The 69,996-nt window shown below is 39.4% G+C and overlaps 7 protein-coding genes and 1 non-coding gene across 11 annotated transcripts in view; 4 read left to right on the top strand and 4 right to left on the bottom strand.

Annotated features, from left to right (window-relative positions):
- col17a1b (collagen, type XVII, alpha 1b) overlaps positions 1 to 192 on the bottom strand; it is a 15,166-nt gene extending 14,974 nt beyond the window's left edge. The window contains exon 1 of the mRNA XM_044046282.1: positions 121 to 192. Coding sequence (XP_043902217.1) covers positions 121 to 192 — 72 coding nt within the window. The remainder of the gene's footprint in view (positions 1 to 120) is intronic.
- Positions 193 to 9,999: 9,807 nt separating this feature from the next.
- On the top strand, positions 10,000 to 11,986 carry sfr1 (SWI5-dependent homologous recombination repair protein 1). Its single transcript, XM_044045221.1, has 3 exons — positions 10,000 to 10,345; positions 11,243 to 11,593; positions 11,671 to 11,986. Exons 1-3 carry the CDS (start codon positions 10,244 to 10,246, stop codon positions 11,857 to 11,859), a joined length of 642 nt encoding a protein of 213 aa, XP_043901156.1. The 5' UTR covers positions 10,000 to 10,243; the 3' UTR covers positions 11,860 to 11,986.
- Positions 11,611 to 35,946, bottom strand: cfap43 (cilia and flagella associated protein 43). Its single transcript, XM_044045217.1, has 38 exons — positions 35,523 to 35,946; positions 35,167 to 35,420; positions 34,696 to 34,792; positions 34,404 to 34,571; positions 33,808 to 33,958; positions 33,535 to 33,679; positions 33,337 to 33,419; positions 32,637 to 32,768; positions 32,432 to 32,548; positions 32,245 to 32,322; positions 31,999 to 32,147; positions 31,481 to 31,584; positions 31,143 to 31,292; positions 29,993 to 30,153; positions 29,303 to 29,470; positions 29,079 to 29,209; positions 26,616 to 26,778; positions 26,008 to 26,118; positions 25,299 to 25,376; positions 24,363 to 24,488; positions 24,136 to 24,240; positions 22,951 to 23,067; positions 22,282 to 22,476; positions 21,365 to 21,571; positions 21,188 to 21,274; positions 20,983 to 21,063; positions 20,280 to 20,408; positions 20,037 to 20,156; positions 17,594 to 17,701; positions 17,323 to 17,409; positions 16,826 to 16,914; positions 16,533 to 16,743; positions 16,041 to 16,153; positions 15,804 to 15,954; positions 15,554 to 15,718; positions 13,266 to 13,346; positions 12,884 to 13,037; positions 11,611 to 12,814 (listed from the first exon to the last, which is right to left on the bottom strand). The coding sequence occupies exons 1-38, from the start codon at positions 35,549 to 35,551 to the stop codon at positions 12,639 to 12,641; spliced, it is 4,971 nt and encodes a 1,656-aa protein (XP_043901152.1). The 5' UTR covers positions 35,552 to 35,946; the 3' UTR covers positions 11,611 to 12,638.
- Positions 35,947 to 36,830: 884 nt separating this feature from the next.
- Positions 36,831 to 39,356, top strand: LOC122781522 (glutathione S-transferase omega-1-like). Its single transcript, XM_044045220.1, has 6 exons — positions 36,831 to 37,122; positions 37,740 to 37,848; positions 37,930 to 38,152; positions 38,232 to 38,333; positions 38,494 to 38,600; positions 38,965 to 39,356. The coding sequence occupies exons 1-6, from the start codon at positions 37,095 to 37,097 to the stop codon at positions 39,113 to 39,115; spliced, it is 720 nt and encodes a 239-aa protein (XP_043901155.1). The 5' UTR covers positions 36,831 to 37,094; the 3' UTR covers positions 39,116 to 39,356.
- Positions 39,357 to 41,079: 1,723 nt separating this feature from the next.
- Positions 41,080 to 43,456, top strand: LOC122781520 (glutathione S-transferase omega-1-like). Its single transcript, XM_044045219.1, has 6 exons — positions 41,080 to 41,213; positions 41,930 to 42,038; positions 42,140 to 42,362; positions 42,447 to 42,548; positions 42,667 to 42,773; positions 43,136 to 43,456. The coding sequence occupies exons 1-6, from the start codon at positions 41,186 to 41,188 to the stop codon at positions 43,284 to 43,286; spliced, it is 720 nt and encodes a 239-aa protein (XP_043901154.1). The 5' UTR covers positions 41,080 to 41,185; the 3' UTR covers positions 43,287 to 43,456.
- Positions 43,457 to 43,568: 112 nt separating this feature from the next.
- LOC122781519 (inositol 1,4,5-trisphosphate receptor interacting protein) lies at positions 43,569 to 49,294 on the bottom strand. Its single transcript, XM_044045218.1, has 2 exons — positions 48,889 to 49,294; positions 43,569 to 46,087 (listed from the first exon to the last, which is right to left on the bottom strand). Exon 2 carries the CDS (start codon positions 46,020 to 46,022, stop codon positions 44,412 to 44,414), a length of 1,611 nt encoding a protein of 536 aa, XP_043901153.1. The 5' UTR covers positions 46,023 to 46,087; positions 48,889 to 49,294; the 3' UTR covers positions 43,569 to 44,411.
- A 375-nt stretch (positions 49,295 to 49,669) lies between these two features.
- Positions 49,670 to 55,979, bottom strand: fas (Fas cell surface death receptor). Of its 4 annotated transcripts, XM_044046603.1 has the most exons (10): positions 55,763 to 55,979; positions 53,499 to 53,638; positions 53,276 to 53,410; positions 53,011 to 53,122; positions 52,736 to 52,800; positions 52,541 to 52,648; positions 51,559 to 51,608; positions 51,408 to 51,432; positions 51,205 to 51,223; positions 50,885 to 50,952 (listed from the first exon to the last, which is right to left on the bottom strand). In XM_044046603.1, the coding sequence occupies exons 1-9, from the start codon at positions 55,831 to 55,833 to the stop codon at positions 51,207 to 51,209; spliced, it is 723 nt and encodes a 240-aa protein (XP_043902538.1). In that variant the 5' UTR covers positions 55,834 to 55,979; the 3' UTR covers positions 50,885 to 50,952; positions 51,205 to 51,206. The 4 variants fall into 4 exon arrangements, 3 of the variants coding, with proteins under 3 accessions (XP_043902536.1, XP_043902538.1, XP_043902537.1); XM_044046601.1 differs by lacking the exon at positions 51,408 to 51,432 and having other exon boundaries at positions 49,670 to 50,952; XM_044046602.1 differs by having other exon boundaries at positions 51,408 to 51,608.
- On the top strand, positions 54,273 to 54,344 carry trnae-uuc. The gene has a single exon. It is a non-coding gene; the product is annotated as a tRNA-Glu (tRNA).
- Positions 55,980 to 69,996: the final 14,017 nt, after the last annotated feature.

The following is a 69,996-nucleotide window of genomic DNA, read 5'->3' as shown; positions in this document are numbered from 1 at the left end:
GTAGAGGAGGCGACGGCACGGCTGATTATATGTTTCCCTCCCTTAGTTACCGTCAACCACATAATCTGTGTGTTCCTTGACCTCTCCATCCTCGAGACGAGCTGTCCTTTTATGACTAACTCTGACAACTGGAGGAAATCCCAGAGGATGACTAAATCCCAGAGAAGTGGTAACTGACACCAGAGAGTACATGCTGCGTTGTTAGTGAGTGATAGTCGGCGCAGTCGAGAAAGAGAGACAGAAGCGTCACACCAAGGAAAGGATGCAGTCAGTGGAATTGACTCTTTAAAGGGAAGGTTAAGGATTTTTTGAAGTGTGGTTGTATGAGTAGGACTTTCAGGAAACATTGCAAAAGTGATTGCTGCCACAAAACAGCAACAAAAGATTCACCTTATGAAATATACGGCTGTCTGACGCCTTTATCTTGACATTAAACAGCCTTTTACAGCTGAAAACAGACATTTGTAAACTGCCAACTCAGCCACACCAAAGCCCATAGAGAAAATCAGCAGTTTTAGCTGCTCGTCAGCTGCTGCCCCCTGTGGTGCGTTTGTGTCACCAACATAAACCAAAGTGAAGGATTTCAAACACCGAAATCACCAATTCATTCATTTAAAACTCACAAATGGAGGCAGCAGTGGATCAACAAGTGCTGTGCGTCGTGATGTAAAATGCATGATTTTTTTTGGTGTGGGAGAGTGAGTGGGAGTCTGCAAAGCGGCATAAACTTCAGTTTACAGCCACAAAGTGCAGAGAAACTTATTCTTAAGACGGTCTATTTTATCTGTCTATGTTACATTTCTCTGTGTCTCCACTGGCAGCCATGTTTACAGTGAGAGCGAAATGTCCGTGACTCAGGGTGATGTCAGCACGCTCATACAAACCACTCTTCAAATAAAACCTGAACTATCCCTTTAGACTCAACAGCCTGCTTTTAATACATGACATGAGAAATCTCAGGTGAAAATGTCACAATGTTCGTCTCCGTTGTCTCACCGCGTTCTCCTGACAAGTCTGCAGAGAAGTCCATCTGTCTGGTTAACTCGTCCATCCCATTTTATCTGCTGAGATGATGATAAAAGGACATCCATATACTGCGCTGCGACTGACTGCGGTCGAACGGCATTTTAGCAAACACTCACTCAATGGTGGAAAAAAGGGTCAGAAAAAAATCCCACAGTGATGCCAAGAATCAACCGAGGCCATTTATGTCTGATGTTTACTGTGATGATTTGATTATTTATAACAAATCGAGACAGTCTCATGACATTAAAACCACAATCTAATAAACAGCGATTCCCTGGGTTATAGCCCCCTAGAGGGCTATAGAGGTACTGCTAGAGGTCAAACAACAAATAAACAAATAGAAAGGATTTTAGTTTCCCATAAAAAAACTGTAGAATAATTAAGTTAACCTTAAGTTTATTATTGGTAAGTTGAGAACAACTTGACAAAATTAAGTCAATTCAACTAAATCCTGAGTAAATGTAACAATTAGACATCTGATAGGACTATATTCACTTCCTTTTTTCAAGCCTATCAATGTCCAAGATTGCTTTTTTCAAAGTAAAACTAGCATATCACATTTTACAGTGTACATTTTCAGATTTCAAGATCACATGGTTTTTCTGCCTGTTTACAAACTTAAGAATATATAATTAAAGTTTTAGACGTTAAAATGGGCCATAACTATTTTAATTATCAGAATATCTGTTCTAGTACAGTCATTAAATGCATTTGGAGGCCATTTTTTCCCCCCACCATTTCACTGAAGGTTTAAGTTTAAATCTCCTTTGACAGGTGGTTGGTGGGGTTGGGTAAAAGTACTTTAATGGCACTGACTGAGTATTATCTCTTGTTCCGAGTTATGTTAAACCAGTTGGTGCCAAACGTTGGTCCTTGAAGGGATCGAGTATCATCACAGAGACTCATGACCTGCTCCGTCTTAAACTGCGAGCTTTGATTCCAACACAATACGAAACAAGTTGAGTCTGTTTGGTCTTAAACAACATTTTTGTGCATAAAAAAACGCAGTTAATCACAGACAAAATTCAAAGTCAGAGATAAAGACTCAAAAGTTAATGGTTGCAAACACTTCTGACTGCTTGATCTTTTCAAAACAAACCTTTATACACAAATGATCTCTATTTGGGGAAACACTGGTTTTCTTATGAACTGCTTTCAATAAAACTCTTGTTCACAGGGACTTAAAAACCATTCAGAGGCGTTTGAATCTCATGTGAGTGTCAACACCACAACAAAGTCCCAGCGAGGTATAAAGTATCATCCACACATTTCTATAGACTTTGATTTGAACTAACAAAGAGACAAAAGAGAGTGAAGTGCAGCTCTGAAAGTGTCTTCCTCTCACTCTCTCTCACCACACCCTGCAGCATGAACATTAACTGCATGTGCTTCATATCACATTTACTCCCAATTTGCCTCTTTCATTAGGTCAGGGGTGCTGAAAGCACAGCGTGTACCTCCTTATTTTAGTTTCCTTCATATTCCTCATCAAGTCAACCTGCCTGAGATGCCTACAACTCCTTCATGTCGTGGATGAGTGGCAGCAATAAATCAACAGCAAATCATCTGCTCCGTTCACAAAGCTCCTGTAACTGACCCGAACATCAAATATAGCCCAAAAGGCACCATGTCACTGAAAGGCCAGCTCCTCTAGTATATTTAGAGGGATGCAAATAGCACAGCGCAAGAAAAAGTACCTGTAAATCTATCCAACGGTCTATAGATACCGCCGGAAGAAAAATGATCCCAAAACCCCCCTGCTGGGTTTTGGAGACAGACGAGCCGCGAGGCTGTCTATACTTGTGGCACTTATTTTATAGGCGACAGTAAAATAGGCTTTGCGCAATTCCATTCCAATAAAACAAAACAGAAAAAGAGCTGGACAGCGCCATCACCAAAGTCCAAGAGAGCGCAGCAAAGTTAAAGCGCAGAGATGCGGAGCCAAGTGGAGAGAGAGACAGAGAGAGAGAGAGAGAGAGAGAGAGGAGAAAACAGCATAAACAACTTCATAAACAATTCAATAAACAAACAAAAAGTCTCCTCCACGTTTGTAATCCAGAGTGTGCTCTATACCTTCAGTCTGCTCCTGCAGCAAACACGCAAAGTGACTCCTCTCTGCGCACAGAGAACCCAGACTGCGTCCACTGGAGGAGGAGGAATTATTGTGCGTAAAGAGCGTTGAACTTGACGCGCACTGCTGCTGGAGGTGGTCCTCCGTCCGTCCGTCCGTCCGTCCGTCCTATTGTTGCCTCCTAAACTTTCCCAGGCAAGTCAAAACACAGAATTTGGACCCCGTCGTCGAGTCTGAGCCGCGCCCTTCAGCGGCGGAGTTTGGCACAGCAGCCGCAGACTGCGCACACGTTTTTATATTTAAAAAAGAAAGAAAAAAGAAAAGAAAAACTTCGCCTGAGGGAACTAATTATCTTGTCAGAGACAGAGATTCAACTGTGTCAACGTGAGATGATGAACTCCTCCTCCTCCTCCTCCTCCTCCTCCTCCTGCTGCTGCTTTTTTTTAAAAAAGCTGGCACAGTTCTGGAAGGAGGCGCAAAGGAGTGATTTTGGGGGGAGGTGGGATTTTTTTTTTTCCCCTCTACCTTTTGTTCTTTCTTTTTTTGGATTGAAAAAAAAAACACTTGTGGCTGTGCTGAGCTGAGCATTTACTGTGCAGCTGTAAATCTGAGCAGCAGCTGGAACACATCTGCTGCTCACACTGAGGCACACACACACACACACACTGTACATACATGATGTGAAATTACTCCTCATCTTTGACATCACAACGACATTTTCTGACCCAACATGTTGACTAATAGTCCATTTTGTTCACATAACACGTGGAACAAATAGAGTCTGGATTTAAACTGAACTCTACACTTAAAATGACTTGAATTTGCTAAATTAATCTGGAAGTTTATGAGTTCTTTTGTTGCTCAGTTCAAACACCTTGAAATTTCTTACAGGGTACATTTACATACTTTTACTTACATACGGTATACGGTATTTTTGTGGTTCCCAAAGTGTGGGTCGTGGCCCACTTGTGGGCCTTGGAGGTACCATGTATGGGTCTCAGTCACTGGGGGGAAAAAACATGTCTTGTAAAATACGAAGCCACATTTTGACATTTTAATGATATTTTTATATGTAAACACAACATAAAGCTTCTCAGTTACGATCAAAATGGATATCACAACCATGATTGTTTACTTTTATTATCGGATCACTTTAATGTTGTGCTACAGCACATTCTTTCTAAAGTACAAATGTGGGTGTGGGCCTCCAATGTTTTGCAGGATTTGCCACAAACCTCTGCTGTATTTTATAAAAATATAATAACAAAATAAAACAAAGAGAGGAGGCATGACCTGTCCATCATCAACAAAAAAAGGCTTTTCTGCAGGTTTGTGCAGCTGTTGAAGGACCAGTGTGTGTTTTCTCTGCTCATATTATTTAGGAATAACACGCTGCATGTATCAGACTGGAGTCTCCTCCACAAACACACTCCCTGTTTTAACTGTGTAATCTCTAGTCTCTATCCTTTCATTTTCATTTAGGCATTTTCAGGCCAAATTAGATGCTTTATTTCTCCACTGGTGGCCACAGAAGCAGCAGCAGCAGCAGTAGTCTTCGCTCTTTCACCCACCACACCCTTCCACCCCTGCATGACTCACTCACTGCATTGAGCATGACTCTCTTAATCTGCACGAGTGATGGAAAACAAATGGCCCAAAGGACAGAGGAGGAGCAGAGGAGGAGCAGCATGAGCCAAATGTAACAGAAACGGGGGAGGCTTGGTTTTAAAAAACGTCAAATTCCAAAAGCAGGAAAAAAACTTTTTTCTGAGATAAAACACACTCATGTTTGCGTTGGAGATAACAGATAAGGCCTCATTATTTCCTGCCGCAGCCTAAGAACTTAATTATCCCGGGTTTGTTTACATCATGTGACTTCTTCAAGTCGTGTGGATGTGAATCTGTTTTTCTCCGCAGGTCAAACGACATAAGAACTCTGCGTGGGAATCTCTGGAGTTATCACAGCATCTGATGAAATCTCCTGCAGACACTCATCTCTGCAGCATTTGTTTAGGAAAACCCAGTCTTGTATGAAGTACCTTAAATTGATACTTTATTCATTATTTTTTATTTATTTTATTATTATTTTACCAGAAAATCTCTTCTTTTACAAAATTAAAAGTCTTAACGTATATGACATTTACTGTCCAATGTGTAAAATGTAGGTAAATTACTTGAATTTGGCAGATTTTTAAGATAAAATAATCCTTTATTGTTTTTATTTACTACATTTTGGACCACCACTTTTTTAAAATATAGCCCAAAATAATGGAGAAACTAAACATCTTTTGAATTTCGACACACGTGGAAGGGAAGGGTGAGGTGAAACTTCCCAAGTACATTTTATATAAATAAAATGTACTTGTGTTTTCGAAGTAAATGCATTTAAAAAGGTGAGGAGCCTACATTGAGGCTGGAAGGTTGTGGGTTTGATTCCCAGCTCTGCCAGTCTATGTGTGTCCTTGAGCAAGACACCTTGAATGGGTATAAAAAGACGTGTGATAGAAAATGTCCTGAGTGAATGGGTGAGGACGGTCAAACTGTAGCGTTAAAAGCAGCTTTGAGTGGAAAAGAGCTTCATAAATACAGACCGTTTACCAACTCTTCTTCTTCTGCTTTTTATTTGGTAGGAACAAAGATAGTTAGGGGAAATGTAGTGGAGTAAAACATACAGTCAAAGTTGCTAGAAATATGAATAACAAAGTAAAGTACAGAAAACACTGGAGGTACTCCACTTTTAATGGTTTTATTGGACTTTTTATTTGGACATTTTTACGGTGGCTAAAGTTAAGTTTTGCCTTTTTTTGTTGATGCCACACTTTGTTCTAAGACAGTTAAGCAGCTTAACTTGTCTGGCACACACACACACACACACACACACACACACACACCCCCACACACACACACACACTCACACACACACACGCGTAAAAAATCTCTTCTCAGAAAGACGGGCAGAACATAAATTCCAGGAAGGACGGTGGTTCGGCAGCTTCACAGGTTTTTTATATTCGTGGCTTTGCAGAGATGGAATGTGATGGAAACAAATGTTTAAAAGGCGTCATGTAATAATTTATTTGAAAATAAAACTCATCGGATTTTAATGATATAAATATGTGAACTTCTTCCAGTTTATACTTGAAGTTACAGTAGTTTTGATGCCTTTATTTTCATCGGCAAACTAATCTTTAACTTTCTGTTTCCTAACCTTGTTGACTTAAAGGTACAGTGTGTAATATTTAGAAAGGTTTATTGATAGACATTGACTAGAACTATGGTCGGTATAATTGTTTAAAAACAAGAATTATTCATTTTACAGCATCAGGATTAGCCTTTTATAGGCAAGAGTCTTGCTTTACATGTTTCCACAGAAGCCTGATTGGACAAACCAGTGTTTGCATTTTGAGTTTTGAAGCAAATCAGGTTAAATTACATCCTTTCTGGTACCCAAAGGCCACCGTAGTTCCCTGGTCGAAGGAAGGGGGTTGACTGGTGGAGTCCACATTCTTACCCTTAGATGTCCCTAATTCTCACACACTGGACCTTTAATTTCACATTATTACAACTTAAAGTGTTAGAAGACTTTGTCTTCTAAAGATTTTGTCAGTTCTTCTAACCTGAAATAATATGTGAAAGGAAGAGCGGAAATAATTGATTATAAGTCAATTAATATTATTTTTATTGCCTATTATTACTTAGACTATCTCAACACACGTTACCATAGTAGTAATAAGGCCAGGACTACAATATTGTTAAGTTATTCTACACATAGATTTAAAAAAATAATAAAAATAATGTGATTTTCAACATACTGCATTTTAAATTCACTTCATCCTTTCACCCCAAAAGAAAACTCATCTCGCAGCAGCAGCGTGACGTTCAAAAGTGACCACATTTGTCCAGATAGCACAACAGTACAGTGCATATCATTTCAACAGCATCTTATAACTCCAAGTTTGAGTTTAAGTTCATGTTTCGGGGGAATGTCGGTAAGGAAACCACAGATGTAAATGATAAAAATAAAATATTTCAGGTTCCTGGCATTGCACCCTTTGGCTCAGGGTCTTTCTCTACATTCCCTGCATGTCAGTTGTTGTTACTTAGATGTGCACAATAATTTGTAATCAAAGAAGGATCAATATCAGTGGGTAATTTTGTGGCTGTGTCTTCTTGCACATGGACCCATGTCAGATCTTTATCATGTTGCCATTTACAAACTCATTATAGGTGAGACTGGCAGAATAGGGAGGCATTTTGGCACCACATTAAGAGGCAAATCTCCGACAACAACACAAAAACCCTCTTGTATCAGCTCGTAATCAAATACCTGCAAAACCCAAAGAACAACACTTTCTCACTTCCAAAATCAAATGTAGTCGATCACATCTACACGACGAGATAAGACTCTGGAGACAGCGGCACAGTTGATGATATTATGGCACTTTTCCATTTTACAGTTTGAGCTCTACTCGACTCAGTTTCAGTATCAGTTGCATCTTTTTTAATGACTTTTAATGACCTCGTCAACGTGGACGGGGTCGCCATAGCACGGCGGCGCAAATCTGCCGTGACGTTGTTTTATACACGACACAAAACACAAAACAGTGACAGTCAAAGCAGTTGTTTTCAGTGGACTGAATCATTAGAATCAGTTAATAGTTAAAAAAAGATTCGTTCACAGAACCGTTCAGTACTTATGTATTTATGTAGTATGGCTGGCAGTCTGTTAATATTGTCATTTTGCTATTGGCTCAGTTAGCTTGGAACCTCGCAAGAGCAGGTACTAAAAAAATACCAGTACTGTTACGCGAAAAAATAAATGAATAACTGAAAGAACTGTATAATGAAAAAGCCCCAATAATCTGCACAGCAACATATTTCAGCACATCATTTTAACTTGTTAGCTAACCAGCCTGCTAGCTTAGCTAGCTAGATTTTAATGTAAGCAACTGGATACTTGAATTTCGCCAAAAAGATAAATCTATCTATCTATCCATCTATCTAGTTAGCTCAGTTCACCACTAAATATCACGATTTAATAAAAACATGTCTCATGACTTTCTCTTTCTCGCTGTACTTCATTTTAGTTATACATTTCTCTGTTTTTGATATTAATAGTAATTTATTTATTTATCATAAAATATGTTTTTATATTGAAGTACGCACCATTCTATATCAAACAAGCACTTTTACTGCAATTAAACAGATGATTTGAGGTTTGACACCCAAGTTTTGTTTATTTTTGTTTGTTTGTAAATGATTATACACTTATACAAACAGACTTATTTGTAGTATACACCTGAATATTACATACTGGACCGAGTTTTAATACATATTTTCAGTTTTTATTTTTTATTATTCATAATTTCTTGTAAAAATGTTAATGAATAAATATTTAAAAAGTTATTATACCTTTTTTATACCTTTTTATTAATTTGTAACATTTACTTTGAGGGGAATTCTAGTGTACACAAACATGACCTGGTGATGTATGAATGTGCCGACCACTCACACCTGAAACCATGAGAGTCATTGGCACCGACACTCTGTCTGACACAGTCTCTCCAAAAACTATGCTGCAGTTTCTTCATGCGCTGAGCTGAAGAGCAGCCAAGACAATTCCTGACAACTAGTCAGAAGTTAAAAGGGTCTCCTGACTCAGACAGAAATTATCCTCTTCCCTTACTTAGCCAGGCGAGATTCAGCCACATAAAACGTAAGAGAAAAAACAAAACAAATCCCAGTTCCCCAGGGTGTGTAATATCAAACTGCCAAGTACAGACATTCAGGTCTGGGCAGGATCGAGTTTTTGATGCACACCTTTTTCCTCAAGGCTACAAAAAAATAACACAATTTAAAAATCAGCATGAGCAACAAAACAGTTGTGAACGAATGATGAAGATTTCACCCTGCAGGGGGTTTTAAATAAATCTTTTAATAAAGATGAATCACCCGATGACTCAAGCTGAATCACTGAATGATTTGAGCCTGTAACCAAGGGCAACCGCTGCCTCAACACTGAACAAAAAAACCCAAAACTTTTTCACTTCTACTTTCCACCTTCTTTCTTTGTAAAACAACACAGCTGGGTCACATTAGAGCAAACACATTCCGCTACTGCTATTTTCTCAAAAAAGGGAAAAAAAAGCCCTTTATTTAAAGTTGAACAGTGTGAACATTTAAGTGAAAATTATTTTCAATTGGCAGAAATTGCCAATAAAATGTGTACATTCTCCTGATTGTGTGAATTGTACCTCAAAATTAGCCTTTTATATATTTATAGCTTGAGCATTTGATTGTATTTTTAATTTTACAGTAATTGATTTTATTTCACACAGTTGTCCTGTAAAAGCACATTATTTGCATAGCATGTTTTTATCTTAATGTGATATCTTACATTTTATATTTAAATTTATACATAACAATTGAATTGTTTGGGATGAATAAAGTACTTAAAAGTAAACTACATCCAAAAGTCTATACAAAACTACTCTATACACACGTCATTGTGTGTGTCTGTGTATAACTAACATAACACAAGAAGAAAAAATAACAAAAAAGCAGAAACACCTGAAGATATTCGCTTTCTAAGTTGTGTTTTCATGCTGCTGTTCATTAGGCTTAAACAACTACACCTCCCATGATACCATTCGGTAACGCGTCATCAAGTTCTGTCCAATCGCTGAAACAACTAAGTGCCGAGTTAACTCGATACAAAACGACACTATAAACATGTCATTTTGCGCTTATAACTAATATAACACATGGAGAAAAGATAACTGAGTCTAGTTGGAGTCACGTGTGTTTTCAAAATGCGGAATAACCTTAAGATATTCGTTATTTAAGTTGTGTTTTGAGTTAACAACCACAGCTCCCATGATTCCATTCGGCAATGCGTCATCGAATTCTGTCCAATCGCGGAGTTTGGAGGTAAAAAACACGGAAAAACAAGAACTTCCAGCGTCGTTTTCAAAGTTTGGCGTTTAAGACATAACTTGACAGTTAGCAGGGAATCTTTTTTGCCACTAAAAGATTATTGTGATGTTTATATGATGTGTTAGTGTGTATTCGTAGGTGTTTACTGAGAAGTTATGTGATTTTCGTGGCTGACAACAACGTCGTAGTGAGGTAGATTTGAAGTCAGTGATGGAGATCACTCCTAAATCAGTGAAAGTAAAGTCCGTGTTTAGCCCTTTTTCACCCTGTGGCTCAGTGGAGTCAAGTCCCTGTGAAAACAAAGAGCAGAAGGTGAGTGACGTGTTTCTATTAAATATGAATGTGTAGAACTGGAGAATATCACAAAAACCAAGTCTATATTAGGGCTGCTACTAACGATTATTTTAATAAACTGAAGAATCGAGTAATTGTTTGGTGCAAAAAATGTCGACCAGTGTTTTTATAACCTCAAAATTATGTTCTCAATTGTCTTCAATTATTCCGTTAAATGGTTTCTTTGTTAATATGATGCAAAGACAGACAATATTCACAATTAAGAAACATGTTTTAATTATTAAAACTTTTTTTAGCTTGACAGTTAACTTATTAATCGTTTACTAATCGCTTGGTCGATTAATCTTTGCAACCCTCTAGTCAATATCGATAAATATCGTGATAAATGTCAGATTATTAAAGACAAATGTTTGCTCTTGAGTTGATGAAACCACTTAATTGTGGCGTTAACTCTCCAAACACTTGTTATAGTGAGAAACAGTTAACATATTTGGGGTAAAACATTCTGTGGTAGTAGGAGATTTTGGGAGAATTGGACAGAATTCTGAGAAAAGAAGTCTAAATTCTGGGATTGAAGTCAGAATTCTCTCTAGAGAAGGTGGTGGTGGTCCTAATCCTCTTCTGTAACATTCAAAGTGATTAAATTAGTGTTTGTGCAATACATAGGCATCAATTAATCTGTTTGAATGTGTTCTGGTTTTTTTTTTTTCATCTTCTTAAATGTGAATATTTTTTGTTTTTATTGCTCCATATAACAAAAAAAATCATTCAAACAGAATAGTTTTACGTCTGTGGACAGAAATTTGAGAACATCAATTAACAGATTCATTGATCATAAAGGTAATCATTAGTTGCGGCCCTGAACACTTGTTATCATCACCTGTTCATACATTTAATTCCTCGTCATCTCCGCAGCCTCATCAGAAGCTGAGTTCCTCCCTGAAGGAGCGGCTGAAGAGATCGCGGCGCTCCTTCACCTCGCCCTTCTCTGTGGCCAAACGCCTCTGTGTTGATGACTCGGAGGAGAGCGGCCAACGAGTCCCAGCAGATTCCCACAAGAGCGTTCACAATCCTCCACTCGTTGACGTTGATGAAAACAGAAATGACACCAGATCAGGCAGTGAGAGGTTTTCTGGACCCGTTCCTGAATCAACACATCTTCCTTCAGAGGACGTAGAGCAGCGACGAGGGCCACTCAGGAAGGAGGTGAAAGACAAGACGGAGACTCTGCGCAGACTCAAGATGGTGAAAATGTACCGAAGCAAGGTACTGACTGACTCTGCTTTTAACATAAACATTTATTTTGACAAATATACTAATTTGATTCACGTCTCTCTCCACAGAATGATTTGACACAGCTTCAGAGTTTGATAGACAAGTGGAGGAGCTGTGCTCAGGCTGCACTGTGTGAGCTCCAGTCTGACGTCCTCATAGACGGACAGAAGGCCAGTCTTCCCCAGCTCATTGACCTTTTTGGTCTGGAGGACAGACTCCTGCACTTTGACCGCACAGAGGAGGACTTTACGTCCTAATTACGCGCTCTGTGGGACACACAAAAGTTGTACCGTTATTGCACAAAATCTAGGGAGTTTATTTAATTGTTATTTGTTGCTGCTACAGTTTTGTTCACATCTAAATAAATATATTCAGTTAACTTGTTAAAGGTCCAGTGTGTAAGAATTAGTGACATCTAATGGTGAGAATGCAGATTGACTCGTCTGCTCACTCCTCCTTGTTCTTTGTTTGCACAGAAAACATCTGTTTCAAAATGTGAAACACTCACTGGCTGCTTGTTCCAGTTGTAGTCGGAAGTCAGAATTTCCAACTCGGAAAGTCGGAGCAAACCTCACAAACTCCGACACATCTCTCTCTTAGTTCCAACCTCCGAACTCCTGTGTAAATCTAACACACCATTAAAGACTGGGAAAATAAAAACTACTTTTATGTTGAAAGAGATTGCAGAGTGCAACAAACAGTGGACTCTTTTAGCTCTTTAGGAAACTAAGGTGGCCTCCATAGTTTCTCCTTTCTTCTACTCTGTTTCCTCCTTTTAGTTTATGCATCAGATTTATGTGAGTAGAGTCCATTTTCTTTCTCTTCAAACCACGAGACTACTCTGTTTGCTGTGGAAACATACTGGCACAAAATGGCAGCCTATGTTTAGCAAGAAAACGAAACGACTTTTACTTTAAAGTGATTATACACTTATTTATGGGTAGTTTGTTTAATTTCTGCTGTCAAACCCTGCTAAATGTTACACACTGGGCCTTTAAGACAAGTGTCCGTTCTGTGTTGAGAGAGAAAACTTGGTTCAGTTGTGTTTCAGCTGATCGAGTGAAGGGAAGTTCTTCCTCCGCAGACGCTCCACTTCTGCCCAGAGGAGAACCAGATCTTCGGCCTGCGCTCGAGCCAAGTCCTCCAGGTTCTTCTTCTGAACTATTTCCCTGAAGCGCTCCTCGGTTGTGGCTGCGCGGTTTTCCTGTGACGCTGAAAGAACCAAACAGTCCGGCAATCATTCACACTTCTGTGATAATGTGATAAAAATGACTTTATTACCTATGGCTTCGTGGATGTTCCTCATCTCTGCAGCGGACACCTGCATATTGAGCAGCTCCTGCTCTAAACTTATGTTCTCGCTCTCCTTCTTTGCCGCCTGCCTGTTGAACTGTTCAATCTTTTTGGCGCGTTGCTGCACGTTGTGTAGATGAGTCTGCGAACATAATAAATATTTATATATATATATTATTAACTGTTATTAACAGTTTCTTTGCACCATACGACAAAGAAATCATTAAAACTGAATTATTCTGGCTTGTGACACTAAAGAACATCATCATTTACAGGTTTGACACCGATCAACATTTCCTGGCACATTACAGACAAAATCTAGAAAATAATCGTTAGTTGCAGCCCTTATCTTGTCTTTTTTCCCTGTTACCTTCTCCTGAAAAGCTATTGTTTTCTCCAGGATGGAAATCTGTTTGGACGCACGACTGTCTCGATCGATCTTGTTGAGATACTGAAAGAAAAGGGAACATTTATGAAGCCGAACTTTAAAGTAAAACACACACGTGAAGCAAAATGAAGTATTTTAACAGGGTTTGACTGCAGGCAAAAATGCTTCATTTGGTGTTGAGTTGGGGAGGATTGTTCAGGGTGGTTTTGTTTATATTCAAAGCTTTACTCCCCTGGGTTCAATGATCTAAACAATGACAGGAAGCTGCGTGCCACGCCAAAGCAGACACTACCTGGATGTTTTGCCAGAAGGAAGCTGGCACGCAGACCTGGAAACATGTTTTATTCGCCTTGTTGAATATAAGATGATGACTCATGTGGTCTTTGTGTGTGTGTGTTGTATGTTTTTTGTTTTTTTTTAATACAAATGCAGCGAACTGCCAACGGGAGAAAAACCATTTCGCTGTCAGGATTTGTCTGGTGTGTTTGATTAAAACTTTTGATCAACCACGACAGTAAAAACCTGTAAATGTTTAAGTTTGTTGTTATGTTCCATAAAGCCATACACATAACAGAACTGGGGCGGGTAGCAATTCATCTTATCTATTTTCACTTTCACTTACATTTTCCTGGTTTCTTTGCTCGTCTATGACATTAAACTGAATGTGTTTGATTTGTGGGCAAAAGGAGAAAATAATCATCGAATCAATGAATTTATAACAGATTTATTCAATTAAATCCAGTTGCTTTTCTTTATTGTTGGTTCTGCTCTTTGTTTGTTTTATGATCAAATGAAGCAGAGAACTTTTTCCTGTTTTCTTTAACTTGAAACAATTAAAGACACATGAACGTAAAGAATGTGAGTGAGGGAAGTCGTTTCAATCCACTTTCTACCGATGAAGGTTTTAAGAGATGCACAAAAAACAGGGTGTGGAGCTTGTGTGTGGAGTAGGGCGTGTGTGTGTGTGTCTTTGTGAAGACTTTTTGGCCAGGTTCTCACAACTTTAATGTGTTTTTATTGAGGGTTTAGACTCAGTTCTAGGGTTAGGCATGCATTTGTGAGGCTTAAAGTTTAGGTAAGAGGCTGCCGTACAAGAATGTGTGTGTATGTGTGATGATAACAAAGATCATCCATCTGTACACAGGGATGGTAACAATTTTCTGCTTGCAAAACATCTCACGCTGCCAAATCCAAAACATCTTGACTTTTTATCACCCACTGAGGGTTTTTTGCCAAAAATGCAAACAGCGTCAATATTTCACCCCCAAATGCAGATGTTTGAATGAAAGCACGACTTTTTATGTACTGTACACTCACTTGCCACTAGTTTAGGTACACAGGACACTTAGTTTATCTTCATACCCCAATTGTCACACATTTTTTGTCTTGCTATCATTTCAAACCAGTCTGGTGATTCTAATCAAACATCTGGCATCAATGGAGCATTTTTGAGAACTTCTGCTCCCTGGATATTATCTCTGTTTTCAGACCATTCTCTGTAAACCACAGAGATTCCAGTAGATCAGTAGTTTCTGAAAAAACGTGCCACTTTTTAAAGTCACTTAAATCAACTTTCCTCTAAATTCTGATGGTGGGTTTGAACTTTGAACTTGAACAGCTCTTCTTGACCTTACTTTAGAAGAACTGTACGTTGCTGCATTTGAACTCGCATCCATTACTGAGTAAGAAAATGTTGGCCTGAATTAAAAAAATAAATACATTCACACACCAGAAACTTGAGCAATGAGGACAGGTGAATTGGTGCTTATTAAGGTCCCTGAGTGAGTGACATTTGTGACCTTTGACCCATTTGGACTGATACATGATGTGTTTACATGTTTCATTTTGTCAGCGTTTTAATTTGTAACAGTTTGCCTTGAATTAAAAACAATTAACGTGAGATTTGTGTCCTCTTGTCACAAGAAAGAACCCCAACCTTGTTAAAAAGTAACTAGGTATTAATGTATATATAAATTAATGTTTTAGATAAAAAAAAAAACAAGTTACTTTTTTACTTTAACTTAAGTCCAAATGTTATTATAATAGTGTTACCTTTACCTTGTAGAGTAGAATATTTCAGTACTCTGGTGATTTGGTGCTATATAAATAAAATGTTATTGAATTGAACATTTGCAGATTGAACAGGTGTACCTAATAAAGTATTATTTATTATTTATACATTATAATATAATGTATTGTATTTGAGGATAAGCAGTTTTCTGGGCCACTGACAAAAAGACATTTTTAGGATCATTTAGGATTTCACTCACGTCCTGTTGCGCCTCAGACAGATGCAACATCCGGATGTCCCTCGCCTTGTTGTTGAGATCTTCTATCTGCATCCTCATCACCTCTTTCTCCCACCCGAGCTGGATGGTGCCTTTGCTGAAGTCTTTACACTCCACCATGGAGGTGATCTTCTGCTCTGCAAGCGTCTATTGACACACACACACACACACACACGTTTATTTTTATCAAGGAGAAAATGTACAGTAACAGTTCCAGTAAGTGCAGCCTGACCCTGATGGTTCTGTTGAGGTCTCCCACCACACTCATGTGGAGCAGCACAGCGTCAGTGAAGTCAGACGCAGTCTTGGTGGACACCTGACCCTGTTTGAGGACGACCTGGACCATGACGTCCATCATGAAACGGTTCTTCTCCTTATGTAGACTAGAACAAAACAAAAGGGAAGCACTTACACAACCTACAGTTTTCACATTTATTAATAGCCAAAGACGACAGGATCACGTTCTTACCTCTCGAGTTGGTCAGAGAGATTTTTGATTTCCTCCTCAGCAGCTTTGTTCTCGTCTCTCCTCTTCTGCAGAAACGCCTGCATCTCAGCAAAAGTCAAAGCTTTTTCTTTTACCTGGCAAAAGACGTTTGGATGGTTAGGTTTATTCAATCTCTCTATAAATGTTGTTATGAATGTTTAAACACTATGTAGTGATGAAAAAAGATGGATCTACTCTGTCATTCAGTCATCTTCAATAATTCGCTGCAGGCAACTGGACTTGCTTGAGTTAAATTGGAAGACGTTTTAACTTCATCCAAAAGTGGTGTCAGAACTGAGGAAGGGTCTTTGATGAGAGATGAAACATCGCCAAACTTAACTCAAGCAAGTCCAGTTGCCTACAGCGATCTGCTGAACTGTAAGATAAGAATTCACCTGACGAAAAGGAGGTAAAGAGTGAAGAAAAAAGCACAAATATTTGTACAATCTTTCACCTGCTGTGTCCTCACGTTACCTTTTGTTCACTCTCTATTTTTGCTCTGCGCACAAGGCAGAACCTCTCCCAGACGGACGGGTTCAGGCCCTCTGGTGTATTTTCCGGCGCGTCCAGCTCCTCCACGGCCTTGAGCATTTTGCCAAGAGCGTCTGGAGCCAGAGAACCACAGAGACGCTGCTCTTTAAGCACGTTGGGTTTGCTGTCGGTCTGAGTCCTCAGCTTTTGAAGCCTGACGTTGCAAAAGACGTTCAAAACGGTGTGCGTGTGACTGTATGTTTCATGTTTGCTGTGAAATTGGGAGGAGTACAAACCTGGGTCTGCGCTTGAAGAGTTTATACAAGTGATCGACAACATGCGCCGGTACGTCCAAGAAGTCCTTCCTGAAATCTTTGTCAAGAACCTTGAGAGACACAGATTACACACAATAATAATAATTAAATGATAATAATAATTTGATTTAAACACCATCTTTATGGGCACATAAAAAAACCTGAATTGAATGAATAAGTAATAAAAGCAATAAAACACAAGATGAAAGAAGACGATGGGTTAGAAAAAAGGGGCGTTTTTAGGAAGTGATTGATATGAATTCACTGAATCTGCAAGTTTTAAGTTAAAACCTTTTAGATTTAAGCCTCGACTTTGGAACAAGCTCACATGGTTTATCTGGTGTAGAAACACGGCGGTGCAAGAACGCTGCCTCCATAAATCAAGGAACCTTCTACAAATATCTAAATATATATCAACCTGATCACGTGGCCAGTGTGAGAGTGAAGAATCATTTTAGCGCCTCAGCTGCCTCACTTACTTTGTCCTCGGCTACAACGACGTCATAGGCCTCGTGAAAGAGTTCTACCCCCTCTTCATGTCTCCTCACCTCCTCTCCAGTTTCATCCTGTCACACAGAGATGAAATGACCTGTTGATAACAGTAATGAGAGCAGTACAGACGGGAAACAATAGCCGGCGGTGTCGAAGCCTGAAGAAAGAAGGAGGGCAGGTCGGCTCTTGCAAAGAACAATACAGAACACGGACAGAATCGCAAATTCCTTCAGCGTTAGTGTGTAAGACTTTTCTCACCTTGTACGCCAGCGTTCTCTCAAGTTTGAGCTTGAGCTCCAGCTCTCGATTCCTCATCTCCTCTTCTGTGAGCACGGAGTAAAGAAGATACGTGATCCTGAGCTCCTCCTGTCAAACGTATTTTAAAAGAAAACAATATTAAGGGAGAGCGTCTTTGAGGTGTCGCGTAGTGAAAGGCATTATATTATATGATACTACCTAAAGCCATGGTTCTCAAACTGTGGTACGTGGAGGAAAATCAGAAATACTGCTCCTCATGGAGAACAAAACCTGGTCCTAATGAGACAGAACTTCATTTTTTTGAGGAACAGTTTAAGTTTAGGACTAAGATTTGAGTTGTGGTTAAGTTAAAGTTAAAGTTTCACACTTAAAGTTAAAGGTCAGGCATTAACTTATGGAGGTGAAGGTTCGGGATAACTCTTTCTTTAGGCTGTTTCTGACAACACTGACCATGTCAGGACCAGTAGTCCTCAGTAGACCAAAACCTTAACTGAGGTTAAGTTAAGGTTAGGAGTGAGGTTGTCAATGATGTCCTAAGAACATGTTAATTATTACAATTTAAGGTGGAGTTTTAAGGTTAAAGTGTTATGGTTATGGTTATGGAGTAAATCTCAAGGAAATGAATGCAATTGTATGTATGTTTATTTATATCATCACCCATCATCTTAGTGTAGTCCACACAATACACATAACCAAAAGGGAAAGCGGGAGAAGCAAAAGCTTATCTAGTCCCGCCCCCATTACCCACAGAATACATATATTCAATAGATCATTTCATCATACTAAATTTTTCGTATGACATTTTGACAAAAACATGTTTCAGCATCAGATTGTGTTTGTTAATGAAGTTGTCTAGTCCATCGTTAAATAGTTTCTCCAGAATTCTTGACAGTTGTGGTAGTATTGTATTGAGACTGGTCTGTAATTAGTAAATTTGTGTATGTCTCCTTTCTTGAACAATGGCGCTACTTTTGCCACTTTCATTTTGGTGGGAAATGTCCCTGTTTGAAATAACAGGTTGCAGATATATGTTAGAGGTGAAACGATTCCATCTATTACTTTCTAATTTAGCTTCAGGTCGAGGTCATCTACATCCGTGGATGTTTTTGCTACGCATTTGTTGACCAGGTGTCTAATCTCTCTGTCCTTCACTGGGGTAAGAGACATTGTGCTGGGGTTTGTGTCTCTGTCCTTATCAAAGTGGCCCCAGTGAAGGAGTGAGTCAGGAATGTTCTTCGCCAGGTTCGGCCCCACATTGACTAAGAATTCATTCAATCTTTCTGCTATGATTTCCTTGTTATCTTCCTTCGTGTTATTGTCCTTGCAGTAGAGAGGATAGCTAGGTTTTGTGTTTAGAATATCCCATAGTTTTTAAGTATAGTTCATGTTTTCTGCTAGCAGATTACTGTAATATTCTTTCTTGCGATCATTTAGGATGTTATTTAGTTTGTTCCTGTATCGTTTGTATCTTGTTTCTGACTGTTCCGTCCTTAATCTCATGTATTGTCTATACAGGGTTTTTTTCTTCTTGCAGGCATTTGTCAATGTTTTTGTTAGCCATGGTTTCCCCTCCTTATTCTGATTTGCGGGTCTTTTCTTTACAGGACAGTGTCTATCATACAGCGTTTTAAATATTTGCAAAAAGGAATCGAAAGCGCCATTTATATGTGTTTCTTTGTAGACCTCGTTCCAGTCTTGCCTCAGTAGTTCATTTCTCAGTGTAAGCATTTTCAGTCCTGACCCTTCGATATGTGTTTTTGTTCGGTGTCTGTGTCACAGTGTCAATGTCTCTTAAATCATAAAAAACAGACGATGTGTGTGTTTGTACCTTTATTTATATATTTGTAAGGGCAAAAAAAAAACGTACAAACCTATCTTTGTGGGGACAATTTGCCTTAACCATTTTTCAGGTTTAAGGCCTGGTTTTAGGGTTTTAGGCACTTAGTTGTGATGGTTAAGGTTTGGTAAGGGATTAGGGCAGAGGTCTCCTGGTATCAAAAGAGCCGTGTTTGGCTCCTCTCCACCCAAATCAATTTAATCTGGAGCCGCAAAAACCTATTTGACCCATAAAATGAAGACAATAGATAGTATACATAAAAGAACTATTGCTTTGTTGCATTTATGAAGTTTAAGAACTACGAAAAGAAAACTGTTGACATTACCTTACTGTTTTTTACCTGTTATGTAGTGCCCCACTATTTCAAAGTAACCCACTTTGAAATAAATATTAAATATTTGGATTTTATTTAGTTAGTGTGGGGTTTGTCAGTTTTTGGGACGTTTCCAGTTTCACATTTGACGCAGACTGAGGATGTGACACATATTTTAGTGTTCACTTTGAAAGAAATAATAGAAAAATGAACATAGGGAATGCGATACGTCAATGATGTGTCCTCAGTAAGATATAAAAACAAGTGTGTGTGTATGTGTGTGTGTTGCTCACCTGATAAATGGCCATTTCACACTTAAATTTCTTCTTGTACAGTTTTGTCAGCGTTTCGTCAAACCTCCCCGTTGCTTCCCTGTTGGACGCCTGCAGTTTTTTCATCTCAGTTTCCAGCAGCTACAATAACACAGTTCATAAATAACAATATTATTATTATTGATCGCTGATAAAAAATAAAAATCAATACAGTTTGACAGTTGTGGCTAAAAACAGAAGCTGTGAGTGAAGCGACTGCGGTACCTTTTTGTATTTGTCTTTCTCTTCACTCAGGGCTTTGGTTTCCTTTTCATACAGTTTGTAGACTTTCTTCTCCTCCTCACTCCACTGATCTTCATCTCTGGTCAACACAAACTCAGGCGGAGGTATTTCCTGTGGAGTCCATTCAAAAGAAACTATGTGCCCCTCATGCTGATTTGTCAAATTCAAGTGAACACAGTCTTGGCAGCCAATTCAAGCAAAAAAAAAAGTCCGGACATAATGTGAGAATGATGAGGATTAACATGTTCTGCTTGTGTGAGTTTTATTGTGTTAGTTTTGGCTGCAGTGAGTGAGACGTAGAGTTTTTTAAAGAAATATTATCTTCTTATCTTTTTCCTCCAGAAACTGAAAAGTCTTTTGTGTTTTTGTTTAAATCCACCACAGCTAATATTCAGATCACTATCACATTATGACAAAATAAATCATCAAATATTGACTCAAATAACAAGTGATTGAGAGAAAGACAGGACAATAAACTGAAATAAACTTCCTCAGTATCAGTTTCAGAGTTCATTCTGTCTTGATGTGTATGAAATAAACAAAGTCTTTGTAAAGTTTAGTGAAATGCAACTTGACCAGTCAATGCTGCTTCACTTCACACACCGTTCCTTTAATATTAATCTGAAACAGCAGTGATTTTGCTGCTACAACAAAAAAACAACAAAAACAAAACGTGTTAACACACCATTTTTAAGACGTCCTCTTCTTTCACTTCCAGCATCCCCTCCATCATGTCATGGAGAGCTCTTTCTCTGCTGTTATCACCCTGCGATTGACAGGTGTGAAAAAAAAAACCCAAAAACATAATGAGTGTAGAAACATGAAGTGAAGTATAGGAACGTGACAAACAGGAGCTGAGAAACAAAAACACATTTATGACGGCGGTGTACCTTGGCAGCCAAACGTCTTTGCTCTTCCAGCTTCTTCCTCTCCTCCTCCCTCTTCTGCTCAGCGGTGAGGAACTTTTCTGCTTTTATCTAAGAGCAGGACAAAGGCTTAAACCTCACACCTCACTTTCTTTCACAAACGTGGTCAGCAATCTGGATGTTTTGGAAAGTGTCAGTGACCTCGGAGTCGTCCACAGTGAGCAGCCTCTCCGGCCACTCGCTGCAGCTCAGACTGGGCTCCCACAGCTGCTCGTCCATGTCCAGCTTCTGCACGATGTCCCCGATCAGTCTGTTCCTGTCCTTCACGCGGTTCAGCTCCTGCAACTTCTGCCTCTGCACGGCCTCAAACTCGGCGTTGAAAGACGTCTTGATGCGAAAAATGACATCCTGCATTTGGGATTAAGTGACATTTTAAGATACATATAAAATCATTATCCCTCCAGGGGTCAGGGTTTTTCCTTTCAATTCCCAGTTGACGTCATACTAGATTTGGAATAAAATTCCCCTCTCGCCCACTTGGGCCGTCTTATGTCTCGGGCCGTCTACCAGAGGCCTGAGAGCCGGAGGTTTTCAGTGCAGTTCCTCAGACTGCATTTCTCTGGACAGAGATCTTTGTTTTCTGCTCTAGTCCAGCTATGGCGTGTTCCTTATCTGGTTCCTCAACACCTGACGCCGACCTTGTTTAACCAAGCGAGATCAGAGCCGGTATTGCTCGGATGAGACACGCTACCATTAAACTAAGTGTCGTCCGGATCTGTTAAAATTCTGCGTATATGTCAGCGACACCTTGACAGATCAGGATGAATCTTGTCATGCTTATGTAAGACGATAATAGCTATCAGCAGCCAAGGTTCTATCCAGATCTAGATAGTCGTCCAAGTTGAATTTGAACTTGAATTTTGACAGAATGTGCTCTTGTTTTAGATTCTAAAACAAGAGCGGCATTCTATCAAAATTCAAGTGTCTTTATTGTCAATTCTGCTACATGTACAGCACATACAGAGAATCAGCTAAGGCATGAGGTGTGTTGTGTTTTGTTTTGTTTTGATCTTGTGAATTGATTTGAGCTGCTTGTCTATACAAACACTTGAAATCACCTGCAGCAGAATAATCTGGTTGATCATCTGTTCTGTGGTTTGCAGGCTGAACTGATCGTAGATGTACGGGTTGGAATAACCCAGCTCGGCGGAGAAGCTTCCCGTTACGGCGGCTGCTCTCTCTGCCGTGTGCTCGTCCTCGCCCTGCTCGTCCTCTTTCGGGCTGTGCATGCTGAAGCTTTTCTTTAGGCCACACTGCCGAGGAGAAGTGGAGACAGGCGGATAATTTTATATGAAAGGGTTGAGATAAGTGTTGATGTAGAAGACGACTGAATTGGAGGCTTCATTCTGAGAACATCGCAGTCAGAAGAACTAGCCCAACACTTGCTGTTAGCCACACGGTCGTAAATCTGGAGACGTCTCAGCCCTGTTGGACTGGCTCACATTCAAGCATTTCAACAAGTCAAAACACTTAAAGGTCAAATGAAGGACTAGGATTCAAACACATCAACACATTTTACAGCAGCAGACTCTATTTTACTTGAGTGAAAACTGTGCAGACAACAACAACAACATCAACAGCACACTGAAGAAGCTGCTCCACTGCGACGTTTAGAAAATATCTTTGCCGTGACTTTGCACGCCGCAAATCATCGCATCGTACGATTGACTCTAACTCATCGCACGTGTGTTAATCTGAGTGTAAACCACAGAGCACTCGCTGCTTACAGAGCTGGCAGCCATTTCGATCCTCCTGGTGTTCTGAACCCTGTGAAGTTCCTCCACCTCGCTTTCTGTGCGCTCTCTCAGGGCGTAGTTCTTCACCTCGTGTTTGGAGTGAAAACCCTGTGGCAGACAAAACAACATGAGTATTATATATATGTAATATATGTATATACAAACACTGGGAGCATAAAAATCAGTTTTTGTTTACATTTACTGAGGATGTAGGAGGAATTACACTTAAGTGGTGGAGCTTCTGAATGAACCTTAATTTACTGTGTGTATGTACTGGATGTAAAATGACAAGATGTCGGTGGAGATCCAGTGACTGTGGATTCAAGGTTCAATGTGTCTTTATTATCCCCCAGGGGGTCATTTGGTTTTACAGAATAAATATCATTCTAAACCTGTTCGTTCAACATCAGAGCAGATTGTTAAGCTATTTTTATTTTGTTGGATTGTCTTCTTCTTTTTTTTTTTAAAGAAAATTACTTAGATAAAAGAGAAGATAAGAACTGTCATAAAAAAGTGTCCAAATTAAAATTACGGCTCTGGATTCTTGAGTATTTTGATCCATAGAATGTAAAAAATGGTGGAACTGTGTTTCCCAAAACTCAAAATAATGACATCCTCGAATGTTTTGTTTTGTCCGAAAACCAAACATGTGTTTACCGTCACAGAGGAGCAAAGAAACCATGTAGAAAATCTGATACACTAAAATCAGCAACTTGTTTTTATTTAATCGGTAACTAAACCAAGTCTTCTGAGGGTGACTCTGCCCAATGCCTGATTTTGAAAAATGCAGGTCCTGAGTGAGGGAGAGGAGGAGACAGGTGGAGAGGTGGAGACTGGTAGAGAGGGGAGCAGTGGGGGGGGCGTGGTCTTAATTTTCAAGTGGTAAAGAGAGGAAAGATGATAAAAGGGGAGGAGTCTAATACAACAAGCCTATCACTGATTAGACAAGAGGGTGATGAAAGAGTGGACTAAGAGAGTCAACGGTAAAATCTGGTGTTTTGAACATGTATAATATCAATACTTTCCTCTAAGCTGTGAAGATTTCCACCAAGAAATAAAAAAATGTGATACACATATACACTGGTTTTCATCTGGGAGTACATTTTCAAAAATGGTGGTTGATTACTTTAGTAATTGTTGACACACTTAAGTTTAAGTGTGTGTTTCTGGTCTTACCTTTATGGCCCTGCCCTTGACCTTCATTGAATCCCAGCACTCTCTCTTCAGGACGTCACGGAGGTAACATTTTGCGAGAATCTCCCGCTCAATTTCTTTCCTCACCTACAATGCAGATGCATGAAGAATCACCACCATTATTCTTTCAAAAGATGAATTGTATTCATGTTAGTCAAGCACACGTGTGCGTGTGTGTGTGTGTGTGTGTGTGTGTGTGTGTGTTTTACCCCTGTAACCTCCTGCTCCACCATGACCTCCAGTCGCTTCTGCTCCTCAGCGTCCAGGTTGAACTCCTGCTGTGGCAGACGCTCGATCGCCGGGAGATTCTCATTTTCACGCATTAACTCCTGAATCTGGTGATTGAAAGACAGAGCTGCTTTGTAACTGTACAGCCAGGTACACTGTTAAAGCTGTAGTGCGTCATTTTAAACATAAGCAAATGAGTTCACACAATGACGATTAAGTGTGTTTCTTGGTATAGTCACATTATCTCACTGCAAGTGTTTACAAAAAACAAACAAAAAAAACAATTTGTTAAGAGGGTTGGTGGAATAAGCCCTCCTTTGTCCCCACCCACCCCTGTGCTGCAACTGTATACACACAAACACTCCCTCAGTTAGGTTAGGTGAGGGACACAGCAAACAAATCATTTTATATTATTTCTGTTCACAAAAAACAAACAGAGGCCGAATAATAACATTATCAATAACAATAATAATAATACAATATAATAATAATAATAATACATTTTACAGCTTTAAAAACAAAAATGTGTGTTTACTTTAATTGTATGTACTGTAAACCAATTATTAAATATGTATTTACGACCAGAATTTTCAATAAAGTTGTCGTGTATAGCTTGTAAATACTTTACAACCATGACTCTTCATTTACTGTGAGTATGTAATGTATGGGGCTGTGTAATTACACGTGTAATTGAATTTTTATGTGTTGTAAACCAATAAAACTAGAAAAGTAAAATGTTCAGTCCAAATGAGGTGAAATGTTTTTGATGATACTTTGTGGGTGTAAAACACATTTATTTATGATCACAATTCAACCACCATGATCCATTAATTACTGTGAGTATGTGATGTATGGGGCTGTGTAATTACACGTGTAATTGAATGCATGTGAGCTCACGTGCAGTGTCTGCTACTTACAGAGCGACGCAACTCTGACACGGTTCTCCTCAGATTTTCCTTCATCTCACAATGTTTCTCATTCTCTTCTTTCATAACCTGTGAAACATATCCAATTTAAGTGAATGATATTAGAAAGAATTAGATTTAGATTGAATTATACTTAGGCAATAAACCAAATAACATCAACATGTTTTTTTAAGTCTAATTTGCGACACCGTCCCGTGTCATAGCAAGTGCAAAAACATAAATAAATCAACTTTACAACATAGGAAATTAAAAAAAGAAAAAAACCTAATTAAACGCCGTTTAGCACTTCATCACTCAACATGACACAGCCTGACTGAAAATGAAGTCCTCAAAGAGCTCGTGAGTCAGATTAGAAAGTATGTTGGTGGATAAAACGGCGTCTCAGCCTGTGTCCCATGTGTGTTTACCACTGAGGTGTGAAAACCACAACTTCTACACGGACACACCTTCAGTATTCATATGCTTATTGTTATCAGGAAGCGTTTACCTCTTTTTCACAAATGTTTACCTGCTTCATAGAACTAATTCATTAACATGGACCAGTTTTTCTGCCAAAAAAAACTCAGGTAACAAGGTGCAAAACGGCATTTTCACAAAACCTCCAGCAGCTGCATAGTTTTAAGAAAAGTACTGGAAGTGCTGAATTGAACATTACCCACACAGTGCACACCACCTCAAATATTACATGTGAGTCACTGACCGCCTCCCGTCTGCCTTCCAGCCAGGTGGGGTGTGAAGGCGGAGCCAACGCCGGGCTGTGAAAACTCTCATACTGCTCCGTTACATCCAGAGAATCTGCTCCACCACTGCCCTACAGTGTCAACAACACACACACACACAGAGAGATTAAAAAAAGGGGAAAACGTATTAAAGCGTTTCAAAGCGTTCAAAAGCATTTGTTAACACATAAATAACACATGAGGCACAAACCAAATAACAAAACAAAAACAATTCCAAACAAAACTAGCAATTTAGTTGACAAAAATATACTGTAACTAAACAAAGCACTACTAAATATCGATAATCAAAAATCGAACTGTGATGAAAAACAATAAAATAATCAACTTAAATCACTAATAATAATAATACTATCAAACCAATTTCTAAATTAAGTTTCCTTTAAGTTTCCCCTTAACTTCTAAATGAGAAGCTGTGATTTGACGTGGATGAAAACATCAGCGTCGCTACGGACTCTAACACTGATTAACTTAAATATCTTGTTTGTGTAAATATCGTTAATATAATATAGTGTTTTTGTAGCCACAGAAAAAGCAGGTGATGGCGTTATATCGGTAGATCATCGTTTACCTCACTTCTCTCTGATTTTCCAGTGACGGCGCAGCATCCTTGTTTCCACACGGGCAGGTCAATGAGGACTGGGTTCTCTGTGGTGAATCTAGTCTTCAGGTGAAGAGCTAGAGACTGACTGTGCTGAGCAGCTGTGATCACCTGAGCATCCACACCTTTCATCCTGTATGGAGCCACAGAAAACACATAAGATATAAGAGCCATTCCTATATCATTTTTAAATATTTTCTGACCGTGTTAAAGAGATATTAATCTCAACTAATGCAGTAACCGTACACACAGGCTTTGTTTTAGTTTAACACCTTACCATAGGGAGTGAGGACATTTTGTTTGGTCCTCACAACATTAAAGGGCTTTTGAGGAACTAAGACCTGGTTTTAAAGGTTAGAGTTTAGGTTAACAGTTAGATTTAAGGGTTAAGTTGTTTGGGTTAAGGTTAGGGTAAGGGAATAGGGAATGCATTATGTCAATGAGTGTCCTCAGGAAGAATGCTGTGCGAAAATGTGTGTGTAAGGGAAAAGCTGCACTTTTAGCGCCATATATGTATATATATATATATATATATACATATATATGTGTGTGTGCCACATTTCTACCAATATCTCTTGCGTGTATTATCCAAACAACACCAAAGTTGGCACCCCACACACTGGAGCCCTGAGTAAGTCACCTGCCAAGTTTGAGCTGTTTGAGCTGTTGGACCAACAAGCGACCTGTTGGACACTTGTTGTGACTGACAAACGTTCTTTCATGGATAGAGGTACAGTAAGTCCCTAGTAAAATCAAGGTTAGTTAGTCCTTTAAGTTCAATTATGTTTAAAACAAGATATGGAAAATAGGTACTAGTGTAACTAGTGTGAGATCCAAACATACATTTTCTACAGCTTTATCCTCCAGCTGAGGGTCACACCTACTGCTCTTCTATAATGTTGCATGATTTGGCCAAAAACTGTGGGAGAAACCTGGAAACCCTGGAGAACCCCACACACACACACGCAAACTCCACACAGAAAGGCCTTTGATCAGACCGGGATCCGAACCATCCTTGCTGTAAGGCAACAATGCTAGCCACTTTACCAATGTACGGGCCCTGTAACCATGATGTGGTTACATAACTATTATTATAGTCCATATCTATAATTACTGACTTTCTCTGCATGTGGCGCTCAACCCCAAAACTGTTTGTTCCCACTAAAGTCTTTAAATAAATACATAATTTCATTTTTTGAAACAGGTTTTAAAAGTTTTCTTCCTAAAGCAGCTGAACGCGGTCAAACCATCGACTCAAACAGGAATAAATAAAGCATTTTGCTATGGACGACAGCAGGTTTTGGTGACTCAAAATAAACTTCAGGGCTTTTGTTGATCATAATCAAAGAAAAGCTTATTCCACTGTGACTCACTGGTGTGTTTTGGGACAACAATGGAGATCTATGACTTAGAGTAATACATGATACAGAAGCTTTATCTCGGCTTTTTCTCAGATCAACTACATCAAAACCTTTCAGTTGTTCCACAGAGGAAACAAACAGTGCAAACAAAGAGTGAGTGAGGACATTCATTCAGTGCCTGGGATCAGCTCTCTGCACTGCAGCTGTAAAGTTTTATTTCCCTTCCTTTCTTTTTTTTTCTTAAATTAAAGCGTCTCTGAGTGACCTGAAATCTAAAATATTATTATTATTGTTATTATCATTATTATTATTTCATTTCATATCAATGTATCCTATCAATTTGTATTTTACGTCACTTTTAAAAAAAATGTTTTATCATTATTGCACTTATTTTAGTACTATTGTCACATGTTATATGTGTACATTGTACATTTTCTACATCAAAGTACATTTTATTTAAACCGTACAATCTCTATACTTTCATATTGATTTTTATATATGTGATTATTTATTTACTTTAATCTTTTAGCTGCTTCATGCACTGTAATGTTGTTAATGCTTCTATTTTTTTCCGTTTATTTTATTATGTATTCCTTTTTTTATCTGGAAAGACGATGAATCATATTTATATTTTCTAGTTTGGTCTTTATTGGGACATTTCTGGTATTTAACAAAGCAAACCCATCCTTTAAAATTATATCTGTTTAGGGATTCGAGTCGCCACTGGTTAATAAATACAGTGTAGACCAGTGTAGAATGCATGAAATCTGTTTTAACTTTAAAACAAACATGTGCAGGAACAAACAAAGGAGGGAGATGTGGAATGTAATCCTGGATGTGACTCAGATTGTAAACGGTGCCGTGAAGTTTATTGGATCTTTGCTTTCCTGTAGATTATTCTCATAATCCCTCGGGAGCCTCCACTTCAACTGTGTTTATTTATTGAGAGAGGGAAAAGTACTTTTAAATGTACGCAACTTCAAACTGCTGGAGAGCGTGCAACACCGGCCCCTGCTGTTCACAGCTGTGCATTACATGAACACAACACCAGAGTGTGTGTTTGCTGCTGTACCTGAGCTCAGTGCACACGAGAGATCCGTCTCTGAAGCCAGCAGTGAGGAGCGTCAGGCCGTCGACGGAGAACATCGCACTCCGAACTCCGCCGAGACGACACGAGTGACACTGCAGCTCGGCATAAAGCTCCTGTAGGTGCAGCAGCAGCGTCGTAATAATCAAAAGAATACACACCACAACCACAGGCTGTGAAAATGTAGTTAAATACTTTTAAGCTCCTACCAGGGAGGCAGTTGCTCTGATGCGTAACAGACCATCACGGCCCACAGAGGCGAGCCATGAGTGATGAGGAGACAGAGCGAGACAGGCAGGACCCAGAGGATGAGCCCTCACTTCCTGCTGTGGGTTCAGCTGGACCACATGTTGTTGACCGGTGAGACCATCTGTGTCCTGAGAGGAAGACACACTCAAATAATCCCTTTTGAGCCACTGTATTAGGCACACCGGTACAACTGTGGTGTTACTTACAATCTTTTCTCAAATCACTTTTAAAGACCCTTCTCTTCTTTCTTCCTTTCTACATAAAAACTAATCTGGATAGATTTTACCACTTTACTATATTATTTTATCATGATTTACTGTGTTTTTGTGTTCTTGTTGTAACTTTTTACCTTGAAAAGCACTTTAGTCAACCCTAACCCAACACGTGTGTTGACATGTTAAAAAAGTTAACATGTCAACCAAGGTATGAAGAATTACATTCTTAAAATGTACAACCTTGAAGCAGCAGAAAGACAACACTAGGTGTCGCCCCTGCCACTTCATCAGTTGCCCCGTGTACCTAACAAAGTGGCTAAAGAGTGTAGTTGTGCTTCAAACTGATTAGATGGAGACATAACCTTGTTTAGGCTTCTATATATTTGAAAATAAAATAAATAAACGGAGTCACTGGAGTGTTGGGCAGCAGCAAACCTCAGGGAGCTGAAAGCGTTGGAGAGATTTCTTCTTGTGACAGTAACCAAACACCTCGCTGACTCCAAGCACACAGGACTGAAGAGGACGAGGGACTTCATATCTGGACACTCTGAGGACGTGAGAAGACAGACAGCCGTGCCGGTCTGCGCAGTCAGGACCTGCAGGTAAACAGACATCACACGGGCCCCGCCTTGAAAAAACAGACGAGTCATGTTTTTTAAAGATATAATCGCATGTGAGGGACTGCTGCCACACCCTCGACTTTAACCACTCTCTCTTTTGTTCAACATAAGCTGCTGTACAAAGAAAAAAGGTGTGTTTGTCTAAACCCTTTAGTCACTGGGCTTTCTATTATATGTAAGGCTTGAGTGAACAAGTCAAAACATTTGAATAAAAATGTCCCATTCGTGGGTCCTGCCTTTGTTCTATGGAGGTGGATGCTTCTTTAGGAGCAGAGCTCCGTCACAACAGGAAGAGAGGATGAGTGGTCGTCCAGAGTGCTTACAGATTTATTTAACGTACACTAACTAAAGACGGCGCAGTACTACCAACCAATACGATCCCTGAATTTCATTTAAAGGCAGAACTATGCAGGATTTTTACCCAAATTTAACCGCTTCAGAGTCATTGTGATGGTTAAATGTCTTGTTGTGGGGAGATTGTGGTTCTGTCTCCACTCCCTCTCCCTGTCTGTTAGCAGAAAACCAGTCTTGCAAGATCAGGGCAGTCGCTTTAAAACCATTGATGACAATGTAAACCTCACCTCACCGCAATGCCAGAAATTACCTCTGTCAGTGAGTATTATAAGATATTATGAATAAAGTGACATATATGAGACTTGGGACGGCACAATTCTATTCTATGAAACTGTTAACAACACATTTGTGCTGATGCATTTACCACCTACAGCCATTTCAAGCCATTTGAAAAACTGTGGGACAAATGCTCTTCTCCCACGAAGAAGAAATTAGCAGCCCACAACATAACTCAGCTATTTTTATAGTGTGTTCATAGTGAAGCATGAAATATGTAGGTTTTTGTATAGTATATATTGATCAATACTTCTCTCTGCTCTGGATGTGTACCTAACTATTTTAAGAGGACGTGTGCTGATTGAAATAATAATTGAGAAAATTCGACTAAGTACCTGTGAGGTCCTTTGCAGACAGAGAGAGCAGCGTGAGCAGGCGACCACCCTGATTCTTAAACTCCGGTCCACCGCACAGTGCAAGAACTTTCACCTGTTCACGGTCTCTGATGCACCGAGTTGAAAGTGACAAAACTGCTCCAGGAGCAACTACAGAGGAGGAAGACGACAAAAGAATAGAAGTCCTCTGAATTCAATGCCTAAATTACCAAAAACATTATTTTTGTTAAGTTAAAATGATACAGTACGAGAGACAATGACAGCTGACAGTGTGGACAGTGACAGCGTTTAGGCATATACTGTATATATAGGTTAAAGTAATTCATTTTAAGGTTTACCTGCGTGTCCTATGACTGAAAACTGCTTTGATGGCTTTGCATCTATGACATAGACATGTGAATCTGAGGCACCGGTGAGAAGGTAGTGACCCTCCTGATCAAAACTGTGGAATCAAAGACACAGAGAGAGACAGAGCGAGACAGAGAGAGAGAAGAGTGGAAATCACAGCGTCTATATATATCGCTTACATAGGCTTTTGTACTTTAGACAAGGGCCTTGCTTTACAGAGGCCGCCATCTTGTGCCGCTATGTTTCTACAGGAGCCTGAATGGACAAACCAAAAGCCAGAGTGTGCATCTGACCTTTTGAAGCAAAGACTAGTGGCTCCGCCCACATAAATTTGAAGCAAAAAAAAATAAGTGTGTGAAAGTCTCACCACTAGACTTTCTTATGTACTGGACCTATAATTTGCTCTCTTAGCCATTAAACCCTGTGGGTTGTGATCACTCATGCCTCTACTTAACACATAAACATGATGTTTTTAAGTGAAATTGTGACAGTAATAGTGGATACTTGCACTAAGTGATCCACTGGACAGTGGTAGAGCTGAGTCTGATGCACCAGGCGAGGCTCCTGTTCCCTGTTCAGGTCAACAAAGAGGACGCTCCCTGACGATGTTCCGACTGCTGCGTATCGTGCAATAGGACAACAGGCCAGACTGGTCACCTGAACAAACACACACACAGAAGACGATGTTTACACTTCGTCTTCGATGTTTACAGGCTTTTTATTTCACATGCATGTTGTATGTTGTGAATCTGACCTCAGCGTGAAGAGACAGGGAGCCGAGGCACACGCCGTCTGCAGACCACAGCTGCAATTCTCCAGAATCCCTCGCTGACTGAGGCCAGCAGCAAAAACACACACAAAACACAGCACCACTCACTTCACAGACAGTGAGCCTTTTGTCACAAGACTGTATCATTCTTGGGAAACATAAAATGCTTTACCACACTAATGTTCTCATCGGTGGGCAAAAAAGCTGCCGCCACAAAGTTTCCACTGAGGACGTCCAGGACCTTCACTACTTTGTCTGACCGGGTAGAATTCAACACATAAATCTGACCCTAAAGGAAAATAACCCTACTTTGTTTACTTCAATTAATGTGTTTTCTTGTCAAATAATAATTTGATGAAGTATGTTTGAGTACTCACTGTATCAGAGGATAAAAGTAATGTTTCATGGTCGGGAGAGTGCGTCACATGTGTGGCAGGTCCTTCTAACGTCCATGTTTGTGTGATGTCAATGTGAGTGCCTTTGATTTGCAGACAGTGCACCGAGCGGCTCTGTGAGGGAAACAACAGCAACAAGCACTGCTCTCAGTAGACCACACATAACAAGTTACTCATCCCAATATACATATACAATATCTCTATCCTGTAAATATCAAGCCCATACTGTACTGGTCACTGTCTATAATGTACATTATTTTTTAACTTTTTCTAGTCATAATGGTAATATCTTTCTATATATTGTACTTTGACATATGTGGAAAGGTATGTTTATTATTTATTGTCTTTATCTTTACTGTCTTTGCTGCTGTGACAATGTCCCGTGAAAAAACGTTTTTGGAAAACAAAAAAACAGCTGTTCAGTTCGCAATGGACTTATATTATATTACAATATTACATGATTATATAGAGCAATAACAACATCATTTCAAAACAAAGGTTTCGATACATCCATACAGTCAGATATAGCGATATTTTACGCGGCAATATTATATCGCTTTTTTGAGACACCGAGTAAACGTTAAACATTTTGTAAATAAACATACAATTTTTTTTAAAAGAAAATGAATCAATGGCCCAGTCACGAAGCTCATGAAGTGTTATTAGGTGCTCAGGTTCATACCTTCCCCACAGAGATCAACCCATTCTTGTTAAGGGTTAAACCTCGGAAGCTGGACTCTCTCAGATCAGTGACGGCATCAGGAGCTGAACAAACATGAAATACAAGTAATTAATTCATATACTATATATATATATACATATATATGGGAGATATATTTGCAGAGAATAATAAAGAATCCCACAGCATGTGTTTGTTTACTTGTGGGGTTGAAGATGACAGAGACAGAGAGGCTCTCTGGGTCAACAAGGAGCAGGAATCCCTGTTCACAGCCCACACAGAGCTCAGACGTGGCTGTCCAACAAATGGCAGTAGGAGTCAGTCTGGCTTTAGTGAAGAGTTCAGCCTGACGGTGTGTTAGAGGATGTTATACTTTACATTTCTGTCTTTGTTTGTGTGCAAAACTGTTGTCAAGGCAAAAACTAAGAAAGAAAGAAATTACAGCATCATCACCAAAACTATGATATACAATACCGCAATGCTCTCTGCCTCAATGCCCTTGAGCCCTGCGATGGCTGATGGAGGCATCTCTGGACCAAAATATGACAATTGGTCACCGACCATATAAGAAGTGGATGTGTGTTTCTCAGCAACAGATCCATCAGTTGTAGGAAGCTCAATCACACTGGAACACAACAAATAGGATATGAATATCTGGTTCAATGCACAATTTTCTTCCATATTTTTTAGTATTTTTAAATATTTTATAAACACCTTTTTCATAATTTTTCAATTACTTCTTGATATTTTAAGATTATATGACAACATTCCATCATGAAATCGAGCAATAACAATATTCATGACGACGTTTCACAGAATTCCAAAATAAAAGTTTTTGTTTTGAATATGCAATGATGCATAGATTGCAATTGTTTGTAGTTCTCTAATCTAATCTAATCCAATATGTAGTCTGCATAACTAGGATTTACAATACATGTGTTTTTTAAGTACTAATAGCAAGTAAAACTAATTAAACGTCACATATAAATGCAGGTAAGGTAGTTTCAATGATCACGTTGATGTGTATCAGTTTATATTTTAGATTCATGCTTAAACCAAGTCTACTTTACCATGGTTTAAGGACATGAAAGCTAGCGCTCTTCTCGATGTTCCACACAGTGACGGATGTTTTGCACAGAGCGCAGAGCTGGAGCCAGTTCATGGGGTTGAACGCCAAAGAGACGACATCTTTCCCAGCTTGTGGTTGTGAGCAAATTGGCTCAGCAGTTTCCCAGTTCCTGCATCACACAGTAACAGTTAGATCAGAGCAGCATCAACGTAAATTAACCTATATTTAAAAAAGGATACTGTGCACATGTGGTCCACAGTGTCAGGTATGGCGGACAGCATTTGGTGGCTCACCACACTGTTATGGTGTAGTCTGGAAGAGACGAACAACAGCCCAAATAAGGACCACCATCACTTAAGGCCAGAGAGGTGTAGTCCAGCTGCGCTCCTCCTAGAAAAACAAACAATATTAACTGCTGATCTCAGCTGGTTGAGTGGCTAAATCGCACAAGAATCAAGTGACATTTTGACATGTTTAAGCAGGAAAATCACAGGCTCTGTTCAGTTTAAGTACAGTCATTAAGGCCAGTGAGCTGAGTGACATCAGGAAGCTGAATGGAATGCGGCCATCATTTATTTGATCATGTACACCTGTGATTTTCCTCCCATGACCGGTCAAACTGGCTGTTGCATCAACAACACTTTGACAGGTCTCAGTGGGGTAGGCATAGGTATAAATTAACGTGAAAAGAACCATCATTAATGTCAATCAATAACACCTGTGCTTTTACTGCTAAAGTAATGAAAATTAAAAAAAACCTTTACCTTTCAGCTCATTCTTCAACAGAAGCTCAGGGAAAATGTACACAAATATAGAGGGTGATAGTTTTTGCTCAGAAAAGGCAAAAACCCCAGTGTTGCCATTAGCTGTCAAAGCTCCAATGCCCCTGCCAGGACCCTGGAGCACACTCTGACCTTTAGTCTCCAGGTTCAGGAAGCAGATATTATTCCCACACACGTAACAAACTGTTCTATTGTCCACAAACTCAACAGTCTGGTTTGTGAAACCTTGCGTCCACCTAGAAGCAGTAACACACACACAAAGCCAAAAATAAGCTACTGTTGGCACAAATATAATTAAAAACATTGACTATAATGTGCTGTGTTGTTACGCTACTTACCTGACTTTTAAACTTCTACTGTCATCCATTTTGAGTTTGTTTTAGAACCACACACACACTGGATTTCAACTGTTTCAGGCTCCCCCAAAAAACAATGGCAAGTATTACGTAACCATAGCAACAAGAAAACCTGGCCCGGCGTAATGTGGCGGATTGATACAAGAACATCTACATCTACTACGATTAAATTTTACAAATGGTGCTAATAAATCGACGTTCACACGTTTAACTCGTGTGGGGATATATTTGTATTTCGTTCAGGACGGTAGAAAGTTACTATACTTCGTGAACACGATCTAGTTCCTGCGTGTTTGTAGGACCTACTTTTTCTTCCGCCAGTAAAACAGCATGGTCCCGGAAGTGAGAATCCCACTCATTTTCTGATATTTTCAACAGCGTGAGCTAAAATACGTCATATATAACCCATATAGATGAAATAAAAACATTTTAAAACATTGCAATAGGTAAAGGACTGAGGCATTAGTGAAATGAGGACGACACAAACTTTTACTTAGAAAACAAGAGCTGCAATCACTGTTTGGTAAGTAGAAACTTTACATTTTAGTGGATTTGCCCTTTCAATAAATATAAAGGACTTTTTTTGATATCACTCACCCAGAGACAGAAACTATCTTCAAGTCACATGGCAGGAGCTATAATTATTTTAAGTGAAAAGCTGCATTTACAGGTTTTATTAATCCTTTACATACTATTCAATAGGTAAAAAGGACCAAGTGAGCTACAATATCGTCAATATAATGACATAATAATATCTTCATTAATGAAATTAAAGGCACAAAAAAGCTTTTATTCACAAGATAAGCACTGTACTTACTTTAGGGAAGTGAAAAACTCCATTTCAGTGGTTATATTGGCCTCTTACGAGTATTTTAACTTGTTAATAGTACTAATACAACAATTTTGAATGAAATTAAATAATTCTGAGGCAGAAACAAGCTTTAATACCCGACATATGTGTTGATCGGCAAGTGGAGCTACTACATACAGGTGGTTGAAATTGCTTTATAAAGGTGTGTCTATGTAGGTTAAAATAATGCTGAGTCACACTGATAACCGCCTCAGCACCTGTAGACATAACATAACATGGGGGTGAAATAATGCTGAGTCACATTGATAACTGTATTGGTAAATGTAGATGTATAAAGGTTGACTAGGGCTAAAATAATGCTGAGTCACAATGACTAGTGTATCAGCAACTGTAATTATTTATTATAATTTGACTTGTGGTAAATAATGCTGAGTCATAGCCCCACCCACTAAGCTGGCAGATTGACGTTAAATAATGCTGAGTCACATTGATAACTGTATTGGTAAATGTAGATGTATAAAAGTTGACAAGGGCTAAAATAATGCTGAGTCACAATGACTAGTGTATAGGCAACTGTAATTATTTATTATAATTTGACTTGTGGTAAATAATGCTGAGTCATAGCCCCACCCACTAAGCTGGCAGATTGACGTTATGTAATAAATAGACACAGACCACTCCTGGGTCTCTCTAACTTGTCTTACTCTACTTGAGCCACCACCTGAAGCTGCAGCAGCAGCAACATGGCAACTGAGAAGGCTTTCACTAAAGGTAAGAAAATGACTCAGCAAACTGCCTGCTACCAAAGCTGAAACTGAAACAGAAACTAAAACTAACTAATTTCCCACTAAAATCCAGTGCATAAAGGTTCTACGTGAAAGAAATATATCATATTTGGCCATGTTTATAAGTATAGATTGTCTTTTATATGCTCTGGTACTAGGTGTTTTTTTTGTTTTGTTTTTAAATAACTGAATAAGAAAGAATCATAAATTAAACATGCAGAAACCTCAGTTAAGGAGACTTCTTTAAAAAGTGTAGATGGCAGTAAATTTATATTGATATCCAAATATAGATGCTGTATTCTATATGTTGTAGCTTTGGAATCTTTATGTAATGTAAAAAAAAATTTAAAATCCTTTAAGCCCTGCACTTGGGGAAGCAATGGTAAATACTCTATATATTGTTCAGACTAGTGTTTGGCAGTGTGTTTTTCGATGTTGTGTCGCTCAACAACATTCCCGCAAAGTGATTTATTTTATGTTGTTAAAACTGGTAATTTGCAGTTTTTTTGTAAACACAGATCACAAAGCAAGTACGCAATTATGAAAATAATCATTAGCTACCCCTATAATCATGCTTTCTTTTTTCTTATTCCTTCTTTTCAGGATGTGCTGCACCTGGTCCAGTCCCTAAAGACTCCATCAGGATTTACAGCATGAGATTCTGCCCATTTGCCCAGAGAACCAGATTGGTCCTGCACGCCAAAGGAATCAGGTAAACATCTCTATTGTGCTTCATTTTAAAAACCATACAATAACTTGTACATAAATAAACCTGCCACTGTCTTTGTTTCAGACATGAAACCATCAACATTAACCTGAAGGACAAACCTGAGTGGTACTTTTCTAAGAATCCTTCCGGCAGTGTACCAACACTGGAGACCCCTGCTGGTGAGGTGATATATGAGTCTGTCATCACCTGTGACTACCTGGATGAAGTTTACCCAGGGAAGCAGCTGCTTCCTTCCTCTCCCTATGAAAAAGCTCTGCAGAAAATGAGGCTGGAGCATTTTTCCAAGGTAAAAACCTGTGTGGAAATCTCTGCATTTACAGTTAACCATTGCTAAATAATCACATTTATGTCACTGTGTCCTACAGGTGGTACCGTACATGTTCAACATCCCAATGGTGAGAAGAAAAGGCGAGGACGTCTCAGGACTGGAAGCTGAAATGAAAGAAAAGTTGGCTAAGTTTGACAAGGCAAGTGCTTTTGATTCTTCATGTAATTGTGTAGCTTGTCATCCTGAGGAATGAGTTTTTGGAGGGGTTTTAAAAATGAGAGAAATTAAATGAAACTCTTTTACATTAATAATCATAACATTACATAACAAATCTGAAGACTATAATATGTATTTTTTAGGACCTGGTTGACAAGAAGACAAAGTTTTTTGGTGGCAACTCCATCACGATGATTGACTACATGATGTGGCCATTTATGGCAAGGATGGCTGCCTTTGACTTACAACAGTGAGTAATGGCCACAGAGACTGTACATAAATCCTGGCAATTTCTGTGTAAATTGTGGCAATTTTTGCATCAATTCTGGCAATATGTGCATAAATTCTGGCAATATGTGCATAAATTCTGGCAATTTGTGCATACATTTTGACAATTTGTACATAAATTGTAGCGATTTGTGCATAGCTCCTGACAATTTGTGCATGAATTGTTGCAATTTGTGCATGAATTGTGGCAATTTGTGCACGAATTGTGACTATTTGTGCATAAATCCTGACAGCATGTCCATAATGAAACGCTATGACCATTTTAAAGCCATTTCTGTAAAATGTAACATGTAACGTGGATGATTTTATTCCCTTTGTCTCTTCAGCTGCCTTGATCACACACCTGCACTGAAGAAATGGATGGAGCACATGTCCGAAGACCCGAGTGTCAAAGAAACCACGCACGATGTGGACACCTACAAAACCTTTTACAAGAACTACTACGAGGGGAAACCCAACTTTGACTATGGCCTGTAGAAGAAACTGACAGAAACCCTCAAAACTGTCTATTTATATCTATGTTTTTTGGTTATGGTTATTCATGTATGACTTTTATTTAGTGGTAAACAGGCTGTAATTAAACATGTTGATTTCAGGGATAATTTGACAAATGTTTATGTTTTTGGAAATGATGTACGGTAATTGAATAATTCCAGATGTTTTCAATGACCAGTTTCAAAACGTGGCACTTCTTCTAATAAATGAATCAACACAACAATGATTGTGAAACTGAACTTTTCATTTATGTTAGAATAGACACAGAACAGTATAATGATTTCCCACCAATACCTGACACCACTACAAGGGAAATGTAACAGATAAATTATTCAGCTGTCATTCAGCTGCATTACGTATTAAAAACTCAGTAAACCACAGCTGATTTGTATTCAACTTTGTTGAAAGGTGTCATGACCCGTTACATAATTTATGGCTGCAACAATTAATGACAGACTATGAAATCAATCAGCTATTTTGATTAGAGAAAAGGGATGTCAGCATGTTTAGATTTGGGAAGTTTAAAAATATATATATTTTTGACAGTTTGGTAAAATAACAAACTGAGAAAATATTCAACAGACCAATAATGAAAATAAATTGCAGCCCAAGAAGAATCAATCAAATATTGGAGTAGATTAATTTGACATTTACACTGTCACAGTATGAGAGGTCTTAATGTTAAAATGGTAGAACATATCTATAAAATACCAATGTGATTATTGTTGCTGGAGGCAAATTGAGATCTGTTCTAATAAACTATTATCCTGGTTATGCAAAGGAGGTTTTATGTTTTTTGGCCTTCAGAATAGTCCCACTGAGTGACTTGAAAAATTAGAGCTAACCTTTTTGGTACAAAATTTTGTATGTACTGTATGTATGTACATTTTCTCATAACGTATCAATACAAATAAATGTGGTCATTTTGGTTATATTAAAAGAGCTGCTGGTGCTAAAGGTTAGAAATAAAACCTGATTTAACCTTTGACAAGTGTCACTAAAGAAAACACAGAGTTGCACAATGTATTTAATTTAGCTTACGGCAGAGTCATCTATCTATCTAGAAATTTTTATGAAACGTCTATATATATATATATATATAGCTCACAGCAGAGCTTATGCCTGTTTATCTAGTTAGTTATCTAGTTGTTTTTTTAATTCCATCTATCTAGTTAGCAAGCTTTTTATGTGATATTTCCATGTGAGCTATTGGATATTGATATTTCATTAAAGTATCAAAAATGTAGACCATGACAGATGAATCTGACTGATGTCAGATGAAATAATGCTGAGTCACTCTTGTCATCTTTCTTTTCATATAGGTAGTTAGCAAGCTAGCTAGGTCTTTTAATGTAACAATTTCATGTGAGATACTAAGTATTGATATTTCCCCAATTGTGTGAATAAAGTATCTATGTAGTTAACTAGCTAGATTTATCATGTGAGCTAGTAGATATTTTGACAATCACACATCTAAATGTAGAAATTGGATGAAATAATGCTGAGTCACACTCGTCATCTATCTATCTGTTCATCTAGGGATATATATACATACATATATATATATATATATATATATATATATATACATATATACATACATACATACATACATACATACATACATATATATATATATATATATACATATACATATACATATACATATACATATACATATACATATACATACATACATACATATATAGATAGATATACATGCATACATATAGTTAACTAGCTAGAACTATTAGGTGAAGTATTGGATATTTTGGTGAGAATCAAACGTCTACAGTGACGCTAGGTGAAATACTGCCGAGTCACCCTGACGGATGCGTAAGTAAACTACGTGTATATAGCTTTAAGAATATGTGCGCGCTCCTTCGACTGCGGTCTCGCGGACGATCACTATTGGCCACAACAAGTCCCGCCCATCCTGGAAGTAGCTTTTAGTTGTGCAGTAAATAACGTACCACAGTTACAGAGTATTACTGTTTTCCAATTCCTTAACCCCCTCTTACCGGAAGCAGCAGCACCAGCAGCAACAGCATCATGGCCACTGAAAAGGTTTTCGCTAAAGGTAAGACGATGACTCAGCAACCTGGAGCCTGAAATTAAAGTTAAAACAGAGACAGAAGAACGGTTAACTGCACAGTAAAGGGCTGTGATTTCCACTGAAATGATGTCAAATCTGTAAGTGCTATCACATTTATAGGCAAATTCAGGGTTTACAAGGCGCCATGTGCACGAAATACATTATGTTTAGTGATAAAATGACTGTGGTTTGTTATGAGAGAAAGAAAATAAGGATAGGCTAATTTAGACCATAAGACCGAGACCTGAATTAAAGGCTCACCAAAAACAGTATATATTGTGTTTTATTTGCACTGGTTTTAGTTCTTAAACAACTTATAACTAATTATGTTTATATTGAAGCCCACACTGGCAGATATTTAAGGAAGCATAAAATGATGTTTTGAAACATTTTAAACAAGTCTAGATGATAGTAGTACTATTAAATTGTTTGTATTTACTTCAAACGATAAAAGGATCCTGTGTTATAACATTTGTCCACTTAATGCATCTGAAAATGAGAAGGTTTTGGTTGAACATCGACTCTGTGTTTCTCATTATAGCAGTGTTTACATATCATTCTGCACACAGGATGTGCTTCATGTCATGGCCAGATGGAGGCATCAGCGACACTGTGAACTGGTTAAAGACCAAAACAGGGGCCAGAATAAAAGGCATTAAGGTTATAATTGTGATTTTTTTTTTTGGCTTCTTTCTTCTCAGGAAGTGCTGCACCTGGCCCAGTTATGAAAGACTCCATCAGGATTTACAGCATGAGATTCTGCCCGTTTGCACAGAGAACCAGACTGGTGCTGAACGCCAAAGGGATCAAGTAAACATTTCTCTTGTGCCTCTCATTTAAATAACAACTTTTAAACCATTAAAATAAACATAATATCCCGAATTTGCACCAAACCTCTTTTTCCCACCCAGACATGAAACCATCAACATCAACCTGAAGGACAAACCTGAGTGGTTCCTTGCCAAGAATCCTCTCGGCCTCGTGCCAACATTGGAGACCTCTGCTGGTGAAGTGATATACGAGTCTCCCATCACCTGTGATTACCTGGATGAAGTTTACCCAGAGAAGAAGCTGCTTCCTTCCTCTCCATATGAAAAAGCTCAGCAGAAAATGATGCTGGAGCATTTTTCCAAGGTAAAAAAAACCTGTGTGGAAATCTCGCATTTATTTACAATTACCATCGCTAAATAATCACATTTATGTCACTGTGTCGTATAGGTGGTGCCGTACTTATACACCATCCCACTGGGGAGGAGAAAAGGTGAGGACGTCTCACGACTGGAAGCTGAACTGAAAGAGAAGTTAGCCAAGTTTGACCAGGCAAGTGCTTTTGTAGCTTGTTATCCTCAGGAATGAGCACAATTATTGTTTTGGAGGGTTTTTAAAAACGAGTTTAGTCTCCTCCATCAGTGACTACAGCTTAATACATGTCTTTCAGGACCTGGTTGACAAGAAGACAAAGTTCTTCGGTGGCAACTCCATCACGATGATCGACTACATGATGTATCCGTTCATGGAGAGAATGGCCGTCGCTGAGATACAATAGTAAGTAATGGCTAAAAGACCCATGGAGCTCAGGAGACGTTTAAAATAAATACATTTTATCAATGGAAACATTATAAAAAAACAGCCAAAGTACAAAATATACAAATTATAAGCATTTAAATAACAGCAGTGTTTCCCAAATTTCGTATAAAAAGGACCCACTTTGTCGTTTGCTGTGTATAAAACCCGACAATTTGTGCATAATGAAACGCTTTTGTAACATCTAATACTATTTTGAAGAGGGAAAACCAAGAGATATGTTTGATAGATGAATAACAACTTCATATTATGCTTGTTATTTTAACCATACACATCTTAAGTAAAAATGTTTAGGAATGATTTGACTCCTTTTGTCTCTCCAGCTGCCTTGATCACACACCTGCACTGAAGAAATGGATGCAGCACATGTCTGAAGACCCGACTGTCAAAGAAACCACATTCGACGTGGACACCTACAAAAACTTTTACAAGAGCTACCACGAGGGGAAACCCGACTATGACTACGGCCTGTAGATGAAACTGACAGAAACCCTTATAAGTGTCCATTTATACCTCTGTTTTTTTCTCCATTTATACCTGTTTTTGGAAGTGGGGTGCAATAATTGAAGACTTGTTTAGTACATGTTTCTAATGACCAAACTTAAAAATATGGCACTTTTTTTCTAATAAATGAATCAACCTAATTGTGATTGTGAAAGTGAAATCTTCATTTGTGTTATACAATAAACACAGAACAACATCACGTTTTCCCACCAAAATCTGACACCACTCCAAGGGAAATGTAACATAAAAATGTTTTGAGTTTCTTGCTCTGACCAATAAAAATATTAATGTTATTTAGTAGCTGCCATTAGTTTTGCAACAGTATAAAACAATGTTTGGTAAATTTACTTAAAAACTAAGAGGTGAATCAAGGCCTACAACAATTAGTGACAGACAATTAAATTAATCGGATGTTTGAGTATTTTTGAGGAAAAATCGAGAAAGAAATCTGTGATTTCAGCTTCTTAAAAGTGAATATTTTTGGTTTGAGAAGAAAAGAAGACATGTTTGGGAAAACAAATACTTCCTGAAATTCAATAGACTAATCATGATAAAAATCCTAAATTCCCATAAGGAATCTTATGAAATACGGGAGCAGATTACTTACTTATTTGAAGACCTTCTACTTCTAAAGTTTAGAATATCTTTCCTGTGAGCTAAAGGATACTGGACTTACCCCAATGGGATGAATTAAGTATCCATCTAGTTTATTTACATCTGCAGAATATCTGTGCTACTTTTCCTTGTTTTGAAAGTCGGTGTATTTGATGTCAAGTTGTTTCCTATTATTTTAATAGGAAGACTTGGAATTTACTTTCACTGGAGTGGGCAGACGGAGTGTAAGAAGCAAAGTAGGTCAGCGCTGCGCTTGAAACGATCAAGAGCGCAACAGAGAGAAGATGTTTTGGTCCAATAGTAAATCAAACGTCTAAATGTAGACGTGACAACAGTTTCACCTCACAAAAGCTTTAGAATTAACTCGTCTATAGCAAATTACTGAAGATGAGTACACACACACACAGCGTGTCAAAATCTATTTTCTGTTGCTCATGACACTGGAAAGTATAAATCGGGCTTAACTCGGACTCACAAATGTTAATCTAAGCTGTGGTGTAAACCTCCATTTGATAAGTGAGGTATGTACTCTTGCATAAGCACAGGTGCGTTTCTCAGCATCTCCTGGAAATGCCTGACTGTTTCTGCATGATGCTCCGTCTGCAGCACCAGAGGCCTGAACAGATTGATGGGCTCCGCGTTCCGGATCATCTCGGGAACCCGGACTTCCTCTGGCACTTTCCTGTTTCCAATCAGAACATGGTGAAGTCTCTTCTCCAGCAGGCTCCTCTGCAAAAAGCCGAGCACATCGCGAAACCTGTGCTCCACATTCTCTGCTCCCCACATGAAGGGTCTTTTACTCAGCAACAGGTGCAACAGAGCAGTCTTTAGGTGGTAGTTAGTGAGGGCGCACTTTCCCGTGAGTCCCGTCTGCTTCCTGTGCAGGAAAGTAAGAATCTGAAGGCAGTTTAGGTGACAGGAGTTTTGCGGTAGACGTTTCGAGAAATGTTTGAGCAAATTCCTCTCGTACACGGCAAATGAAACGGGCCAGTACGGATCTGGACGACTGTGACAATCGGACGAGAAGTGCGAGACAAAATAAGCGTGCGTGTCCTCCAGCTGTACCACCGGTATGATGTTCAGTGCGACAACTCTCCCTGAGCGGAATCGGATCTTCAGAGCCCCGGCAGTGTCCAAGTTGCGGAAGTTGACCTCAAAGTCGTATTTGTGAGAGATGCGTGCCCACGCTTTGGTCACTGAGATCTGGAACCACTTCATGACTTGATCTTTACTCAAGAACCGCGTTTCTCTGGAGCACAGCAGCTCGTCAGGACTGTGGACCACTGTAACGACTTCGTTCTTGCCATGCAACAGGCAGAGCAAGTCCTCTCCAAGGTTAGCAGAGCCACACACGCAGCCGCCCTCGCTCTCGCTCTCCCCAAGCCTGGTTACCTTTATCTTACCACAGCCCTGCATGTCTGGGGGAATGTCACTGCTGGGGCTGCACCACAGACGGAACTGGAAAGAGTACGGATGTGGAGGCAAGAACGGCACAATGAGGTCACACATTAGCGGCTTGCAAACCTTCCAGGACTCGAACATGCTTCCAATCCCGACAAAGTCCCCGACTTCCATGTCTGCCTCCTTGTCGCAAACACTCCTGAGCGACTCCAGTAAGTCGTCAGCAAAACCCTCAACAAACTCCCTTACCCTCCAGTTTTCGTGGGCTGACATGTAGGTGCATTTGTCACAGAAGTTGCTCAGGATGTCTTTATCTAGTACCATTGTCCTCAGGCTGACGGGTCCACTCTCTGAGAACAAGTCCTCGTCCTCAGATGGCCGGATTTCTGCATCTGCGAGATTCACCCTGCACATCTCGATGATGAAGAAGACGATGAACGACACGGTGCTCCAAAAGTACCAGCCATAACCTTCTTCCGAACAGCCCTCCGAGCTGCTCTCCTCCTGCTGTGAAAGCTCTCTTTCCAGCTTGGCCTGCTCCACTGACATCCTTTCCTCATGCTCCCGCATGCGAGCCATCAGTTCCTCATCCTGCTCCGGGAGCGTGTTGTTCTCTTGAGGAAAGAGCAACGGATGGTTCAGAATGGCAGCGGCCACCACCACGCACACTCTCGCAATGGCCCCCTGCATCTTTGGCTAGTTTCTGATATTCATCATTTGAGAAGCTTGCAGACATCCAGGTAGCAGCTCAGATCCTGAAACCAAAACAAAACAAAAACTAGTACAAATTTGCATGTTTTTTAATGTTGGTACAACAAACGCGTTTGGACGAGTCCACTGACTTACCTAGGGTGCAAATTGCCGAAAGTGGACACTAAAATTAAAAATGGCAAAACGTTTTTGTTCGTCTTGATCTATAACATCTTCCCACTAAGTTTCGGGAAATTGGTGGAACTCAATTTTGCCTCTGTTTTCATCTTAGGGGGCGCTATAGAGCCCTTGAGCAACACACAGGTCTGGGAACTATGCCGATATCACATTTTCGCCAGACCTGACCTCGATGCAAACTTTCAAGAGTTTTTATGCACATTAACCCTCCTCAAAAATGACAAAGGACAAAACAATTACTTGATTCATGGAGAAAATAATTGACAAATTATTCGATTATGAAAATCGTTAGTTGCAGCCCTAGTGTGCTGAATGAAATACATCGAAATCACTCATAAAGTACTCCACCCATCAAGGGGAAGCACTAAATATAGAGGCAGGGAGCTGAGTATCACAGGAAGGAAAACTGAGTTCTTTAGAAGAACATCGCCCTTCTCTCCTCACTGTGCCTGTTAATAGTTACGTTTGTAAAAATCACCCTTTTCTGGAAAAAGGTCATAAAGATTGTTTGTTTACCCTGAAAGTGTAAGAAAACACTCGCTCTGACTTTATTATCTTTATCTTTATTTCCTGTTTTGTTGTCAGATAACCGTCAATGCAACATATGGTAGAGAAGAGGAAATTACATAAAGTCTTTGCCAATGCTCTTGTTCTCGCTCTGAGCAGGATTGAAAGCACACTTTTGAAATGTTCTGTGAGGTACAGACCCACCTTCACCAAGCTAATCTGTTGATTAATGTCTTCACTGATTAGTGGTATAGGCCTCTTGCTGCGTTCCACCCTCATGCAGAGTGTGAGGTTTTCGGGGCTTGAATTCTCAGAGTTGGGAGGGAACATTGAAATTCAGCTAAGACTTATTCTGTCACTTTAAATATACATAAATATAGAATGTGTTTAAAATGGGAGTTCCTCTGGCAAATGAACGGAAAGTTCACATGCATTATGATGTCGGTCATGAGATGGGCTTTAAAATGACAGCAGTAAGAGCAGAGCAGAAGTATTTGAGGCTAACAAGCCCGGGGGAAAATTCCCATGACTTACTCACTGGGATTTTTTCCAACACTTACAAATGCTCGGTCCACCCAAACAAACTTTCAGGCCACAGAAGAGAAAAATGTGATGTGAGGTCGCTCACTGAACTGTGTTTTTACATGAACGTGAAGGCTACATTCAACAAACTATAATCAAAGAGGGACTCATCACTGTAGCCCCAGCAAAAAAGATTAAAATAATAACAGCTGCAGGGTTTAAAACTGCTCAACATAGAGGAAGTCTCTGGGAGCGTTAAAAGTGACATTAAACTAATCAATAAGAATAAAAGAATTCAATGGAAATAAGAATTAGTTGCAGCCCTTGTGTGTTTCCTCTGAGTGGATGAAGTCTATAAAATATGATGATTATTTGTTTTCATTATAAACAAGTCTGTTGATTATTTCGTCAATCAATTTTGTCAATATTCAGGTTTACTGTCATAAAGCTGTCACAGAACTTGCATGTATTTTATAACTGAAAACCAGTCGATCACATATCATAATGGATGCCAAACATTTTAATTATTTTACAGTTCTTCTCCCATCTCCATTTTCAACCAATATCAATACCCAAGTAACTTGTATTTGACCGTAACTCCATTTTAAGATTATCACGATGACAGAAATTCACCACGATTCACTTATTGTTAATCACAATGAGCGATAATATCCGATATTGTCCTGTCACTAATGCGCACATTACTTCTTTCCAATAGCGCATTTGTTTTGTTTTTAGCTACATATGGAGCCACTGCAGAGAGAAAAAAGAGCTGCGTGTTGCTCGGGAGCCACAGGTTACAAACCCCTGGATTATCGGCTCTTTATAGTCTTCTGTATACGGTAGAAGATTAGGGCCAAATGAAATAAAAAAATTTTTTATTACAAATAAAAAAGGTCAGAATTCTAGAGGACAGGAAATTCAGAATTCTAGAGAAAACAAAGACAGAGTTCTAGGAAAAAATGGTCAGAATTCTAGAGGACTGTAAAAGTCAAAAGTCTGGAAGACAAGTCAGAATTCTAGAAAACACAGAATTCTGACTTTTTTCTAACTGTCTTTACATGTGGCCCTAATCCTCTTCAGCGTGTATACTATTGCAATATATTTTTGATTTTACGTGCAATTTCCAGCATCATTTATGGTCACGTAGCCAGTCTGATTTTGTTAAAAAAATAAAGCAAAACATGAAGTTTTCTTTACTACATGATGTTAACATTTCTCTGTATAAGAAGCTATAACGAAAGGTTTGCGTTGACTTCACACAGTCACTGGGTGTAACGGAATAAATGAGGAGCAGCAGCAGCAGCAGCAGCAGTCCCTGACCGTGACTTCACTGTGTGAAGGTGTAGAAGTGTTGTTTCCTCCGCAACAACATGGTGAAACACACGGAAATGTGATGGCGCTGTTCCAGCAGCTCTACTGGTAACTACACCAGGATGCTCTGAGAGGATTTAATGCAAAACAAATGTCACTTAAGTGTTTCCGAGTATATAAATAACAGCCGAATTGCGTAACGTAAGTTAACTGATGCCCGAGGAGTACTAAGCTAGAACTTGTGTCTTCGCCGGTGAACGCGTGAATATGAGAGTACATTATGTTAAAACGGTGTAAAAGTAGCATTAATGAGGCTGAACATTACCTTTATCCGTGGACTGAGTTCATGCTGTTCATCTTCAGGTGGCGGGTTTTCTACAACTGAAGCGACTTCATCATCGTCGTCACCAAACTCATGCTAACAACTAGGGAAGTACATATGAAAGAACGGCACAGAGCTCCGCCCCCCTCTGACTTGAAGAAAATGTTTTTCCCCCCAGTGGCCACTCGTGGTACTGCAACAAAAATACTCACGCGGCCGAAAAAGCAATTTTCCCCATTGACCACAATAGTAAAAGAGACGCCTGTAAAACTGTTCCCAGGACACCTCGAGACAAGACATGGACATTTATAGACCTTGATATTCTACACTTTTAATTCATGGACTTTCATATTTGTAAAACCTCCCTAAAGGCCATAAAAAGCCCAGAAACATCGTATTTACCAGAGTGACATCACAGCTGTGTACGAGCACACCAAAGCGCGGCCATGTGAGGTCTCCTCGGCGCGTTCATGAACAGCCAGAGACATGATGGGAGTAACACAGAAACAGGAAGGAACTGTCAATACTTAATTTGCTGTGACATTAGAGCGTTTAATCTACATTGTTTTTATTCTTAGTATTTTTACAATGTTATATTTTGTATAGTATATTTGTAATGTCTTTTAAAAATGTTTACTTGCCTCAGCTCGTCATTTCACGGATACATATTGTATGATAATGATCAAAGTTGCTGCAAACTGTGAAAAAAAAAACTACGAAAATACACACATTGTGGGACATTTTTCTGTTAACTGTATGTTTATTTGACATCATCAAACTTGTTTAGCTTAACCAGAAGTTTATTTTTAAAGTCTATATTTGTGTGTGTTTTAGATGCACTTTTCCGCTGTTGAGTTGCATCAAAAAACACACGATACAGAATAAACTTCCGGTTAAACCAAATATATCAAACATTGATAGCTAACACAACAGTTGCTCACTTGACACATTAACATGCTGATGGTCCTTTACACACATTTTAATATTTATTATAATAATATTAATATTTCTAGTTTTTTTTGTCCACAATTGTTGCTTTCACAGAAGTCAGGGGATTTATACAACGTTGTCCAAGAAATAATGACAAAAAAAGTGACGTCACTGTATTTGTTGAAATGTAGCAGGTGACAAAGCGTCCATTTCTCTGTTTTGTCCGGCTAACGTACCTCAATCATTGATGAGAGGCCACTCCCTGACATCACTACAAAATCCATACTGGAAACTCCATTTGTTCTACACTCGTGCAAAGTGTGGCTACCTCCCATCTTAACCCTCACCCTGACACTGCTGTGGTCACACCACAAACGCAGATTTTTGCTTCATGCCACGGCATCCGCGCCACAGGGTCAATTTTGAGCTCAAAAGGAGCACAAATTCTGGAAGTCCCGCCATCTATTTTGTAAAATGCTGCCACACTGCTGATGTCTTTGACATGGATGTTAGAGGAGGACGGACTGTAGCCTAAAATGAAAAGCTCAAAATTAAAAAAAAAACACCAGGCGTTCCTTAATGTTTCTTTAGTGGATTGGGCTAATCCAAAATACTGAAAACAAGGTACTTTCCTCCTGATGAAATCAAATTAACCATAGACTGTATGAAATTAACACGGCAAAAGTCGACCGATCAGAATTTGAGTGGAGCCAGAACAACTCATAAATTGACCAGTCGACTGGGACTTTACAGTCTAACAGCTAGAAACTATCATGTAAACATCTCAACAGGTAGGCAGACAGAAATGCAAATATTCTAATAGTGCTCACACAACAGACACGTGTCAGATATTCGACGAGGCAGCATTGTCATCGCGCCGCAGAAGCTCAGTCACTTTCTCCACTTTGTCCTTTTTGCCAGTTTTTTGCAACGCGTCGATAAGAGTCGACGCGGCGGTCCGGCCGTGTTTCTCACAAAATGTACCCAGCAGCTCCACTGTTTGATCCCCAGCGTTGCCCGGGTTATTCAATTGGCAATTCTCAATATCGGTTTTTTGAATCCCTGTACGCATCGCTACCTCCATCATGTCCTTCCATCCCAAAATGCGTGCAACGTCGTGCAGGTGATGATGGAGATCTGAAATTGAAGTGAAAGAGTATTAAAAATGGTAAACACTACTACCAATATTACCACTACTACTACACCAAATATCAAAATAAATTGAGGCAATTGAAAGGGGTTTTAAGTGGTGATTTTAAGAGATTTTGCTGAATCTGCCAGTCTGATGATCACTTGACCACCAATTTCACTTGACAAGCTCTAAAAATTGTAAAATAACACTTAAATGTCTGACACTAACTAAAACAAGCGCTTGTGAGTTTTTCTTACCATTAACAGGCAGCAACACCTGAAACAAAGAAGAGTGAATGTGAACACAGTATTTTCAACTTCACTGTGATAAAATCACAAACTTGATTACCCTATCTTTACATATACTATATGCTATGTATACTATATACGTCACACGACAACAGCACAGACACAGATGAGAATAAAATAACAAGGAAGTCTTTGGGTTTCCGTCGACTAACCTGTACGTCCTACAGAAAGGGGCAGCTTTGATATTATAAGAGGAGAAACAGTTTTAAAAAGTTTATCGTACATTAGTTTGTCTCTGTTGCACAAGAACATGTTAGAACTGGACAGGACAAAGAGGGACAGCTGAGAGTTAGAATTACTCACCATCTCGGTCGCAGTGCCGTTCGTTTGAGCTGCAGACTCTTGACTTGGACCTTATGAGACAAGTTGAAGAGAAACAAAGACACACCAACTATTCAAAAACAGATATTTTGAATGTGAAGTGTTTCAAAGTTGTGCCCAGATACAACAAAGCATGACAGAAAACAGGCATTTCATCTGTATCACAAGAAATTCTGTTTCGATAAAATACTGTCAATAAAATACATTTCTAGTCACATCATCCTCCAGTCGAACATTAAGTGCTTTTTGCATCGTTAGAAGGAATTTGGCACAAAATTGGCTAAATAAAAAAGCACAAACTAAAACGTCTTCATATTCAGGGTTCATAGACCTTTACCAAGGTCAAATTCAAGTAAATTAAAGAGCAATTTTCCAATGCTATGATCCGATAAACAACAATATTGTGTTTTATAATAGTTTGGTATATGAAACGCAATATTTTGCACTGTCCAAATCTTTGAAACAGGAGTTCATGATCTTCTAGTGTCTTCTGCTGGTCACATGCCGCTGTATTACATGTGTTGTTGCTAAGTAACGTAGGCCCTTGTTAAGACAGCAGCGCAAATCGGATTTGTAAGCACATCCGATCAGAATCTGATCTATAAGTAATCAAATGTGGTCTGCATGTGTAAAAATTGACATTGCTAGTCTCGTCTTCCACATGGATTTCTGTAGTTACAGGCCACGTCCCCAGAAAAACAAGTCGTCTAAACAAAATAAACAAAATGGAACGACAGAAACCTGTGCATGTTTCTGTCCCAAATGGTTATGAGGAGCCGCGGCGCAAACTTTGTTCTGATTTTTAAGCTTCCACTTTGTCGATCGTTTAACACGCCTCCAATTAACTTCCGTCTCTTAAGATCTACGTCGTTGTTGTTGTTCAAGTTGCGCTGTCCAGAAATCCAGATAGATACAATCTGGATTTGCTTGAAAAAATGAATTGAACTGGAGACAAGATACTCACTGAACCTTCTCCTTCTCCTCCTACAAAAGTAAAAGGACAACAGTCCAGCAAGTATCAGAATGGCCACAATAAGGGCAATTACACCACCGATGATCGCACCATTTCCCCCTGAAACACAAACATGAGATTACGTTGTTGTTATTATCATTACGTTGATAAATTATGATATCTCTGTCCTGTAAGTACACCATATACCTATGTCATTACAGATTGTATTGTTGGTGCCGGTGCAGGCCACTTTGACGCCCTCGGTGCCACATCTGCAAAACAGGAGAGGATCGAGAATGAGCGACGGACAAAAGTAAACATCTTTAAAACGATAGATAAACCGGTGACACTGCTATAGAAGCCAGACATCTTAAAGTTTACAGACAATACCTTAACAAAGTAAACCCACTCTTCTGAAGCCCAATGCCTAATTTTGAAAATTGCCATGAAGCGGGCTGAGAGCTTTAATGAGGAGAACTTACTCTTGACAAGGATGACAGAGTGTGCACGTTTCTGTGTCGCAATAGTGACCTTTCTTACATCCACATTTAGCGTTCCTGGCACTGGTACAGGGTTCCACCAGCTCTAGGTTTGCTGAAATTAAAAAAATACAATTAAAAAAGGTTTTTCTTTTGCAGTACCACCGAGATACTCGCTCCTTTATTTATACACAGTGAACATACAACATACGAACATTTACTGTCTATTAAATGGCATCAAAATGTGACAGTGTGTGTGTGTGTTTACCGTTGGGATGTTCACAGGATGTACAGGGCTCACAGAACAGCTGGAAGTTAGGATCACTGCTGTACGTCCCTGGATCACAGAGCTCACACTGACCGTCATTCGGTTTCACAGAGCAGTGGCTTTCCAGACGAAGGCCTAATAAAATATAAAATAATAAATAAAATATGTGCAGTATTATTATTTTTTTACCGTACAGTTTCAATAATTTCCTCTGGACACTCACCGGCACCACACAAACAACAAGTCCTCCCTTCATAGTAGTAGGTGCCATCTGGACACATCTGCCTTCTGTTGCGGAATAATCCTTTAACTGCATGTTGAGTGACTTTTCCGTCAGTTAGGAGTGAGCGTGAGGAATATGCCCTGGTGATATTTAAAAAAACACACACAAATAAAAGTGAGTATAATAGCCAGTGGTTGTTTGTTGACGCTGGACATGAGACTATTTGAAAATTTCCTATCACAAATTTCCTATTTACTCATGTGGTGGAACCTTCTGGTCATAATCTGCCTTAATTTCACTGTATCCATAAATTTGATAATATGTGCAGAGATACAAACATTTGTGCAATATTAGAAAATGTCGTAATGTTAGGAAAACATGTTTCTGTCTAATGACTGGGGAAAGGTACAAGCTCCCCCTCGTGGCCCATTTCAAATCTTTCACATGAGACAGTGTAACCGAGATAATAACAATTTCCTAACTCACAATTATCACGGTAATTGTTGCGATAATATTTTATTGTGACATGATAAACTCAACTCTTTTTTTCCCCCTATTTATGGTGTGCTTTAACATCCCGTCTTTGTTTTATTTGCATCACATTTTAAATATATCAATATTGTTGGTGTTGAATGCATGTTGAAATTCTATAAAATATTATACTGTACTATCATTATATAATATTCTCATATCTCCAACTGAACAGTTGTTTTTTTCCCCAAAAAAGTTGGCTGGTGTGGAGTTTGTCTTTCTAAAGCAAAGTCCACACCAGCTTCCCATATGGTCTAGCGGTTAGGATTCCTGGTTTTCACCCAGGTGACCCGGGTTCAACTCCCGGTATGGGAAAAAGGGTACCGAACAAATTCTATTTCCTGTGGAGGATACATGTGATTAAACAATGGTAATAAGAGATGGTTATTATGCTCCCTTAGAGATATCATATGATGCATGTGTCTTGTAAACACACACCATTAACGTGTTTGTCTGTGGTGCTATAAATCAATTTTTATTTTATTCCACTTTAACCACCTGTTTTAACCATGGCTTTTAGCAGTGCCATCAGGGTGAATCTTAAATCTTTGCTGCCCCCCTGAGGCTAAAACTCCATTGGTACATGACAATGGCAAAACAACTTCAGTACTGTACAAATACCTGGAAAATACCTGTTTAGATCAGGGGCCTCAAACGCAAATTAGCTTGGGGCCACTGAACGTCTAGTCTGGTCAGGAGGGGGCTGGGTAAATGCAAAAAGAAGGCCAACTTTTTTGGGGGAAAAAAACAACTGTTCAGTTGGAGATATCAGAATACATAGTGATATCACAAATACAGTATAATATTTCAAAATAAAAGTATTACTTTTTGTTTTGGAAAGTTCACAATAAAACAAATGTATTCATGACATGTAAAATAAATATGTAAATGTCTAAATTATAAGTTGATTTTAAGAGGCGGGCCGCATGGAATCAATTGGGGGTCTGCGTGTAGCCCACTGGCCGCAAGTTTGAGATATACGCCATTGTTTTTGGACCACATTTGAATCGGTTTGTTAACAAAATGGCCGCGAGAGGCAAAAACTTCCACCCTCCAGAAATATATATATATATATATATATATATACCGATATTCGCACCGTTGCTCATGTACATATATATATATATATATATATACATATATTCAAATATAAACGAATAACGTGTAACTTTATTATCGTGTTTGTTTTTTAAGTGTCATTAGTTTGTTACAAGAGCAACGAACTTGTTACCGACATCATGGTCGCAAGTTCGACTCCACGCTTGGCTTACCCATTGTAAGTCGCTTTGGATAAAAGCGTCTGCTAAATGATGCAATGTAAATAACCGCGGTCATCTACTTCTTCTTCTTCTTCGGGGGTTTCCGGTGTTCATTTCAGGCGGGATGGGGAATTTTCCCGTATCACAACCGGTTGAAAACTGGGTTCAATTTAGGGTGGAAACACCGACAAAACACCGGGGCTTTGTTTGAAATGGCTTCGTGATTGTCACAACTGTAATAGCTGTTAATTTAATAATAAAGTTTTCATTAAAACGCAGTTATCTCGCTCTGTTTCTAGCTAAACACACACACACACATTTTGAGCCACACCTACATACAAATCTGTTTTCCACAAACACTGCGTTAACCCCAGGCAGCAATAAAAGCGATGTTAACTCTGTTAAAGATTTAAAAATTTCAACCGCAGTAAACCTCGACACTTCCTGTCAGTAAAAAGGTTAAACTGTACTTACAGTGACACCTGGGAAGTAAACAACAGGAAGGTGAAAAACTTCCCAGTGAACTTGTTTGAATCTGACGCCATCGTGTCTTCACTTCAGGACCTGTGTAATAATAATAATAATAATAACATAACACAGCAACAAAATGAAATAACTGAACTGCGTGTTCACTGCGTTTCTAGTGTAAAGGAGGTCATGTCTTCACTTTCACTTTCGACTATGGAAGCCTGTTTGGGTCACTTGAAAAGTCAAAATATATATTAAGTCATAGTTAAGAAATAGTAAGTCATAATTATGAGATGGTAAGTTATTATGAGACATAGTATGACTTAGTATCTCATAGTAATTATGACTTACTACTTCTTAACTATGACTTAATATATATGTTGAGGTTTCCATACTTACACTGGAGTCAGAAGTGAAAGACTTGAATGACAGCATCTCATAATAATTAAGATAAATCTCAGATTCAAAGTCAACATTTGGAAACAGTATCTCACTATTAAGACAGAGCATCTCATAATTATGACAGTTGCAGATATTTGGAAGACAATTTTGGGTTTCACGCGTTACAATAATTCAGCGTTGACCTGGCACATTGACAGAGATATGTGTAACGACATGACTGAAAAACATCTGAAGATATAGTAAGATATGCAAAGTCATTTTAAACATAGCTGTTATGGTCATTGTGAAATTCTTCCTATCTACAATTGTCATTACAAATAACAAGGTACCCATATATATTGTATTTATACCGTACTACAATTATGTCACTGGTTTGGAAACTGGTCCTCATAGGTTTTATAGGCAGTTCATTACAGACTGCATTTATGCCACTAGGTGGTGATATTGTTCTATGTTTGCTGGGTGTTCTCTGGGGGGGTGTATCAGTAAAATAAAACCTGATGCAGTCTGTTCTATATTATCAATAGACTCAAAGGACTCAACACAGACAGCAAATGTATGTGTTAACTGTTAAAAAAAAATCAAAAAAGCAGTAAGCAACAGTTGGCAGACAAGTAAAAAATGTACTGACAATCAATAACACGTGACAAATGCAACACCAACCCGTCACAACTATCCTCTAAATTAAACCAGAATGAAGCAAGTTTATTTTGTTTTTTTTCTTGAACAGGAAACTTCATTAAAATAAAAGGAAACAGATGAAGGTAAACAAATATATCTAAACAAATACAGCACTTCCCTAATGGTGATGAACTTCCGCATAAGTGTGCTTCCATTATGATATACGTATCATAATGTACGTATATAGAAATGTATGCCTCACCTTGTACTAAACACGAAACACATGACATGTGTGGAAGTGCAACCAAGCCTGTTGAATGAGTATTTGTGTAATATATATTACAAAGCTCCTTAAATTCTAGATAGTGAAGATCCATACCCAAAACCTGGAAATGACGACATCCTTGAATGTCTTGTTTTCTCCACAAACCAAAAAGAAGATATTTCTCCAGGCAAAAATGCCCTTTTGCAGCATGACGTATAGTCTCGTAGCAGTGTAATTCCAGGACACAGGAACTCAGCGGGGATATGTGTGGATACAGGCCAAGGTGTAGTGAGGGGATTTTCCCTAGCAACCGTCTTTATCTAGTCCAGCAGGAGTTAAACTAATCCAGTATATTTGTCAGCTTCTTACATGTGAATTATTTCCTTGGTTTCTTTGCGCCATATAACAAAGAAATCATTGAAAGTGAACTCAAATCTTTGGTTTGTGGACAAAACAAGAATGGTAAGCACATGATCAACATTTTCTGACATTTTATGGACCAAACGATTACGCAAATAATCCCGAAAATAATTTGTAACTTGTTACAACGACTCTTTTAAGTTAACAGTAAAATATTTTCTGTTAACAATTATCGTGCATCATTTGAATTCTCAGAATTACTGCTTCTTCTTGGAGCCTAACATGTGCTCATAGTTATTAGCTATTTTAGTTTTTCAAACCAAACACATGTCACTTAATTGTCACTTATAGCAACATAATCTCATTGAACCACTCATATTTTCTGAATTGTGTATGTTTTTTTTGTGAAGATAAGCGAATCATTAAAAAAAGACATGTTTCTGTGTCCTGTGTTTTGGCCTACTGGACTCTGTAGCGCCCACAGGTGGCCATGAGTTGCAAAGGTTTTTGTGATTATGAGTGAAATGACTTTAGTGCTGGACTCATTTTGTCTAACTTAGCTAAACCCGCAATCAAAGATTTTTAAACACCAAAGTGACAAAACAACACATTTGAACGTTCTGACGGGGGCAGCAGTGGATTAACAACTCCTGTGTGCTGTGATTTAAAATCGTTGGTGCAGGAAAGTGAGCAGTGCATAACGCAACACAAATCTCAGTTTCCAGACAGATGAAGCTGTTTAACAATAAGATTCTTCAGATATCGTAGACTTAAGTTGGCATATTTTTTTTTTAGGGTGAATCTGGGAGAAAGGAAGTAAACAAAGGCTGGATCAATCAATGTCTAATGAATTTTGTTTGTTGTGTTCTCTGTATTTCATTATTTTGTCAACAGCAAATGTCTGAGCTGCTACATATTAAAAGGAGATAAATATCTGTAATGGGCACCAATCGGTTCAAATGTAAGAACAACAAATGTACAAATGTAAGAAGAACAAGATCATTTTTAAGTTCAGTCACAAAATGCATGATGAGTTTCATCCACAGGTGGTTAAAACATTTTGGGATCACTGTTCTCTGTCCTGAGCTCCTTCAATATGCCGATAACTTTTACTCTTATACGTTTTCCCCTGCGCCATTTAGATCATTTAGTCTCGTTTGTGGTAAAATTAACATAGCATTTTGCATACAAAATAAGCCAAAACTAGGCAAAAGTTGAACCTTTGTTTTACTTTGTTAAAGCTTAACATAAGCTTTAATATCTTATTTTTCTAGTGCAGTACCAAGACTATTTTTCTTTTAGGCAAAAATAAGACCAATTTCTGTTATGTTGAATGATTAGTATAGAATTATTCATCAAAAAAAAGCCCAAATAAATCCTTCCTACTCTATTGTAACTGCATTAATGCCACATAAAACTTGGAGCATTAGAAGGCCACATCAACACTAAACTGCAGAGCACAGATTTAAACTCCGAGGAGAGACATTATCATCATGTGCAGCCAATGTGTTCAGCCTCCCGCCGCTCCAGGTCATATGCAGAATAAAGCCGAATAATAGCGCCATCATGATGGATGGAAGGGGGAAAAAAAGGAGAGTAAAATAAGGTTTTTGTTGTCAGGAGGAAGCTGCTGGAAGGGATTGTGTTGCAGAATCTCCCCAGGGACATGGAAGAAGAAGAAGAGGAGGGAGATGAGGAAGCAGCAGGTAACAGCTTTTCTCTTTAGGCGGAATGAGAGCTACTGAAAAAGACAGAGAGCTGGGGGAGAAAAAATCAATGGTTGTCTGTGTGAGGAGGTTCATTAACATTAATGCTGAGCGTTTCATAGACTTATTTAACTGTAATCTAAATCTGTTTTAGGAAATTGGGTCACAACAGTGTTAACTGGAAGCTCAAAATAACAAGCTAAAGAGATACTTGTCACATTTTCTGTCTGCCAAAAAAAGAAAAAAAACATTTTTTTTCCGCCCCTCAGTGTGTTATGCATTCAATTTAAAATTTCATGCATGTTGTGGTGGGAGAGAGAGAGCTTCACATTTGATATTTACTTCCTGGAGGTTAAGCTTCTCCTTTAGCTTGAGCTGCAGCACGTCTTTTATAGAGCCAAAGCTTTTTCAGGCCCACAGGTAGTAATGATAATCCATGAAAGCACCGAGAGTGAATGTGAAAACTACATTTCCAAAGGCATTGGCTTTGCTCTTTCAATTGAGAGTGGCTATATACTGCTGTGAGTTTGGCATTTAAACACAACAACCGTGACGGTTTTCACTTTTCCCCCCAACTTGAAGTGAATATTTCTGAAACATTCACCTCAGAAGTAGCATGAAGAAGTACGTATGGAGCCTAAGAAAAGGATCTTTAAAGTAGTGGTTCACAGTGGTGGTGGTTTTTTCGGTGTACTGAATCATTAGAATCGTTCAGTACTTCCTGCATGAACTGAAATACAGCTGAACGGACAGTGATTCAGCTCACGATTGCCGGCTTTCAACAGTGCTGTCGCTAAATACACCAGACTTGAGATTTTAGACATTTCTTTTGCTAAATGTCGGAGATTAACACATGTTTACCGGGATTTTTAAGTCTTTTTAACAGATCTGCAGTTTGATTTGATTCTTGTGTCCAATGTCGCGCTCATGACTCTTCCAGTGACGACAATCTCTGACCAATCGGTGGCCAACAGTCTGCTGGCGTCACATTTTAGAATCGGCTCAGTCAGCTCGCTTGGAACCAAAAAAAGCACCGGGTACCGCGGACCCTTGTCCACACCAAAACAATAAATTGAATAATTATAAACATATATGTGAAAAAATAAACAGCAGTTGTGGGTTTTTGTTCCAATTCTCACATCGTATATGGACAAAAACTCTTCTGTGCTTCCATAAAATCAAAACCAAACCAACTCTTGAGACCCCAACCCTTGTTTTCTTTCTTTATACCGGTGAGTTTTTGGTGCCTCTATGTTTCTCAGACATGATGTTTTGTTGTACACAGGAACGTGATCAGGACTGTCTTTGGCAGTAACGGTGAGAGAAGTTCAGAGGTCACAGAAGTTCTGAATACATTTAAAGGTGGACTAAAAATAGGTTTTAACTTGGGTGATACCAAGTTGTGATTATCCAGTAGAGTGTGTGTTTGGGATTTTATTTATTTATAAATTTAACATGCACAAACCATGGGAAACTGCCTTGGGTAACTGTGTAACTGAGCTGAGGACAGAGAGCCCAGACCGTAGTATTTTAACAACCATCGACTCCCTCTGTAGTGATGCCGCCTATTACAACTTTAAATATGAAATATATGCACAGTAAAATGTGAGGCAAAAACATCTGCTGCTAATGGTTCAGCTTTTTAAGTTGTGCCCAGTATAGGGAGAACATTTGCGGGAGGGACGTCTTCTTCACACACAGAACAGGAAGAGAGTCATGTTGCTCCTCAACTACAGGAAATAACCTCTGTGCTGATGACGCAGGTCTCAGGGGAAAACTCACCAAGTTCTGTAGATCTGACGCACACTGTACACACTGTAACTGCAGGAACAGGCTGCACCGTGCAAGGCCGTGCAACATGCCGCAGCACATGACACACACACACACACACAGTGATATAGTTCAGCATTTCTTTCATCACTAGTTTGTCAAAACAAACAACGATAAACATCTTTCTCTCCCACGTGCACCCGCTTATGTCTTCTGACTTTGTCACCACGCAGGAAAATGTGTAACTATCCACCCGGCTAAATCTGAATGATTAAAAAAGTCACCAAGTGTTTAAAAATGAGCAAGAACAAGTCCATGCAGCCATCCTTGTAAGGACTCTCACTGACTTCCATTCATTTGACCTGTCTAACCAAATCCTTATCCCTAACCATAACCAGTTAATGCCTAACATGTAAGGCATTAACTGGTTTAACCTGGTTTAGCCTGGTTTAACCTGTCAATGTTTATGACAGAAACAGGCTTTACTCAGGATTAACTACTGATAAAGCTCACAAGGGCTTTTATATCACTACTGTGTTTGAGGAGGAGTTACGCTAACTATAGCCGTGTTACCACCCAGTGGAATGATTCAGTTTGGTATAGTACGGTACTTATTTTTTGGCGTTTCCATTAGAAATAGTACCAAGTAGTCATTCTTGTCCTCCATGTCATCGTTCGTTGCAGTCGTTCCTTGTTCGCTGTCATCGTTCGTTGTCGTTGCCATTCTTTCCACCGTCGGTCGTTGCTGTCGTTGTTGTTCGTTGCCATATATTTCCTTCGGTTGGCGTTTCCATTCCTTGTTCGTTCACTGTCGTCGTTCGTTGTCGTCGCACTGGTACGATGTGAAGCTATGCGGCCCACGACCCGTCTACCAAGTATAGGCACTCTTCTCAGTTGAAACGCAAGCCTGACCCAGGACTTTAGCGTTCCAAACCGTACCGTACCGTACTGTACCAAACCAAACTGGTTCATGATGGAAAAACAGCATGTGGCTCCAGTGCACCATCGAGCCAAATCTTGGACACGCCTAAAACATCCTGAATAGAAGACGGGAGAGAAACTGTTTTCAATCTTTATTCCGCAGTTGCAGATTTTTTCACATGTTCTCAGCCACTATTCTCCAACTCTGCATTTGCTTTACACGCACTTTAAATCTGCAAAGCTGCCACAAGACGATATGTCTTTGTAGAGCGATTTCCCCCCACAATGCGTCCAACAGTCTGACTAATTAGAGCGGAGTGTATCTGTGGGTAGGGGAGACTGTGTCTGCTCATGGAAGGGGGGATTTGGCCCAGAGCGTTCATTCAATGGACTGTCTGCATGGTGGGCGAGACAATGGAGAGAAGAAGTACAGATTGGATGTCTTGTTCCAAACTGTGTTGAAGCTCTTTTTTTTCCCTCCAGCACAGACACAAAGACGAGAATAATGCTGTTTGAATATCCCATGGAGATGGATTTGTCGGGACTATTGGTATTGGAAAAAATCCGGTTATGGATTTAATCAAAACAGAGCAACAGCAGCAGCAGCAGCAGCAGCAGCGGGATGAGAGGCTGCGCTAAGCCTGTAGGCTGGGACAGAAGTGATTCTAGCTCTGCTGCTTGTCCTGTCCTTTACCTGTCCTCTCTGTCCTCAGAGCGAGTCGTCCACTCCGTCTAAACCGTTTAACGACAGGACTTCCTCCCACTCTATCCTCAAGGACGACTCATCTGTGATTTATTAGTGAGGACATGTGATCATTTTATATTACTGTGGTTTCTAAACCTTACATAAACAGTAATCAACACATGTCCTTCTTACGATCTATAAAAATATATGTAGTCAAACTAAATTATATTTACTTTGGTTGTTTTGTCATTGAAAAACCCTCTCGCCCAAAGTCCAGAGAGAAAATCAGTGATTTCACATCACAGCACACAGGAGTTGTTGATCCACTGCTGCCTCCATCAGTAAGTTCAAATGTGTTCTTTTTGTGACTTCTGGGCTTGAAATCCTTCATTTGGATTCACTTATTTGACACAGACTCGCCAAACAAGGCGCCAGGAGACCAGCGGCTCTTGTGTCACCACGAGCTAAAAAGCACATGGACTTTGGCACAGAAGATTAAACAGCTAGAAATGTCTGTCTTATGGTGAGATTAAGTCGTAAACATGATCGTAAGATAGCGTAGACTACGGAAGTGTGACGCCTTATTCTGGTTCTCGTTGCAGGGTTGGATTTGTCACAGTATGGTACAGTTTGGAATGCTGTGCCACGTAGCACGACGTCGTACCGGTGCAACGTCAACAAACCAAAAAGACAACAATGGAGGACATCCAAGGGAGTGACGTTTTTCTGTCGCCCAATCAGCTGACTGTTGTAGGTGGAGTCTGGTACCCCAAGGGAAGATTTGTTACGGAAATCCAACAAATAGGAACTTATGTGTCAATACGTCATGCAACCACACTTAGCCGTTCACAAACCTGGTTTTACACAATATACACATTCTATTCATTCATATTCAAATACTGTTCTCTTGCAATTGAGGGCTCTTACTTTGTATTTATAGTTTTTCTCTGATTTTTGATAAAAAAAACACAGCCATCACCGTCCAGCCTGGAACCTTTTCGACTCATGTCACTTTTTCCCCTCTAACTTCATGCTTTACGCTCAAATACCTACAGACACATGTCGTACTGGACACATGCCCAGAATGAGCTGGTGTTGCGTGCGCGCACAAACGCACAGTGCGTACACGCCGAACACAGGCGGCTGCAGATTCCTCCGAGGAACGTCTGAGAATTCAGGGAGTGGAGAGTCCTTGGTTAAAGAGGAACCAAACGGCAGGAAATGAGAATCACTGACCCTCCCTCGTGAGCAAATTTACAATCTGCGGCTGAAATCACTTGAGAAAGAAACCAGAGAAAGTTAGCCGCAGAAGGAAACGTTTGAGCGCCTATAAATAGTCAGCCCGTGATTGAAAATGATTATGAAAGGCATGTTCACATATACAGTATGTTTATCATATAAGAAAAAAGCCGCTAACTTGACACGTCTGTTATGGATCTGGAATCAGTTTCTGTCAACATCAGAGACAAACACGGTCTTTAAGGTAAATCGACTCAGATGTAAAATGCAGCTTGAATCTTTCAGCTGTGAAATGATGTAAATTCACACAACATGCTGCAGCGCCAGTATGAAATTACATGCAGAGATAGGTTGAAGATATAGCGTGTAACTGTTCTTGCACAACATTTCCAACACTCTTTTAATCCATAGCACTCCTGACCAATCAACATAGACACATTTGGAAAGACCTACGACCAATCAGACCAATGTCTAATGTACAATCACACGTTCTTGTTGTACTTTTCTCGAAGCGATAAACGACTTTTCCTCAGGGAGTTCAGTGGAGCAAGTCGCTTAAAAAGGGATTTTTACCCCGATTTAACAGCTTCAGAGTCATTGAGATGCTTAAATGTCTGGTTGCAAGGAGATAGTCTCCACTGCCCCCTACTGTCTGTTAGAGGAAAACCAGCCTTGCGAGATCCTAAGTGTTTTCGCGTGCACGGCACCACACACACACACATACATACAATCTAGCCAGGTACCAGCTATAACATCAGGGCAGTAACAGCGTTATTTTAGACGTTGTTCATGGCAGAGTCGGCAGAAAGAAGCAGAGAAAACTGAGAATGACTGAGCGAGGGGTCACACACAAGTAAATATCGGATTCCCGAAACTGTAGGGGGAGCTGAAAAATCGAGCGGACTTGAACAGCTACGCTTTAAACCCGCCTCTAGCGTGCCAGAAAGAAAAACCTGTTAGTGATTGGTTCCCTTGTTTTGGAGATTATGGAGTTGGCCAAAACTGTGTCCTCGCCAGACGTGTCTGCAGAGCAAAATGGAATTGCTGGCAGATTCCGCTGAGTTCACCCAGGATACGTTTCTGCTATAACTTTGGGCAAAACCATCTACGAAACGCCAGAGGATGGAAATATTCAGTTCTACTCAACGACGACTGGGTCGTGAATCTGACCGTTATTTTGAAACTGTATTTCCCTCTAAATTTGAACATAATTTACTAAAATGACACCACGTTCTTTTGAAGGAGACCTGAAAATAGCAATTGATACCGTTAGCACCTCAGGTACATGTTTACTGAAGTTATAAATCAAGTAAGAATTAGAAGCTAATTTTCCCATTGACTTACATTCAAACAGGGACTCGCCCCCTGGTGGTTATTCAATATAGATTTACTTCTGCTTTGGCATCTTCCAGCAAACTGCAAAACAACTTTTTTCATATACAGACATGGTTGTCCTGGTTAGCCAGTGTGTCGTCTTTTGCTTTTGGGTGAAGGTGGCTCAGTGGTAGACCGAGGTGTCCTTCAAGTGGAGGGTTGTGAGTTAAATTCCTCGGCTCCACTAGTCTACTGTACATGCTGATGTGTCCTTGAGGAAGACACTTAAGCCCACGTTGCTCCTCACGGCTGTGACTAAAGCAGCTTTGAGTCGTCATCAAGACTAGAAATATAGACCATTTAGCATTTTTCATTGTGTTACGTATATTTGGATCACGTCTCACTGCCGTTTGCTCAAAAACGTAAATTGCAAACCAAACCGCGCTGTTGTCTTTTGTCATTGTTCAGAATGAGCGACGCCTTCAGGCAGAAGTGACATTAGCATGTGTTTAAATTCAGTTTGACTAAAAAAAAAGAAAGAAAAAAAAAAAAGTAGCTGTTTTCCAGCAAAGCATAAATCAGCTTATCTCCTCCAATGCAATAACGGCACCATTTAATTGTCCCTGATCAGCACATATACAGTGAGCCATCTGCTTTGTGCACAGTCGTGAACGTCGTCCTCAGACAAAGGGGGATTGGAAAAAAAAAAGGCCTCTCGAATTCCCCGCGTTACCATTAGTTAAAGTCTTTAATGGACCGAGAGTGATGACGGCACATGTTTGAGTGTGAGGCATTAAGAAAAACAAACAGTATATTGTGGGGGGCAAATGAAGGCTTTTTGCACCGGGAGCCTCATTCATAATTCAGAGGCGTCGCAGCTATACGAGAGGAGAGGACGCATCTGTCTGCATTACGCCAGTGTTGCCTCTGCGTTGCATCATCCTCCAGGGTGGCTGCTTGGTTTTTCGAGAGTTTAATACGCTCCCTATCAGTTGCGCTCTGGCTGTGGTCTAATTCCAGCCTCAGATAAGAGTCCTTGTTTGTCGCCGGGCTGCTTGGCCCTGTCACACGGGTTCGCGGTGCTTTTCTCAGTGAGGGACACGTGAAAGCAGCGCTGGACGAGGAGCCGCCGCTCGCCTATAGTGTGCAGCATCACAATAAAGGATATTATCAACCCGCTTTGCTCACTGGAAACCCATCACACACACACACACACACATACACACATGTATAGCTGTCTCCCAACACAAAGAGAGGCACATGTGCCTTATTACACACACACACACACACACAGCTGGCTGCTGGTCTGTCTGACCTAGTTTATTTCTGTAGGCTGCTCTAATGGAGGAAGCGTGTGTGGTGTATTATCTGACTGCATCTGATTTGCATTTCTGCCCTGTCACTGGCAGATGGCACCAGAGGTCGAGAGCAGAGCTTTGTGGAGGCCCTCACACACACACACACACACATACACAGCTCTTCTTCTTAGGACAATGTGTTGACCTTCATTTTAGGATGTCTTAAAAAAAAAAAAAAAGCCTTAACCCTAACTTTAACCATACCCACAATTCAAATCTTAGCCCTAAACTTAAACCAGTCACTCAGAAATGAAGTTCTGACTCATTAGGATCAGGTTTTGGTCCTGACAAGATCAGTGTCGTAAAGTACACACACACACACACACACACAGATTCTTCTTAGGACACCGCATTGACCTTCATTTTTCTACAGCCCTTAAAAAAAGTGTTATCCCCTACCAATTAATACCAAACCCTAATCTTATGCTAACCCCAATTCAAAGCTGATCCTCAGAAATGAGGTTCTGTCTCATTAGAACCAGGCTTTGGTCTCCATGAGGACTCCTGGTGCTAACAATGTCAGTGTCCGTGTCAGAAAAAGGTCTTAAAGAGGACACAGATTCAAGTACACACACAACAGTTATCCTTTGAAGGACTCTGCATTGACTTCCATTCATTTGGACAACCTAAACAACGTGTCATCACTAACCTTAACCAAACCACAATTCAAATCTTAGCCCTAAACTTAAACCAGTTCCTCAGAAATGAAGTTCTGTCTCATTAGGACCAGGCTTTGGTCTTCATGAGGACTACTGGTCCTGACAAGGTCAGTGTTTAAGCAGGATAAGGTCCTTACAGGTCCCACATTCATTCTTATACAGCATCATTAGCGAGGACACTCACAGCCCCTAACCCTAACCCTTAACCCAAACCTAAGCCTTAAACCACGTCTTAACCCATAAACGGTCCTTTTGTCGAGGACCAACCGGAAAGTCCTCACTTCCACGCACACAAATTTGTTTTTACACCAGATTCTTCATCTCGGTGGAACTTTTTCCTTTGCGGTATAAAGTTTAAATAAACAATAAAACTACTGTATGGGTATGTGTATAAAAACACACTAACTGGCCACTTTATTAGGTACACAGGGAACCAAATAACTTTTTTCAAACAGTAAAAAAAGGCATTTTTTATATATTTTTAATAGACTTGATTAAAAGAACAATAACTCAAACTGAATATACTTAAGTAAAAGTTAAAATTACAGATTTTAAAGTCTAAATATACACAAAAACATTGCATGTATTATTTGTTTGCAGAGGGGAGGAGAGCCCGGCGTCCTGAACTGTACTGAACCATGAACTCTGTGCGCGTAAACCAAACCCTCTCTGCTCTTGCGCTCACTAGGAAGGAAGTGATGAATCACACTCACTTATTTGTGGTAGTGGTGAGCGTTCAAGTACAGATACGGGCCTCGATCTCTTTCTTTTCTCTCTCTCTCTGTCTCTGTCACACTTGCCGCATCACAGGAGGAAGTGAGCACACGTCACATGAAACCTCAGCACTTCTCGTACCTGTCGAGTGTGAAGAAATCACGGAGAATCACAGAGATAAGTTAACGTGCATGTGCCACGCTGTGTTTTATTAAATCTTATCTGACTGGAGCAGTGGAGCCCGCACAGACACATCATCATCATCATCATCATCATCATCCCACTTATCTGGGAGTGTCAGTCTCACGGGTGCTGAGAGCGAGCACGTCGCCTTTACTCCACATGTGAACTCACACTGCAGTGTAATTTAAATACGACACTGACCTATTTAACAGACGACAAGAGAGAAACGACGAGTTTCACTTTAAGCTACAGTCTGAGAGAGAGAAAGAGTGCGCAGGTGTGATTAGTGGTGGGATGTGAAAAAAGGACATCTTTACTTTTCTTTTCCTTTAGTTTTTTACTTTTATTTCCACTACTGTACATATAACAAATGACAAATATCAACAGTAATGTCAATTTATTCACTGTTGTGTCCACTAGAGCGGCGCCACGGCACAAAATATGACCCAAAAAATGGATATCAAAGTATTTTTTTAACTGCATACGTTCTTGTAAGACGTGTGAATTGCTCGTGTTGCCGTCTCCAGCGACGACATTGTTGTTTGTTCCACGTCAGACTTTTTAAGCACAAAAAAGTTCCCAAAAAAAACACCCAGGTCCTTTTTTTTGGTACAAATTTGTCCTTCAAGGTCAAACTTGTCCATTTTTGCATGACTGAAATGCAAAAACATACTGCTCCACTGATGTGACAATGTTTATATCTATAAATTACACATTAAAACCTTAAACCAAAACTGTACGCTATGTTCCAGAATGCATTCATTTCATTTTTGTAACACTTACTGTCAAAGAACCATAAGAAATAACAACATTTAAACAAGATAACCAGTCTCCTTTGTTACTCGTGACCGTGTCACCCGTGCTAATCGCAAAAATAAGAGACTTTTACGCAATTAATATCATGCATATCATCATATATCATGTATAAAATAAAATATACAGCGTAGACACAGTTAATGATGTAGTAGCACTTTGCATGGATACACGACAAGCACTTTTAATAATTCAAGTCAATTTGAAAGCACTTACTTTTGCTTTTATATGTACACTTTTATCTGAACTTTTACAGTGTACAGTGTAAGTTATATTTTCTCCACCACTGGGTATAAGATTAGATAAGAAAGTCCTTTATTAGTCCTGTAGTATGCAAATTCAAAGTAAAGATAATAATAAACATGCATTTCCACATGTGTACATGTACAATATAGAAAGACATTAACAATATGACTATAAAAAGTTAAAATAGAATGTGTAATCACTGAGCTTACTGTATGTGCACACACACGGCATCAGTTTGTATTTGGAGACAGGAAACATCAGGGTCTCTCTCACACACACACACACATACACGCGGCCGTTATTCAAGGGTGTGGGGACATTTTCCATGTGGTTTCAGTGGTTAAGCTTTGCAATTGTTAAGTGTGAAAAAGAAAAAAAACTGCCAGCTCTGCTCTACGTAAAGAAACAAATGGCTGAAGTGAGTGAGTGAGTGAGTGAGTGAGTGAGTGAGAGCAGCGAGAGACCAATTAGTTTGAGGCTCACTGAAGTGTCGGGTGGAAAAAAAACCCAAACCCTCAGCTTTGTCACGCAAGAGAATAACTTTTCCAAGTTGCCTGGTCCGTGATGATATTGTTGTAATTTTATTCTACTAGTTCAAATTCAAGGACTAAGTTCAAACAGAATATGCTTTAAAAACCTCCCTCTTTCTCTGTCTTTTTCTCTTTCACAATTTTCCCTCAAATGGCCGTCCGCTCTCTGACTCATCCTTCAGGTCTCAAGTGTATTGTGGCGAACCGCTGTCAAAGTCGCTCCGCTTTTACATATCCTCATTCTCTCTCTCTCTCGTATCTCACTTTCTCCCACTTTCCATTTCCGCTCGTAGTTAAAGCAAAGGTTTAAAAGTCCCTGTTTGGTGCTTTAAATATCTCTGACAATTAAACATGAATGAGATGAAAGAATAAAAGAAAACAAAGAAAAATGCGAGCGTGTCAATCTTGTGAGCTGAAAGGGTTCAAAGAGACACCAGAGGTTAGCGCCAGTCGA

The sequence above is a fragment of the Solea senegalensis genome, linkage group LG15 (genome assembly GCF_019176455.1).
Source record: "Solea senegalensis isolate Sse05_10M linkage group LG15, IFAPA_SoseM_1, whole genome shotgun sequence".
Classification (NCBI taxonomy): Eukaryota; Metazoa; Chordata; class Actinopteri; order Pleuronectiformes; family Soleidae; genus Solea; species Solea senegalensis.
Note: the sequence above shows the minus strand (reverse complement) of the source record. Positions and strands in the feature narration are given on the sequence as shown.

What these genes read in the sequence shown, in the direction of transcription:
- sfr1 (XM_044045221.1), top strand. Translation starts at nt 10,244, where the DNA reads ATGGAGATCACTCCTAAATCAGTGAAAGTAAAGTCCGTGTTTAGCCCT. An exon ending in GTGAAAACAAAGAGCAGAAG is followed by an intron (nt 10,346 to 11,242) that starts GTGAGTGACGTG and finishes TCATCTCCGCAG; the next exon opens with CCTCATCAGAAGCTGAGTTC. An exon ending in TGAAAATGTACCGAAGCAAG is followed by an intron (nt 11,594 to 11,670) that starts GTACTGACTGAC and finishes CTCTCTCCACAG; the next exon opens with AATGATTTGACACAGCTTCA.
- cfap43 (XM_044045217.1), bottom strand. Translation starts at nt 35,551, where the DNA reads ATGGATGACAGTAGAAGTTTAAAAGTCAG. An exon ending in TCACTGTGGACGACTCCGAG is followed by an intron (nt 21,275 to 21,364) that starts GTCACTGACACT and finishes TCCTGCTCTTAG; the next exon opens with ATAAAAGCAGAAAAGTTCCT. An exon ending in CTCTTCAAGCGCAGACCCAG is followed by an intron (nt 16,744 to 16,825) that starts GTTTGTACTCCT and finishes TTGCAACGTCAG; the next exon opens with GCTTCAAAAGCTGAGGACTC.
- LOC122781522 (XM_044045220.1), top strand. Translation starts at nt 37,095, where the DNA reads ATGGCAACTGAGAAGGCTTTCACTAAAG. An exon ending in CTGCACGCCAAAGGAATCAG is followed by an intron (nt 37,849 to 37,929) that starts GTAAACATCTCT and finishes TCTTTGTTTCAG; the next exon opens with ACATGAAACCATCAACATTA. An exon ending in AGTTGGCTAAGTTTGACAAG is followed by an intron (nt 38,334 to 38,493) that starts GCAAGTGCTTTT and finishes TGTATTTTTTAG; the next exon opens with GACCTGGTTGACAAGAAGAC.
- LOC122781520 (XM_044045219.1), top strand. Translation starts at nt 41,186, where the DNA reads ATGGCCACTGAAAAGGTTTTCGCTAAAG. An exon ending in TGAAAAGGTTTTCGCTAAAG is followed by an intron (nt 41,214 to 41,929) that starts GTAAGACGATGA and finishes CTTTCTTCTCAG; the next exon opens with GAAGTGCTGCACCTGGCCCA. An exon ending in AGTTAGCCAAGTTTGACCAG is followed by an intron (nt 42,549 to 42,666) that starts GCAAGTGCTTTT and finishes CATGTCTTTCAG; the next exon opens with GACCTGGTTGACAAGAAGAC.
- LOC122781519 (XM_044045218.1), bottom strand. Translation starts at nt 46,022, where the DNA reads ATGCAGGGGGCCATTGCGAGAGTGTGCGTGGTGGTGGCCGCTGCCATT.
- fas (XM_044046601.1), bottom strand. Translation starts at nt 55,833, where the DNA reads ATGGCGTCAGATTCAAACAAGTTCACTGGGAAGTTTTTCACCTTCCTG. An exon ending in TTTACTTCCCAGGTGTCACT is followed by an intron (nt 53,639 to 55,762) that starts GTAAGTACAGTT and finishes AAATATCACCAG; the next exon opens with GGCATATTCCTCACGCTCAC. An exon ending in TACAATCTGTAATGACATAG is followed by an intron (nt 52,649 to 52,735) that starts GTATATGGTGTA and finishes TTTGTGTTTCAG; the next exon opens with GGGGAAATGGTGCGATCATC.